At 34.1% G+C, this 72,089-nt stretch overlaps 2 protein-coding genes across 2 annotated transcripts; one reads left to right on the forward strand and one right to left on the reverse strand.

The window, feature by feature from the left end:
* Positions 1-14,223: 14,223 nt before the first annotated feature.
* On the forward strand, positions 14,224-18,326 carry LOC143582397 (peptide chain release factor PrfB2, chloroplastic-like). The gene is made up of 7 exons (XM_077064974.1): positions 14,224-14,556; positions 14,637-14,849; positions 14,947-15,048; positions 15,196-15,333; positions 15,996-16,300; positions 17,126-17,279; positions 17,926-18,326. Exons 1-7 carry the CDS (start codon positions 14,224-14,226, stop codon positions 18,058-18,060), a joined length of 1,380 nt encoding a protein of 459 aa, XP_076921089.1. The 3' UTR covers positions 18,061-18,326.
* A 2,847-nt stretch (positions 18,327-21,173) lies between these two features.
* On the reverse strand, positions 21,174-30,389 carry LOC143582396 (protein SEMI-ROLLED LEAF 2-like). Its single transcript, XM_077064973.1, has 18 exons — positions 30,249-30,389; positions 30,110-30,184; positions 29,919-30,034; positions 29,729-29,843; positions 29,515-29,643; positions 29,387-29,434; positions 27,971-28,164; positions 27,696-27,892; positions 26,396-26,676; positions 25,470-25,619; positions 25,010-25,381; positions 23,718-23,867; positions 23,426-23,629; positions 23,153-23,344; positions 22,195-22,332; positions 21,976-22,113; positions 21,540-21,731; positions 21,174-21,452 (listed from the first exon to the last, which is right to left on the reverse strand). Exons 1-18 carry the CDS (start codon positions 30,381-30,383, stop codon positions 21,351-21,353), a joined length of 2,928 nt encoding a protein of 975 aa, XP_076921088.1. The 5' UTR covers positions 30,384-30,389; the 3' UTR covers positions 21,174-21,350.
* Positions 30,390-72,089: the final 41,700 nt, after the last annotated feature.

Below are 72,089 nucleotides of genomic sequence, written 5' to 3' on the forward strand. Positions count from 1 at the left end.
TCTTGGACTATGAAGTCCATTAAGGCCTAAAACCAAAACCGTAAATTTGTTGCTACTTCTTTTATAAAAATATATCCTAATACATTTTTCTCTAGTAAAAGAGATGCAACTAATCTACTTATTATTAGAAACCAATAAAATGAATAAATATATTACAAACCCAAATAAAAGAATATTACAACCAAATTGAATATTGAATAAATCACAACACAAACACACATCCAAACACAAGGTCATGGCTAGGTTATGAACATCCAAATGCACATCCAAATATGCAAGTATTACATGTCTAAAATGGTTCCCCTTTTGAACCTCAAACTTTCAGCCAAGGATAAGAAAACTGAAAGTTTCGGGTTTTGTCCAGACAAAACAACCAATCATCCAAATGACTTAATTCTTCAAGAACCAAGGGGTAACCAAAAGCCCCAAAATTTCGGCCATATGGTGAACCACACCATAAAACCCAAAAAATTTGTAAATCTATTGATGCATGTATCCGTATAAGTGGCTCTTGATGCCATTGCTGGGTTTTAACAAGATTATCAAATCCATATAAACCCAATTATATGAAAAACGCAGCTGATTAATTTGTTTTAAATCTTGTTATTTTGATTAATATAAAACCTGTTTTATATGTAAAACCCAAGCCCCGGATCCATATACGAATTACATGCATACCAAAACATCAACCATAGGGTATTTATGTAATACAACCTTTCAAGAGGCAAGAAGATGAAGGAGATGACGGTTTGAATGGCTAGCCTTCAATGGAGAAGAGCCTCAAGCTTGTATACCCTCCAAGCCTTCAACAAACACCTTGCTTGCTAGGATTTCATGACTCTTGCACTTGAAAGAAAAACCCTCTTGTGTTCTTCCTCTTGGCTGAAATCAAAGAGAGAGAGAGAGAGAGAGGTTGGAGAGAGCAATTTGCATGTAATGTGGTTGGGTTGTGTAAAAATGTGTTGTCCCAAGATAGATATTAATAAGAGAAAATATTTCAAACAAATGGGTGGGAAGTTTCACCCAAAAGTGGGTTGGTCCTACTAGAAGTTATTTTGTCTTTCTTCCTGGAAACAGACTAATACCCCATGTACTAGTCTCATAACGAATACTCCATGTATCAGTCGCAGGACTAATACTCCATGTATAAGTTCACATGACTAATACTCCATGTATTAGTCATAGGTCTATTGAAACTTTGTGACATTTAACACTTTTAACATGCCATAAGTTTCATGCAAGATACCACAACCATTATCATATATATATCATTTAACTAACTTAAATAATATCATAAGATAATCTCTCTAAATAAATTATCCATATAATTTATTGATTCATCAAGTGCAAATATTTAGAAACCCATTTTCTAAATATCATAAGTGCTAGTATTTATTTGTTAGATCATATCTACAATAAATATTATGGTGTTTGTCTAGCTTGTTATTGTGTATGACCCGACTTGGATCATAACGTACTAGCCACATCAACTCTAATATGTGTCTTGGGCAGACCGATTCCTACATTCTCATTCTGATATGTTGAAACAGAGAAGCACAAATTTTAATACTCCCCACTTGATGAAAAATATTTTCAGGTAATGTCATGGTTAAAGTGGAATATGCCTTAGTCTGAATCTCTAAATCTTTCTTCTCCTCTTGAGAATATTGAGTAAACGCTTTCGGTGTAAACCCAGTAGTCTCATTACCAACCATAGGCACCGTGTACAAATCGTCAAGACAACGTGAACAATCAGGGTGTACAGACCCTAAATGTGCTCTAAACGTGGTTCCCATTTAGCAAAATCACTAAATTTCATTAAACGTGGACATTTCGAGTGAGATCCAATTTCAGCATCAAGATGTAGTATTTGCTGCATCAACACGTTCTGAGAAGCCAGTGCATAATAACCAGCCATCTTAAGTAAATAAAAGTTCAAATTTTAACAAAATTCAAACTTAAGGGTTAAAATGAAAATTCAGTAACGAATGAGGATATGAGTAATGATGATGACGAATGAGGAACAGTAACGGATAATAAACAGTAGCGAATGAAGAATGGGAACGAATAACAAGTAAACAGGGACGAATGAGAAAACGAATAGCTTAACGAATCACTGATAAATGAGTTAACGAATGAGGTAGCGAATGGATAATGAAAGGTTGACGAATGAGTGATTGGCGAATGAGTGATGAATGAGTAACGAATGAGTGACAAGTATTGACGAATGGTTAACGAATGGTTGAGAACGAATGACGAATTACAAATAACGAATTAGCTACAGTGACGAATGAGTTTGTTATTCTATTGTAACAAACTTAACACGTGGCACGAATCGGTTAAGTCTCACTAGCGAATGACCGTCAATAAAATAACGAATGAAATATTTAAGACAAAACGAATGTTTATGAATCTTCAAATCTTCAAAGCTATTTCCAGAATCTGGAAATTTTCCAGATCTAACTTCTCAATCCAGACCAATTACACTTATGGATAAATCGATCAATTTTGCATCAAATTACACAACCAAATACTCAAACTAATCGTCTCAATCTCGCGAACACACCCAAATCATTCCGAACATCTCTAATCGTTCCAATCTATATCCAAATTACAATAAACCAAAAAAAACAGAACCCTTTGTTCTGTACGGAAACCAAAATCACCACTAATCCATATCAAAATCAATCAACAATCCAAATCAATACCCATAGACCTTACACTACCAAAACCGATCTCAATCACACTCAAATTGTCACACCCCAACCTACGGCGGAAATGCCGGGGCGCGAACTGATTGTCACAGCTCTCAAGGTTACTATCATGCACAATATTTAAATGACAATATCTATTAATTTTATTCAATTTTCAAATAAATCAAATACAAAATACAACTCATTAAATAAACAATAAACACAAATTTAATTCTTGATTTTATCTTCTCTAACATAATTCTTCACTAAATCTTCACAAAGTCTTGCAACTAATTCAAGCGATAACCTGCATATGCGTATAAAATAGAATTTTGTCAACAACACATGTTGAGTGAGCAACACACCAGTTTAGTTGTACATATAGTATATATATAAAAATAAGTATTTGCAACAAGTCATATGAGAATAACAAATTAACCAAATGAGCAAGTATAACTGAGATGTCGAGAAGCACAAAGGCTATAACGACTTGCGTATGATCATACTAGACTGAGATTATGTTGGACCTCTCCGAATGCGAAAGTATACAAAGAAAATAAGCACATAAACAAGTAATGTATAAGTTGTTAACACATAAGAAAAAGTTGCAGTTTTGAGTATAAGTATGTATGAAAAGTATATTTACGCATATGTCTCCAAAACGTGAGAAAACAAGTAAAATAGGGGAATGTGGTACTCACCTCAATAGACGAACAAGATGAACGAGAATATTAAGAATGCGGGAAATCACGCGTTGACGATAAAGCCTATAAAGGAAAGGGGAAGTACGGATACGCTAAGTAAATGTACAAAATCGATTATGAAAACTCGATAACCATTATTAAATTAATATTATAATATTATATATAAAGATTTATTATTTAAAACAATTTGTTTGATTATAAAAACATATCTTGAAAATATTATATTTTTTTCTTTATTTTATAAACATATTTATTTATATAGTTTACTTGATATATATATATATACACACACACGAATGAAAACGTGAGTTAAACAAGTATCATAAATTCGGTTTTCAATAAAATAGTTTTATTTGATTATCAATATTAATTATATACTTAATAGAGATTTAAAAAAATTAACAAATAAACTGAAAAATCAGGGTGGCAGGGTCTCGAACCCGTGACCTGCCCCCCTATAAGTCATATGGTTAACCAGCTGAGCTATCTAGCTTAATGCAAATAGATTTAGAAATCTTTATTTAAAAACAGTAACAGATTCAATCAGATTTGATCATGAAACCCTAACAATCAAATTGATCAATCCGTTAATGCAAATCAAAATTAAACTTAGGGCTTTTGATCTCCATGAAAACGCGATTAAAACCATATATGCAACTACCTGTAACGATGATCGGACGAGGATTAATTGAACCAGAACAGGCCGGCGCTTAAGGGTTGATGAACGAGATAAAAACGAGCTAATTGAATCCAATTAAATAAAGGGGAAACGTCGACGGGGTTATAAGGATCGTATGTGTGTAATTAATTGCAAAAATCATCATTGTTTATATAGATTTAGGGATTAGGGTTGTCGGTTTGGTTAATAATGGAAGAACGGATCAAAATTGATATTTTTAACTTGATTAAGGGTGTCGGCTAGGCCGAATTTGGTTAGAACAATAGATATGCAAGATCAATTTCTACAATTAAACGAAAATTATTGTCCAAGTATTTGTTAATTGGATTCTGGTTCAAGAAAACCCACTTAGATAATGATATGGGTAAACGGATTATCCAGATAAGGGAAATGGGTTATAACATCACTTACTGTTTGGACCCTGATGTTTGAAATGGGATACATAAAGGATTGAAACTTACACTTTGGGTAGAAAATGTAAAAACATTAAAGACTTAATATGAATTATTAAAAATAAGTAAAATAATAAAATATAACTTGATAAACACAATATTTTAAATAAAATAACCCGAACATCGAAACAAGTCGGGTATTTTAATAACAGCAACAATTCGGAAAACCCGAGTTGTTACAGTCTCCCCTACTTTAGGAAATTTCGTCCCGAAATTATGAAATACTATAACAACACCATTAACTAAAAATACATAATACAGAACTTTAGATAGTTGAAGTAACGCTCCAAATGAAAATCCGACAAGGACACTTCTATATAGGATGTACCAGCGGCGTATCCACCATGTCCTTATCATCTTTGTATTCGTACCGTTATCTCAACTACTTCCGGTTCTTTATTGTGACACACAACTATACGGATCATGATTTTCATGCGAGGACTTTGGTAATTACGTATGTATCCATAATTACTTAGATCGTCGGATGTTCCACATGACTCGTCCCATTGTGTGGGTTACAAAACGTTTAAGTAAAACATGATATTTTTAGGGAACAAAATTTTTAAGGAGTTTTAAATCAATGTATAAAATAATTCCAAAAGTTGTAGTGGAATTTTATTAAGACATTGCAAAAATATAAGTATTTGAGGAAGACATCACTTATGAAGGTAAATAAATAAGATAAAAGTAAACTTTAATGAACAATCTATTGAACCAAAAAGGAACCTTATTCATAAGATAGATTATAAAAGATAAATAGTTCAAATGAGAAATAACCCAAGGCCGTAAAGAGGCGTTACAATAATTAAGAAAAAGACAAAATATTTAAGATAGATAAAGAGAACGGCAAAAGTCTTCACAGTCGCTGAGTATCTTAATTGACTTGACTTGAAGCACCATGGAGAGTTGCGTGAGTAGGAGCAGTTGAGGTAGATTGATTCGGCATTGTTTGGAAAACTGGAGCTTGAAAGGTTTGCAAGGGAGTTGTTTGGTGGAAATATGTCTGATAAACTTGAGCTTGTGGTTGCGACGTTTGGTAGTGTTGGGTTAAGTAAGGTTGACCTTGATTGATGGAAGGAATTTGAGGGGCATGAGATTGATGGGTTTGAGCATGGGTCAAGTATGGTGTAGTCGTAGATTGGGCTTGATGAGCTTGGGTAAGTTGAGGGTACACATTACGAGGTGATTTGGGTTTCCACAATGGTAGCAAGCACGGGTATTAGGAACATCAGGTTGAGCATGAGAGGTAAGCTGTTGCGGAATAGCTTGTGCAGTAAGCGGGATACGGCAGGTGTTAGCAAGATGGCCATAACGATTACATTGGGTATAGCGACGGCATAGGGATCCAACCGAGTGATGATAGTTACAAATGGAGCATGACGAAAAAGGACCGCGGTAAGGTTTCTTGTTTGAGGAGTCTTGCGGGTGATTAGGATTTGTTGCAGCAAGGTTCTTACATTTCTTGTTGTGAGGATGAGTGGAGGTAAATGATTTGTAGTCACCAGCAGAGGAATTAGTTGGAAAAGTTAAATCGGTTTCATTGATGTTTTGAATTTGCGTCACTAACCTAGGGATCGCAGTAGCTATCTCTTTGGCGATACAGGCGGCCATACGGTGGTCATGAGAATTAGACGATTGATGTCGAGGATGACGGTGGTTTCTTAGATGAGACATTTTATGAGAACCAAAAAATAAATGAGGATTTATAAGATGAAGGATAAACTGAGGAATCATAAGAATAGTAAAATGTTTAATTATGTGAAAATAATAATGTTGTCTTAAGAAGTGGGGAATTGCGTCATGAGGATTAAAAGTAAAAATTTATAAGATAAGGGGGTACTTAGCGTAAATAGTTATTAGATGATGTAGTCAATAAGATTTATGTGTGATGACTACATGAGGAGTTAAGTCCGTTTAAAATTTAAATTATTAAGTTTACAATAAACTAACGAAATATAAATTGTGGATGTTGGCCTCCCATGAGCTTTCCATGGCAATTTGAATGGCCCAACGAACTAACAAAAACAATTGAGTTGGACAGCCCATGAGCGTTACATGGCAATTTGATTGTCCCAACTAATTAACGAATTAACAATGCAATGAAGTTTGTCGGCCCAATGAGCATTACACGGCGTTTTAACCGACCAAACTAAATATCGAACTATCGAAATAAATATGGGTAGTCTGAGTATCTTGTGAACCACCACGTTTGATTACTCCAACAAAAATACGAAAACAAGTTAAGAAATGTATAGTAGGAGTGTCCATGGGTTCCATGGATTTTTCACCCAACTAACCATTTAAATAACGGAACACAATAATCGGGAAAACCGAGTTTAGCCACGAAATCACCGTGAATTCGGTTAAACTTAACCTAAGGTGTCAGTCATATGGCATTTATGGGTCTCGCTCGGGTCCATAGGGTTGAGTACTGTGATCAGGTTATCACCCAGGTAAGGAATAACGTCTTACCTTTGGTTCTTGGAATCGTTTTGCCAGTGCCCAACTCACAGTTTCAATTCCCCTTTCATTTATCGTAGGGACATGCCACATAACCTAGCCTTAAGGTGTACGAGTGAAAACAACAGGTGGGAATTCTTAAGGAATTTCCCGTAAATAAAAGCAATCAACTTTTCGAAAAGTTTTCTTTGAATGTTGAGGCATAGCCTCGGAGTTGGTGTGTGTGTGTGTGCATAACAATACAATAGATAATAAATAATAATTATCTAAGAAAGCTGTAAACAATTTAAAATTAAACACATAAAGGTAAATAGATAGGCACGTATAGGGTTCCTAAACATGTGTCTAAGGCAATTTCTAACGACCTATCTTAAACCTTCGGCTCTGATACCAATCTGTCACACCCCAACCTACGGCGGAAATGCCGGGCCGCGAACTGATTGTCACAGCTCTCAAGGTTACTATCATGCACAATATTTAAATGACAATATCTATTAATTTTATTCAATTTTCAAATAAATCAAATACAAAATACAACTCATTAAACAAACAATAAACACAAATTTAATTCTTGATTTTATCTTTTCTAGCATAATTCTTCACTAAATCTTCACAAAGTCTTGCAACTAATTCAAGCGATAACCTGCATATGCGTATAAAATAGAATTTTGTTAACAACACATGTTGAGTGAGCAACACACCAGTTTAGTTGTACATATAGTATATATATAAAATAAGTATTTGCAACAAGTCATATGAGAATAACAAATTAACCAAATGAGCAAGTATAACTGAGATGTCGAGAAGCACAAAGGCTATAACGACTTACGTATGATCATACTAGACTGAGATTATGTTGGACCTCTCCGAATGCGAAAGTATACAAAGAAAATAAGCACATAAACAAGTAAGGTATAAGTTGATAACACATAAGAAAAAGTTGCAGTTTTGAGTATAAGTATGTATGAAAAGTATATTTACGCATATGTCTCCAAAACGTGAGAAAACAAGTAAAATAGGGGAATGTGGTACTCACCTCAATAGACGAACAAAGATGAACGAGAATATTAAGAATGCGGGAAATCACGCGTTGACGATAAAGCCTATAAAGGAAAGGGGAAGTACGGATACGCTAAGTAAATGTACAAAATCGATTATGAAAACTCGATAACCATTATTAAATTAATATTATAATATTATATATAAAGATTTATTATTTAAAACAATTAGTTTGATTATAAAAACATATCTTGAAAATATTATATTTTTTCTTTAGTTTTATAAACATATTTATTTATATAGTTTACTTGATATATATATATATATACACACACGAATGAAAACGTGAGTTAAACAAGTATCATAGATTTGGTTTTCAATAAAATAGTTTTATTTGATTATCAATATTAATTATATACTTAATAGAGATTTAAAATAAATTACAAATAAACTGAAAAATCAGGGTGGCAGGGTCTCGAACCCGTGACCTGCCCCCCTATAAGTCATATGGTTAACCAGCTGAGCTATCCAGCTTAATGCAAATAGATTTAGAAATCTTTATTTAAAAACAGTAACAGATTCAATCATATTTGATCATGAAACCCTAACAATCAAATTGATCAATCCGTTAATGCAAATCAAAATTAAACTTAGGGCTTTTGATCTCCATGAAAACGTGATTAAAACCATATATGAAATTACCTGTAACGATGATCGAACGAGGATTAATTGAATTAGAACATGCCGGCGCTTAAGGGTTGATGAACGAAATAAAAACGAGCCAATTGAATCCAATTAAATAAAGGGGAAACGTCGACGAGGTTATAAGGATCGTATGTGTGTAATTAATTGCAAAAATCATCATTGTTTATATAGATTTAGGGATTAGGGTTGTCGGTTTGGTTAATAATGGAAGAACTGATCAAAATTGATATTGTTAACTTGATTAAGGGTGTCGGCTAGGCCGAAATTGGTAAGAACAATAGATATGCAAGATCAATTTCTACAATTAAACGAAAATTATTGTCCAAGTATTTGTTAATTGGATTCTGGTTCAAGAAAACCCACTTAGATAATGATATGGGTAAACGGATTATCCAGATAAGGGAAATGGGTTATAACATCACTTACTGTTTGGACCCTGATGTTTGAAATGGGATACATAAAGGATTGAAACTTACACTTTGGGTAGAAAATGTAAAAACATTAAAAACATAATATGAATTATTAAATATAAGTAAAATAATAAAATATAACTTGATAAACACAATATTTTAAATAAAATAACCCGGACATCGAAACAAGTCGGGTATTTTAATAAAAGCAATAATTCGGAAAACCCGAGTTGTTACACAAATCAACAGTATATGGAAAATTACGTTAAGAACACTTAAATTATGAAAGGCATGAACAACCTTATGTAGAAGATGAGTTACCATTCGTTACACATCCCATAACGAATGGCCTTCATTCGTCTTCCTTACATACTTTACCAAGATGGCATAGCGAATGACTCATTCGCTATGCCCCATTTGTCAACATTCCATGACGAATGAATACATTAAGTAATAACTAAGGTCCATTCGTTAAACATCCTTAACGAATGGACATATAACTATAACGATTAAAGTTCATTCGTTAAACATCCTTAACGAATGAACTATAAATAACAACGAAAGGACTCATTCGTTAAACAACCTTAATGAATGAGCCATAAATAACGAATGGGTCTTAATTACATAAATGCCCTTTTACATTATAATAATAATAAATTACAAAGACTATTACAAAAACTCGAGATGACAAAACCGTTCACTAACAGTTGTGCCGGCACTGGCGTGGGTTCGAGTCCCGGCCAGCTCCTTTATTTTTTTGGGATTAATTTTGATGTTAATTAACCATTATAAAATCATTAAATAATATTATAAATATTATAAAAATTTGTAAATAATTTAAGCTTTGTTAAAAACGACATATCAACTAGTTTCTTTTCCGAATATTGGTTAAAATCATATATATATATATATATATGTTTAAGTTCAAGAGAGAAATGTGTTTATTGTAAGAAATGAGAGAATGAAATCATCCAATCAAAAATTTTCTTTTGTTTTATGATTTATTTTATTTATAAGGGTGTTTTAGTAATAATAGGTTTTTCATAATTTTGGTAAGTAGTTATTATTTGAAGAAAGTTACAGAATACATGTTTCATTTATTTATTTTCATTATAATTTATTCTTTTTGTTCAATTAATGGTGAGTCTATTTAAATTAAACATACAAGAATTTCTTTTGTGTAATTTATCAAAATCATTTTGTTGATTATATGTCTAAAAAGCATCTTTCTTCATATTTTACCTACACAGTTCAAAAACATACCTACACCAGCAATTATGTTCAAGTATGTGTAAGTCCGTAACTAAATTGTGTAGTGCGCGACCCAAAGTATCCATTTACATATACTTACACAGCCTTACATTCTCATCTTAATGTATTTGGAAAACCATATAAATGCATTTGAATTGCCAAATGTTATTAAATCGCCTGCCTTCATACTTTACCTACACTGTTTGAACACTTAAAATATTACACATAGACGTGCACTTACAAAATCACATATTATATGTACACCTACACTAATCTCACACAGGCCTACACAAATTACCAACACTTATAGTTATATGTCTAATAATCATCTTCCTTCATATTTTTACCTACACAGTTCAAAAACATCCCTACACCAATAATTGTGTTCAAGTATATGCAAGGCCATAACTAAACTTTGTACCTACATAATCATAGATTATATGTACACCTACACTAATCACAAAAAGACCTACACTAACCACATAGACCTAAACAAATTACCAACACTTATAATTGATTGTCTAATAAGCATCTACATTTATATTTTACCTACACAGTCAAAAAAACATACCTACACAAGTAATTAAGTTCAACTACCCCTAGGGTTGTAACAAAATCATGTACGTAATAATATAGTGCTATACAAAATCAAAGTTTTAGTGTATGTAGTTTGATAATACAAATTAAAACAAAACAAATCTTATGTGTGAATTATATAAAGTAACGTAAAAAGAAAAAAAAACAAAAAAAATTAAACACAAAGTAAACCAACACCAATTATGTTACATACAAATCTAAATTAAAATGATCACGGAAATAAATTATTACATCAACTAGTTTATAAATTATAGAAACGAATGTTTTATGCTAATCAAGTTTTATTAATGGAAAATTATGTCAACTTTGTCAAGAGGATTTCTAGGAGAATTTTTATTTGGTTATTTAATGCGTGGAATTTATTAGAATTTATTAACTGCTACACATAAAGGACGAAATTATCCTTTTTAACTCAAAACCATATATATGATTTTCTAATTTATTACATGTTTGCCACTATCATTTTATACCATTGATTAACAAGATCAATGGCTCATATTGATTTCTCGCATTTCCCGCTCTAATTTCATTTCTCTCTTGAACCATCCCCTATATATATATATATATATATATTAATTAAAAAGAGTTTAATCTAAAATATATATCTAATATGATTTTGTTAATTAATGTAATAAGAATAAAGTTTAAGTATTTTATAAAAGATCATATTATTATTCATTATTTATCATTTATTAATTACAATATTATTATAAATAAAATCTTTATTAATAATAAAAATATATATAATTATATTAAATACATTTTTTTAATTTAAAAAAAACAAATCTCTTTTTTAAACTATAAAATCTTTATAAATATTTATTCAAGTATTTTAATGTATTTTATAATTAAATCATATTTATTATTTTGATAATAAAATTAATAATAAATCAAAGTGATATTTAACTTTCGTAAGCATATACATGATCATCAAATCCCGAGTATTCATCGAGTTATAGGATCCATTATTCAAATCGTATTTATTTTCTCAATTATTTGTAACTTAGGATTTCTCGTCGGTAACTCCCGAAGAGCGTGATTCTTCGTTTTCTTATTTAACCTTTCTGGCGTGCTTGATTGCTAAGGTGAGTATCCCACTCCCCTTCTTTTTTATTATTTTCAACCGTTTTGGGGACATATACGTTTGTAGATATTTTACTATTATTTAATACTCAAAACTTGCAACGGTTAGTCTCATGTGTTTAACAATTTATGTCTAACGTGTTATATGCTTATATGCTTTTACTTGAATAGATGTCGGAGAGGTCCAACATATTCTCAGTCTAGTATGATCATACCCCCGTCGTGTTATCCATCGTTCAGTTTATCTGACATCGAGCTTACCGATAACATTATTTACTTGCTCATTGGTTAAATTGATTTATCTCACTTGACGCAGTTTGCTCTTTTATCTATTATTATATAATCATGAAAATCTGGTGTTTACACTCAACCTAATGTTGACAAAACCTATTTGTATTTTTAACGCATATGCAGGTCATCGTGTGATGTGATTCTCAAGCTCGTTTTGAAGAAAACTTAGGTTTGCATGCTAGAGAAAAAGATACAAAATTTAAATTTAGATTTTATTTTATTTGTTTTATTTATGGAAATTTTGTAATTTGTCTATTTGAACTTTGTTAAATTATTGAAATTGATTAATAGATATCATCATTATAAATATTGCATGATAGTACCCTGAGGACTGTGAGCAATTAGCTCACACCCCGGCATTTCCGCCGTAGGTTGGGGTGTGACACTATACGTGAACCTGGGTAATGTGTATCCCATATGACGCCAGTAAGTTCCCGATGAACTTGGTAATTGGCAGTCGGAAGTTGCCAGATGAGAAAGATTCAAAATAAAGGGCAATCTGCCTTTTAGAGGTTTCGCTGCCGTCTTTCCTTCCACTGGGTTCTCTAGTTCCCACTCCGGCAATATTCCATAATTTGAGATGAGTTTGTATAATCAGATCTTTCCCACTTTATTGGAATCTGATGCATTTAAGAGAAAAGCCTTCTTCTCACAATCAGACGAAGACGCCATAGCTAGATCTGAGAAAAAAGCAGAAACACTGGGAAATTTGAAAGAAATTTTGAGATAACTAAGATAAATATTCCCAGTTCTTCAATGGGGATAAAGATGAGAATGTGAGGAAGAATCGTAAAACCGTCGGTTATTTATACCCATCATAGTTAATGTGATGGGTACACATGCAAGGGAAAGTGAGAGACTGACCTAATCATGTGGTGCCACATTAGGTGGGAAAATTCAAACGCCGTTTTTGCAAGGCACGTAGTCGCCACACACATGAAAAAAGCGAAAAAACAACCGATAAGATGTACTTCACCGCCTGCCATGTCGGACGTCCTTTCACGTTTTTACCAAATCTTATACTCATTACGTCTCCTCCCACCAAGAATGCTACTTCACAATGAAGATAAGAACTCTCGCAAGAAAACACACCCGTGAAGACACCACCCGCATAAAAACCTCACCAGTCCAAAAATCCACCCACCCGCTATCGACAAGCATGTGAGAAACAATGTACAAGGGGAACCTGAAGAGATAAGGTCCTAGACCCTCCCACAAGCTTAAGAAAACCACGAGATCGTGGAGTGCATTCGCGGGCCTAGCCTTATCATCACGTAAGATACTTGCAAGCACCCCTTGCGGACGGAGGACATGTCACCCTAAAGGAGACAGACAGTGCAAAACGGCTAGTCCTTAGACCAGTTACAACCGAGGATTCCTCAAAGGAGACATCAAGGACAAAAAGAATCTCGACTGCATGAAGATTCAGTCACACGACGCCAACACTGTACCCTCAGGTAACAACCGTCATTATCCACCAGCTGTCACGTCCAATCAGAAACCTCATGCTCTCCCACGAGAACAGAAGGTTCTACTGATAGTGACAGCTCGACCAATCCTTCTCTACATCTCCGGCTATAAATGCCACACATGGACAAACGCTATATGGATCCTCTCCTTCATACTCTCACTCTTTATTTTCTCATAGAAACGGTTTACAGATCCTCTCCTTCATACTCTCGCTCTTTATTTTCACGTAGGAAATACTGATTGACACACGAAGAGTGGTTATAAGAAGTCCCTTTATTCACCCACTAATAATGAGCTCAAGGTGTTAGTTGAATCAGGTATAAACTTGTTTGGGCCATAAGGCCTTATGGGTATTTGATAGGAAACCCGAAACCACATAAACTTACTTTTTGGGGTGGGGGGTTTTGCAAGATTGAGAAAGAAAGAATTATGTCGTCAGTGATCCTTCGAAGAGCATATAGAACATGTTCCATTTTATTATATCGTTACCATTACCAATCAATCTCCACACAGGATCATGTTTCCGCCTTTGATTTTACATATTCATTGAAGAATGCATCTGGGTTTTCGAATTCGAATACAAAACCAATCTTGATGATGCCGTTTAGTACTCATGCGGCATCGACATCTGATGGACTTACTGTGGATGATATTGTTAATAATCATCACTGGGTGATTCTGGATGAGACTGAAGAAGATGATTGGAAGAGCCATGCCTCTGCAATTGCTCAATCCATTTCTCTTATTAAGAGACGCTTGCAGGTATATATATGTTATAGCCAAATTACAATTTCTCTATTTATAGGTGATATTATGTAATAGTGATATTATGCGTGTGACAGTGGACCAAGTTAAAGGTAAGACTGGAGATGCTATCATTTCAAATGGAAAAGCCAGACCTTTGGGACGATCCTGTTCATGCAGCCAAAATAAGCCGTGAGCACGCTTCACTAACAGGCAAAATGAAACAAGTTAACGCTCTTGAACAAGAATTAATTGACCATATAGACATGATCAAGCTTGCTCAAGAAGAGAATGATCCAGAGTTGGAATCAGTTGGTTCTTAATTCATGTTTTATGACCCATTTTCTTTCCACTTCTTGAACATAGTTTTCTTCATTTACTTTTGTATAAACATTTAATATGTTACAGGAATCAATAAAGGCATTATTAAGGATGAGACAAAGTGTCAAAGAGACGGAACTTGAAGCTTTGCTAGCAGGGGAACATGATTCTTGCTCTTGTTACATAGAGGTTTGTTGCTAACAATGAGTTTTGGGGCCCACTTTGTGGTCAACAAGGTTCTCCAAATTTGTGGTTGTTGATGGTTATTTTACATAATTGATTATTAGTTAATTGTTTTCGACTATTGGTACTCACTAGGTACTTGTGCTGTTTTAGGTGCAAGCAGGGGCGGGTGGCACTGAGAGCATGGACTGGGCGGGCATGGTGATGCATATGTATGAAATGTGGGCCGAACGCCATGGATATGGAGTCACAGTTGTGGATGAAATGCGTGGTGAGATTGCAGGAATTAAGGTTTTTAACTTGCATGATCTCTCATTCATTTTTTGCTAAAGTACACATCGAATCAACATAAATGTATAAAAAATAGGGAAAACTTCACACAATAGTAACCAGAATTTTTAATTGTTCTACTAAAGTCAAAAGTTTTTTCGTTTCTCTAAAGTTACTCAACTTTCATTAGGTGTTCCAATCCTCTTGTAGTTTTTTGATAAATGTTATTTTTTTTTAATTTAAGTGAGACAAATGAAATATATATGAACCTTGATTGCTATTTGGTGATTATTTCTTTTTGCAATTTACTTGAAGTATGAGATAGTAGTGAAGAAAATGGATTCACTATATAATAACCAAGATTCATAATTGTTCAATTGGAGTCAAGATGGAAAAAAAAAATTTCTTAATAGTAATCAGGATTCATAAATGTTTCATTTGCGCGTTACTTAATTTATAAAATATTTACGCAAGATTGAAACACCTTATGAAAGTTGAGGAACTTTAGAGGAACAAAATAACTGAGTGATTTTAGTGAAACACTTGAGAAACTTGGTTACTATTTTGCAAAGTTACCCTTAAAATATTAAGAAAACTCATTCCTTTTATAGATGCCAACCAAACATGATAATGGAATGTGATGAAACATGTTTGTTAATGGTGTTGTTTGATTTTTGTATCAGAGGGCAACGCTTAGAGTAGATGGTGAATATGCATACGGATATGCAAAAGCGGAAGTTGGGGCCCACCGTTTGGTTCGTATCTCACCTTTTGATAGTGCTAAACGTCGACACACTTCGTTTGCTGCGGTTGCTGTAACACCCATTTTAGGGGATGGGTCTCACCATGTTCAAATCAATGAATCGGATCTAAGGATTGAAAGATACCGATCTGGTGGAGCCGGTGGTCAACACGCTAATGTGACTGATAGTGCCGTAAGGATAACCCACATACCTACTGGAATCACCGCTGCTTGCCAAAATGAGAGGTATTTGTCACAATTTCTCTTCCATTTGTGATGAATGGGTCTTTTTCTAGTATGAGTCGGATCGCCCTTCACTTATTTTTAAACTTTTTTAGTTTTATAGTAAATAAATAACTCATTAATTATGATAATAGATTATTTATCCAAGACTCGTCCAATAATAATCTAAATTTAGTAAATACTTCAATCATAAATTTTGATTATATTTATATATTCAAGACTCTAATAATCTAAATCTTTGAATAAAGCAGGCGAAGCTGGAAACAAGGTTTTTCTTTACGTTATAATGTTTTTCAGTAATAATTAAATCATTAATTATGATTATAGATACATGATTTTACGTTAACAGTCTAGATCACATTAAATAGAACAGGCTCGTGTTAAAATGGGTCCTTTTTAGTGTTGGTCAGGTTAGCCTGCAAACAAGTTTTTAAAAATTTTACTGTTTTTTTGGTAGTTATGATTATGATACATATTCTTACAATAATAATCTGAATCTTGAATGACACAGATGTGTATTTATGTGTCTTTTTTTACTTTAGGTCGCGTTAACGTGTAAGCAATACATTTTAAAGAACAATGTTTTTAGTAATAAATAACATGATAATAATAATTAGTTAATTACAGATACAAGATTCTTACATAATAATCGGGATCTTTGAATAAAACAATTTACGAGGTTGTAATTGTCTTTTGATAATTTCCCCCGGCCCGTTTGACCTGTTCCACTTATGTGTAAAATTATGTATTTGAGATGTAAAACAACCGACTCGCTATTAAGCAAGTCAAAATTACAGTTTCTGCATACCGTCTGTTATTTATTTTTAGGTCACAACACCAGAACAAGGCATCTGCTATGGCGGTACTACAATCGCGGTTGGATCAACGGGAGATGGCTCGCCAGGCTCAGATGAATGCACAATATACACAGTCTCTAACGGACAATAGTTGGGGCAATCAAATACGGTCATATATACTTCATGTATGTTTATTTTTTTGTTCTTCATCTCTTTAGGAAAGAGACAACATTTGGCTTCTTAGTACATGTGGCAAAATGGGCTGTGTAGTGTGCCAAAACAAGCTCGGGTCAAAATTTAGTGTTTAAGTACGGATTTTATCTGTTTTTTAGTTTACTGATAATTATTATTTGAAATAAGGTTATAAAATGTATATTATTTTAAATCCTATCATATTTTATCTGGTAAGTAGGAGTTTGGTGACTTTGAACCTATTTTTAAAACCTGTAATAAAATACAACCCAGGTAGGCCGGGTAATTGCAAAACGGTGTGGGTCAAGTGGGCTGGATTTGGATTGACGTTTCTATCCATAGCTTTGGAAGTGTAGTAATTTTTTAACATGGTTTTGTAAATAGTTAATGGCCTACTTGTGATTGCAATGGCTGTATTATCAGAGTAATAATCTAAATCATTCTTTTCATGAAGCAATTTAGTAGGTTTTATTTTATGTGCTTGAATAAACTTTGTTGACTTCTTCCAGTTCGACCTGCTTTTTTTTTAGCTAGATCTTTTAACATAACCCGTTGACCAATTTATAAGGTCAATGGGTCAAAAGTGCCACATCGAGTCAAATACTAATAATTTATGTTTTCTGTCATTAAACTTTGCAGCCTTATCGAATGGTGAAGGATTTACGGACCAATTATGAGGTTTCCGACCCAGATTCAGTACTTGAAGGTGAGATCGATGACTTCATTTTGAGCTTTCTAACCCACTCGATGGATAAGGAAAATAGCGAGGCATAAGAAACGGGTGTAAAATTTTTGGTTAGTTTTCTGGAGGTAAATCCTGACCAAGGTGGTTGACCAAGTGGTCTTTTAAAGGAGCAGTATCACATTCAGTTGCTACTCTTTGTCAAACTTAGAAATTGGGTTGACCTAGTCAAATTATATCTTTTGGCTATTTAAGTATTTTGGTTTTGTTATATAAACTTTTAGAATAATGTTATATCATTTAAAAAGGCATCTAACAGAGATGTGATAAGTGTGGATTGACCACTCAAAAAAACAAATTTAAGGTGTTTAAATACGTTTCAGGTGTTTTGGATTGACCAAGTCAAATATCATTTCAATGTATTTTGGGTTGACCAAGACAAATATTTTTTTAAGGTGTTTAAATGTTATTTTGGAGGGTTTTGTGAAGCTTTTAATAGTTCTATTTTTATATTTTTTTTTTAAGTTGCTAGCCATTGTCAAACTTAGAACTTGGGTTGACCAAAGTAGAAGGTTACTTTTGCAGATTATTGATATTTACGGGTGAACTTGGCGTAGTCCACTGTGCTTGATTGATTGTAACCACAAGCCTGGTTTCTAGGTGCGTAAACCACAAGCCTAGTTTCTACGTGCTACGCGTGGTCTGGTGCATGGATTTTATCTGATGGCGTATTGTCCACGTTTGTGGTCTGAAAAGAATAGCAGTGTTGTTATCTTTTGTGTAAACCAGAGAGAGAAATAAACCTTCATCCTTCTCTCCTCTCATCTAGATTGTGTTTTTGACTCTCGATATCACTTATCAGTTCTCGATTGTCATTGTGTGTTGCCGGGTTCCATTTTGGTAACCCTAGGCGACGACGTTGTGGAGGTATATGACGGTATGATGTTTCCTCTATAGAGAAACGTAATTGTTGCTCTGTTGTTGCCGCGGCTTTCCATCCGTCTATGGCAGCGGTGGAAGGTTTTCCTCACGATTCATATTTTCTCTACTTCATCTATTTGTGCATTATGATGTTGTCATCATTGTCGGGTTCCATTTAGGAACCCTAGGGGCGGCGGGTCGACCACCGGCCGGTTCCATGGCTGTGGCGGTTCCCAGACTCTTATGAAGACAAAGAAAAGAAAAGGAGAGAACGTTATAAACGAGAGTGTGAATTATCAAAATTATGATGTTGTTTCTCCTTTTTTTTTTTCTGTAGATTGTCTTTTTGAATTATCAAAATTATGAAGTGGGTCGTTTTTTAAAAAATCATTTCATTCTTTATTCTTTATTTGAATATATTCTTCGGTTTTAGTCCTAAATCCACACTAACAGTCATCCACTTGTTAAGTCGCCACATATGCACTACACATGAGAGCATTTTAGTCCTTTCAAGTTTCAACCTTTTAAAGGATATTTTATGTAACTAACTTGAAGACTTGGTTCCAACTCAAAAATTAGAGGGGCTATATATGTTAAAAATAAAAATAAAAAATAACAAAAAAAAAACCTTCATCTTCATTGATATATCCTTATTCAAGTAAAGCCCCTACCCTAAGAGCATTCTCGTCCGGATCTTCATCTCCATCTTTATAATTACACTATAAAACACTATATTTCTCTTTTTTGTTCAATTAAATAATATTACTTTATACCTTTATCATTACAGTTTTCTCTCTCCTCTACTCACAACCAATTCAACAAATATTAAAAAATAAATATGGACAAACAAAGTTTCCCCAAATTTACAAAAAAAAATCACTATCTTTTCTCTCTCCACCCTATAATTTACACTCACAACCACTTAAAACCTTACCCTATAATTTACAAACTCTCCTCACAATAATATAGGGAATGGGTTAGGAATGCTCTAAGGTTCTATAAAAATTAAGTAACACAACAAATCAATGTGTATTTATGTATGGGGATTACTCTATAGTGGTAACCAAGTTTTAAAATTGTTCCAATCAAGTCACTTATAAAATGTTTTATTCTAATCAGGTCACTAAAGTGTGTTAAAGTGTTCTAATCCTTACATGGATAGCAGGTTATGTAGGTTTTTTTAAATAGTTTAACATTGTAAAATATTTTTTAAAAATTGAGAAAAAATAATATTACAAAAAAAAATCAGATTTTCTATATTTTTTATTCGCAATTTAAAATTTATTTTTTCTCAAATTTTTAAAAAATATTTTTCAATGTCGACCTATTTAGGAAAAAAAACTGCATAACCTGCTCTGCAGGTAAAATATCTTGGACTATAACAGAAATGAAACTTTAATGACTTAATTGAAACAAAATATATTATGAGTTGCCTCATTTATTCAATTATAAAATGTGGTTACTATTCTATAGAGTAATCTTGTGTGAGTGTGTGTGTAGTTGTAATTCGCATAACCAGCATATGAGTGTGGTTGACGTCCTAAGTCTTCAATTTGTGACTTGAGGCTGTATAAACTTCTGTTTTCGCTAGTTAGGGTATCTATTATAAATTTTTGTCGACATGAGGCTTTGATGTGATTCAAATTTGGGTGGGAGGTTGGGTCTTGTTTCGACTAGATCGAGTAAGAATGGTGGATCTAAGAAGTAGAGGTGCAAAAAAAAACCCGGTTCTAGACCTGACCCAACGGTTTCTACCCAGAACCGGACCCTACCCTACCCTACCCTACCTGAAACCCGAAAGAAACCCGGTCAAATACCCGACCATACCCGGAACTGGTTCCTACCCAAACCCAGTTTTGACGTTTGTTGACCATACCCGAAACCGGTTCCTACCTAGTTTGTGCACCTCTAAGTGTTATGCGATTCTCAAACCCAGTTGCATGAATACGTTTAAACGGTGGTGGGCGGCACTCCTGTTGTTGGTATAGTGGTCAGCGCTTCTGTTGATGGTGGTGGCCTATGGTTATGTTGTTTTTTCTTTTATTTTAAATATTAGTTAAACCAAGTTAACCTACAACGTGCTAGTTAACTCAAAACTCCAGTGTCTACGTGACAATGACGTGACACGATAACTAGCTCTTGCTAGTCATCCCACGACACACAGCCTTAGCATGATTGTTGAAGGATGAGCGCAAGCTGCAAATTGCAACATCCTGTTTAGCTTGATAATGACCAATAACATGTTTTGGGGTTAAAGCAAACCAAACAAGAAAGCAAAAGGGATCCAAATGTTCCGAGTCAAACCTACTACGAGCCCAAGTTAACCATTCTTACAACCTTCATTAACATCATCAAACTGAAATACAAGTCCTAAAAGGTCAATCAAGTTGAATCTTACATTAATTATACCTAAACTTAAGATACCCATCACTACGCGCGGCTGTTTGAAAACCCATCTTTTCTAAGCATACCTAGCCGCTTTCAGAAAGTTATCAAACGGGCTAGCCGGAGGTAGCCTCATACTGTTCATTCCTGCCCGAACCACCTCATCCTCACCCAGAATCTATATCACAACAAGTCAAATGATGAGTTAACAAAACCGAGTAAATTCAAAGATCAAGAAACAATCATGTAAAGGCAACTAACCAACCTTCACGACATTTGAATTCTGACCACAACGCGTATCAGCTGGTTTTGCGTCCCCATTCACATGTGAAAGCCAAGTGGAAAGCTTTTTCCTTGAATCGGTGCCGAGGGCTTCACACTGGCCCGCCATTGCACTGAATGGAAGGGGTGAAGTGGAGACCGAGGCTCCAGCCACTTGACCAGCCGCTTCTAGTGCCTAAAAGCCAAAGTTGCATGTGTCATTAGAACTATTAGAGCGTTCATTATTCGAATGGACTCGAATAACATGAAACTCAAACGGAAACAATTTTAAATATCTTGAACCGCTTCGATTCAAATAACCCAGATCAAGTGTGCCCAGTAACCAATGCCGCGGGGGCAATACAGTAATTTCAACTTTCAAAGATTTTTAAAAATAGAAAGTTGTTCGACTTTAAGAGATAAGAGAGGAAGATGATTACTGATTCAAGAAGTTGCCGGATGCTAATAACATGAGACAGAGAGCTTTGTGTAGGAGATTTAGTAATGAATCGGGAGAGATCTGAAACAGATGATTCGCTGACTGCATCGTCCTCAACTAATGAGCTTGTAGGAAAATCCTGCAGAAAACAACAGATCCTTAAAAACTGTTATCAAATATATGGGAATAAAAAATTGCACGAAAAGTTTTAACATGTTACCGTATCGAAAGAAAGGGATTCTTTTGAATGAGCAACTCTGTGAGAGTTCTCCAAATGAAGCATGGATTCAGGACCAAACATTGCATCATCGGGCGTGAATGTTTCCAATAACTGAATACGCAGTTCAGCCGTCTCCATCTTATAAAGTAGACACAAAGAAACACAAATTTACTAAAAAGAACCATATATCCATCAGAAATAACTAGAGTTGGGAATGGGTGAAACCAGCTCTGGTTGAAACAAGTCTTTCTTTGGCTTGGGTCAAACAGGAAGTTTATAATAACAAGCTGAAATGATGAACTCGGGTTCAGCTCGTAAAAAGCTCGAGCAAGCTCATATATTTAAAATAAAAATTAATTTTATAAGTTTACACATATTGAGATTTGAGATTTATATATATAAGATCTTTTAACATGCAAATAATGCACAATTAACAAACTACAAAAGTTATAATTTATATATATTATAATTTAGGTTATACTTTTGAATTCTAATTTGCATATATATTATAATTTAGGTTAAAACTTGAGCTTTAATTTAAACGTGCCGTGAGCCAGCTAAACGAACCTTACAGGTGAGCCTAAAAGCCAAGCTAACCTTAGCTCGGCTCTGCTTGTTTACAAAAGTGCCGATATTGAGCGGTCGGCAAGCATTTTGAACAGCCCTAGTTTCAGTCTGAAACTTTCAGATTGGGTTGCCCCACAAACACTTGTCCATTTTCAGTTTTTAATAAAGAATGTATGTTAATTATGATTATAGACACAATAGCAATCTAAATCTTAAATAAAACTGATTTAAGAAATTGTATGTGTTACAAAGATTGAGCAACTTTCAACCCATTAGGCCCATTTGACTCATTCCCCTTTCAGCAAATCTTCTAGACCCGATAATAAATAATGGGTTAAAATTTCCACCCCAAAAAAGAAATGTAAGAATCATGATCCATCAGAGACATTACCTGTGTTATATGAGATAACTTTTTGACTAAAATATCAACAATGGCCCCATACGACCGGGACATCTTGCGTTGCAACTCAGCAAGCAATGCAGCAGCCGTTTTATTATCATGGTCCGAAGAATATTCTTTTAGATCTGCCTGAGGCTTCACATGCACTTGAAAGTCATCACTGATACCCAAGTAATTATCCACCTGAAACGAAACAATCATCAATCAAGTGTCAAAAGGCACTGATGTTATTATAAACCCTAATCAGTTAAGGAGAAAACTCACATCTGATTTAAGCATTGGCTTGAGTACATCAACAATATCAGAAATTTGATACATCTTGGCAGCAAACATCAGCATTGAGGTTGATAATGTAAGAAGTGATCTTTGATGAGCTGGACACAACATTCCATTGATATGATCCAATGATGTCTTTAAAAGTGATAGAGGAAGTTGAAAGATGCGGACAACAAGATTGTCATTTGGATTCTGCAATAATACATGGAAATAATGGTGATTTCGCACGTGAAATTGAAGTTACATGTCAGAAAAAGAATGAGATATGATGTCATCTTACCTTGAGACGCAAGGATACGAGTGTTAAGCAAAAGGAATAAGCTAGTGCTTCAATATTTGGAAGAGTGTTGTCGGGAAGATTGGCTTGTATCCAGAAAGCCGACAGTAATTGAGTAATTTGATCCTCACTAAACTTCATAACGGATGATTCCTGTCACAACAAAAAAAAGAACATTTTTTATCTTTTGCCAAGTTAGCGGTGCAGGGATTTCAAAATCCATACTCTTGTAAGATCATAGATAGTTTCCATTTGTAGGGTTGGTTCTTCCTTAAGGTATATCTTGTGATGTAGTTAAATGATTCCATCATTCTACCACAATAAAGATTAATATGCTTACTGATGAATGAGCAACATGCCATATAGGCCTGTAAACGAACCAAACGTTCGGTGAACTTTCGTGAACCGTTCGGTGGGAAGTTCGTTTATTTAATAAACGAATGAACATGAACAAAATATTTGTGTTCATTTAATTAAACGAACGAACATGAACACATGCTGCGTTCGTTCATTTATATTCATTAACATTCATTTAAGTCTGTTTATTTATGTTCGTTTATGTATTAATAGAAAATAATTAAATATTATCTGGATAAGTCATCTACTTAAAGGTTTTATATTTGTTAATTTGTGTTCATTTAAGTGTTTTCATTTATCTTCGTTTATGTTTATTTGTGTTCATTTACATTTGTTCATATATGTTCGTTATGTTCGTTTATCTTTGTTCCGTTTAGATTTTAAACAAATGAACACAAACGAACATAAACGAACACAAATGCTCATTTTTTAAATAAACGAACATGAACATAAATATTTGTTCGATTAAGTGTTTGTTTAAAGTTAAATGAACAAACCCGAACATGCCATTGTTTGTGTGCGTTCAATTCGTTTACAGGCTTTCATAATTCACATTGATGAATACACCGGTCTTAATCTCTAGGCTCTTCCAATTTTATTTGTGTTTGTGAACACATTCATTTACTTAATGAACGAACACGAACATAAAAATCGTGTTCGGTAAGTGTTTGTGAACACATTATTTCCTTAACAAACAAACATGCACAAGACCTTGTTCGTGTTCGTTCGGTTACAGCCCTACCATTATGTTACTTCTATTAATCATAATAAATGATTAAATGCATCATTTATTTTCTTAAAAATTAAAAAAGTACTATTTGTAGGTCGACCTAACTAACCGGTACCATAAATTCAGCCCAAACCCGAATGAACCCAATCCCCCCCCCCCCCTCTTCTTTTCCCTTTTCATTAATATGTAGAAGATGACATGTTCTTACTGCATCAGACAACGCCATTTCACCGACAGTAATGGAGCTTATTTTCTGAAAATTAGGGGATTTCTTGTGGGCCCGCACGCTTTTCCTTTCCGCCTCGGTGTTTTCCTTTTCAACCTGAATAGAATCTTCACTTTTTTCAACTCCTGGCCCGTCTTTTTCTCTTTGAAGCTTATTAAGTAAAGATGTAACCATTGCAAGCACAGATGCACTATCAGAACTCCATCTTCTCGTATGATTAGAAGCATCGCGTCTAAAGTGGTTAGAATTTGGGATCAGAAGAACAGAAAATATTTGATGTCCACTCAAACGAATTTCAACATCCGGATGCAACATTAATTTAATAAGTTGAAGAAGAAGACCCTCCGGAAACACCTAGTACATGTAAAAATTTAAAAGATTTATATAAAAAAAATATTTTTTTTAAATTAAACTATTGGATATATGAAACACCTAATATTACCTGTTGTGCACTAGAGGAAACCGAAGCAACGACAATCATGTGGGCGAGAATAATCATAGATCCCGTTGTTGCACGGGCAACGATGCTGCTTGGGGGTAGATTCTCGAGTGTTGTTGACATTACATCAAACAGTGGCCGTGAATCAGCAATCTAGCAAAGATATTATACAAACTGAAATTAGAATTTTAGAATTGTAAAGAAAGTAGGTAATAAGGTGACTAATTAATTAATAAAAACTAATAAAATTCTGTATAATAAAAGTGAGAAGAATAAAAGAAAAAAAAATAGAAAATAATAGAATTGTAAAAATTACACACAAAGTTGTAAGAGCAAATGGTCACTTTTAAAAAACTAACAAAACAACGGATAGAGGAAAGGATGAAAATTGTGACAACATATGAACTTCATGACTTTTTGTACTTAATGAATATAAGGAAACGATTTGCAAGCATGTGAAAACCGATCCGTAACCGAAAAACAAACCCAAACAAAAACCAACAACTTGGTTAAGGTTTTGCAAAAACCAAAATTTCGGTTTGATTTTGGTTTTGCATGGATATAAAACCGGAAAAACCAAACTGGTCTGTATTTATGGATATTCATTTTTTATTTTGAACTTTATGTAATTTATAAGAATTTAATAAATTGTATAACCCAAATAGTAGCCCAAATGTATAATAATCAAGTAATTCATAATTAACAAAAAAAACTTGGGCCCTAATTCATTGACTTTGGCCAACTTTTTGCGGGCCCAAAAATTTCAATCCCAAATACTAAAACCGAAACTGAAGTGCTGGACAGTTTCTGGATCGGTTTGAGCCAAAATCAAACCCAAACCAGCCCATGCACACCCCTTGATACAGGACAAAAACTGTAATATACTCAAGTAATATGACCCGAGGAAATTTATTGGAAAATAAGCATACCCCTTTGGCTATTTCAAGTAAGCAATCTTCAATTGAAGATTGGAGTAACGTATTCAACAATTCGTGTTCACGAACTGATTCATCGGTTGCTTGAAGGCTTTTCCTCAAATGCCTGCAGAGATCACTGACATAACCAATATCTTTAAGAGCAACTTCAGATCTAACTTGTCTGGCCAAAGCGGTAGTAGTTTGTATGACATATGACTTAAGTTCAGGATCGTGCAACACGTTTTTGTGGTCCAAATGGTGAACAACTGAAGCCAGTATCAACTGCTTGTTCTCTGTAACAGAAACAATCAAATCCACTACATAAATCATGTGAAAAACTTGTGTACGTATTTGGAACAACATAAAAGGTTAATTAAATCGAGGCAAATGCAAACTGGGGATGTAAATGAGCCAAGCCACTCGTTGCCTTGTTAGCTGCTGGAGATCAGCTCGCTTTAAGCTTAAACTTAGCCAATAAACCTCGTCTAATAAACGAGCCTAAGCTTCATATACCGAGCTCGCTAGCCTTAATGAAACAAGAATTTATATATATATATATATAACAATTTGTATTAATACAAATATATAATAAATATAGATTACATTATGAATTAATTATATGTATACTTATTAGGACAATAAATGAGTTGAGTGGGCTTGGCTCGTTTGTATTAACGAGCTGAAATGTTGAGCTGGAACTCATAAAAAGCCTCGGGCTTGGCTCGTTTGTCTTAATGAGTTGAAGCATTGATCTCGAGCTCAGCTCGTAAAAAGCTATGAGTAGGCTGGTCTAAGTTTTTAAAAATTTATATACATTATTGCATACACATAGTGCATAATTAATAAACTATAAAATCTATAACTTGCACATATTAAATTTGGTATACTTTTGGTTAGAATTCATATATATTTTAAAATTCGGGCTTTATTAGAACGAGCCAACGAGCGAGCTAAACTAGTCCAACGAGTCAAGCTTGCCTTGGCTCAGGCTCAACGCGTTTACAAACCAAGACAGCTCAGCTCGGCTAGTTTACAAAAACCCGATAACCCTAATAATTATTAAAAAAATAACTGAACTATATACGTGTGTGTGTGTGTGTTTGTATAAAAATATAATTACAAATACATATAATAATTATATGAGAAAAAATAATAATAACTAGTAAATAAGTAAGTGAGCCAAGCTCGAACTTGAAAAGTGCTTAACATAAGCAGAGCTCGAGTGTTGGATACAGCTCTCAAAACGAGCCGAGCTCAAGCTATACAAGCCAGTTCAGCTCATCTATACCCTAATGTAAACAAATCAAAGTACCTGGGCTCTCTACAAAGTAAGCCATATCAGACAAAACAAGCAATCCCAACCCATGAGGTGGAACCCATTGTCTGTTAGAATCAAAATAGACAAACATCGGGTCGAGTATTCTACGCATCGTTGTACTCTCTTTAGCAAGTTCCACCATTCGTTGAATGCAAATTTGAGCCCATATTTTAGGCGTCTCAGCCTCTTCTCTGTGACATAATACAATTGATTCAAACATGTTATTGAAGGAAAAAAATTGTAGTTGTAAGGACAGTAATGATCATAACCTAGTCAAAAGGGATGGATCTTTCTTTTCAGCTTGTGGTTTTACAGTCATGTAGCTAGAATCGGTTTCATTGACAGGACCCTTCCCTTCACATCTAACCACCTCATCGACCCAATTATGATGTGCTTCACCTCGATCATCATCTTGGCTCGAGTTGGTGTTTGGCTCATAGTTACCCAAAATCACATGCACAATCTGCATTGCGAAATTCAATATACAGTATTATAATAATCCCACATGTGGATAAGCGTGTAAATGAACTGAACGTTTAGTGAATTGTTCGGCTGGAAGTGTGTTCGTTTGACTAATAAACAAACGAAAATTGACAAATGTTTTTTGTGGACATGTGAAGAGAAGACAGACGACGAATCCTGTTAGATCCGTAGAAAACATTACTATAGAGGGGAGGAGGGGTAGAGGACGACTGAAATTGACTTGGGATGAGAGGATTAGGAATGATTTGATAGACCTAAACCTCTCCGAGGACATGGTTGAGGATAGGAATTCGTGGAGAAGTAGAATTAAAGTTAAGGATTTTTAGGGAGAATTGAATACCTTAGGGCTTAGACTTAACTTATTTAGGTCACATACCATAATGGTATTTCCCTTACATATATTATTATTATTATAATTATTATTAGTTTTTATATAGCTGTTAAACTGTGATCTTATTATTAATATTATTATTAGTAGTAGTAGTTTTTATATAACTGTTAAACTTTGATTTCCTTTATTTTGCTTCATACACATGTAGCCGAGGGTCTCTCTGAAAGCCACCTCTTTATTCCTTTGGATAGAGGTACGGTGTGCCTACATCCCACCCTCCCCAGACCCTACTTATAGCTTTGCTGTCGGTGGGACTTTACTGGGTATGATTGATTGATTGATTGATTTTTTGTTTATTTGGTTAACAAACAAGCATGAACACGTGCCTCGTTCGTTCACTTGCGTTTGTGAATGTTCGCTCGTTTGTGTTCATTTAAATTCGTTAGTTTACAGTTGGTTTAGTTCGTTCGTTTATATCTATTTAAAATAATTATGATCATTACAAAGTAGTCCATCTCTATGGAATTAAAGAATCACCTCTTACAATTTAGTATAATTTTTTTTATATTTTTGGCCCAGCATATTGATGTTCATGTTTACTTTCAGTTGGTTTCGCTCGGTCATGGTTGTTCATTGATGTGCATTCATTTGTGTTCGTAAATCGTTCATTTATACCATTAACAAACAAGCATGCACACACGTATTCTGAACGAACAAACACGAACCAGAAAATCCAATTCGTTTAATTGTGTGTGTTCGATCGTTTGTTCAGCTAAAGTTAAATGAAAGAACACGAACATGGCCCATTCCTTTTTGTTCGGTTCGTTAAGAAACTTATCAACCAACAAAAACGTGATTAAAATAAACGAACCTCGTCAAAATCAGAAAATATATGCGAGAATTCTGTCATAAACCAAATCTGCAATACACGTTAGACAAAGTGTTATCTTTGATTTAAGACGCTTATTCGCATTTGAGCGCAATTTGTTAAAAGCATACCATGGCTGAAAGGCATTGTAAGCTTGCTGCCCTTAATTTTGTCTTCTCGTCTTCTTCTCCGGGTTTACGGGCTAGCATGCAAAGCTTTTGAACTAGGTTTTCAAGATTATATGTGTAAGTTCCATCCACCTATAGAGCAGCAAGTCTTACGTAAGAAAACATATGAAAGTAGCAAAAGGTGCTACCACTAAAATGAAGTGATGTTATTATTCACCTGGCTATAGATGAATCTAACAAGAGTCTGGCATCCAATTATCTGGACCGTATCACGTTTAATATCATCCAGAAGTTCAATCGAAACATTCATCAAGTTGACCGCAAAATATGCCCTGAAAATTTAGTTTTAAAAATTCCCACTTAACTATACTAGTCGACGACACTAACAAACTACAATAAGAACTTACATTTGGTCTTTGCACATGCAAATCAACTTACTATACACCTCAGTAATAACAGTAACCAGATGAACATGATCTAAGCGCAGCTCTTTGTAGCATCTTTCTTCGAGATACTTTGCAATCTATAAGTAATAATAACAGTGGTTATTAATCATCAATAATAATAATAATAATAGTGCAGGCAGGCAGGCACTAACTTTGGGGATCCGAAAAGGGTTTTTGGCTGCATATTCACACAATTTGGCGATCTTGCGTTCGTTAGGAGCGTCAGCCTGCACCGAAAATAAAAAGAATCAGTTTGTTGAAAAGAAATAAAAAATAGAAATTGAAACTAACAGGGGATTTGGGGAAGATTTGAGCAAGCAGTTTCTTGTATCTTTTAACGGGCTGGCGAGAGCGTGATCGCAGGGCGGGGCAGCAAACACACATGTTGACACATGCTGGGAATAACTTTCTTGAAATTACACCCATAATATCTTCCAGCAACCCTAGGTTTCAAAATTTAAAAACAGAATAAACAACCCTAAATGTAAAGTAGAAATTCGCATCTAAAAAAGTTTATTCTTGTCGTAAACAAAAATTAGGAAAACGTAATTTAATTTAAACTACATGAATGCACCTAGAATTCAAAATAAAAAAGAAATATAACAACCCATAAGCAGAAAATCAAGATTTACTGAAGCAGAAATATGAGACACATTTGAGTAATTTTGCACAATTATCTAAATAAAAATGGAGAGACTAAATTTGCAGAGTTTTGTGGGTGAAATAAAGTAAGTACCTTTTGGAGGAAGAAGAGAAGAGAAGAGAAGAGAAGAGTTGTAGTTGTAATTGTAATTTTAGGGGTTTGAGTTGAATGGAGATTGGTGAGAGGAGGATGGATGCGTACGTTAGACAGTCACGTGGGTGACTAATGTAATGGAAGAGAGAAGAACAAGTAAGCTTTTGTCAGACTCAATAACACTTTAATTATGTTTTTTTTTTCTTTTTTTTTGGGCCTACGGTTTCAGACTTTGTAACGCACCTATTTGTTTTTTAAATCTTCTTTGGATTTTTCCCTCTATCATCTTTCTTTTTAAATGAGTTGTGATGTACGTCCTGTATTAAAGGGTGTCTGTCTTTTATGTGGCGTATTGTACAATACGCTCCATCATATTAAGGGATATAGTGATATACGCCGTGTATTGTGCAATATGCGGCATGTAGAGTACGACTGACAACCTAGGTTGTCATTTCGTACCATATATGTCGCGTATTGCACAATACGGGGCATATAGGTTTGAATAATTGAGCAATCCGGCTCCTTTTTTTAAAAAAAATTTTAGAGGTTTTTTTAGTGGTCAAAAATGGTTCTCAAATTTTTCAATTTTATAATGGTTCTCTTAAGATCTTTGTCATATATATATATAGGGGGTGGGATTTATATATATATATATATATATATATATATATATATAGGGGGGATTTATAGAGAACTAGAGAACTATTATATATATATATATATATAATGGTTCATATATATATATATATATAGGGGGTGGGATTTATAGAGAACTAGAGAACTATTAAGGAATTATTTTTAACTAATTTAAAAAAATTATTTTATGATTTTTTTTTCTTTCCTCCTTCTAATAAGATGATATTGTTCCTAAAAAAAACTTCGATGTAATGCGTATGTGCAGTAGTGTGTATTGTATATATAAAATAGTGTTTTATTGCATATAATACAACACAAATACATTATCTAAATACACACTATTGAATATATGCAAATACGACACTAATAATTGTATGCAAAACACATTATCACATATATGTAATACAACACTAATGCACATATGCACTATATCGATTTTTTTTATTTTTGTGTATAATATAACACTATTGCAAATATACAATACAAACAACTACATATATGCTATTCAACACTATTTCAAATATCAAAATGCACACTATTGCACATATGCATTATAAAAAAAGTCGGTGTATTGCATATATGCATTACTCGTTAATTTTTTTTATTTTTTTATTTTTTTTTTATGGTGAAGAATAACAACATATGAGAAGGATGAAAGAAAAAAAATTTTAAAAATATTTTTTTAATTAAATTAAAAATATTTCATTATTAGTTCTCTAGTTCTCTCTATAAATAGGAGTTCTCTCATGATCCTCTCCATATATATATATATATATATATATATATATATATATATATATGTTACCATACACAAAAACATGCACACACAATTCACTATCCCCTTTCGAGAATCAAAACCAAAAAATAAAATGTGGTGTTTCGACAATATGTTTCCTGACAATGAAGAGAGCCGGGATACGAGTCTAACGATCAACTTAGCGCATCGGGATTGCCTGATTTGAACCATGTTTCGTTGTATATTGATATAATATAAATTTGTTAGGTTGTTAATAACTAAAATATGTTACCATTGCGTTTGTCAGGAGTATCACCATTACGATAGTCGGGCTGGACAGTCTTATGAACAGCCTAGCACGCCCGGGTTACCAAATTTGAACAAGGTAATATATGTTTAATATAAAGTTGTTATTTGATTTTCAACTAATACATGTTACCATTACGTTTTTCAGGAGTATTTCGCTTACGAGAGTCAACCTGAACAATTTTATGGTGAGCCAATGTACCAGTTACCGGTTGGCGGGTCAGATTATTTAATTATTATATTTATTATTATTAGTATTATTGTTAGGATTATTAATTTAATTTTATTAGTATCATTATTTAATTATTATATTTATTATTATTATTATTATTATCTATAATAATAACTAGTTGGCTCGCCTGTCGCGTTGCGACATACCTGGGCAGCCAACCAGATGTTGGGGAGCGTATATTAATTAGGTTTAGTCCATATTATTGTTGCTTATATATGCTGCATGTTTGAGTCTTACATGATGAGAGGTGGTAGATAATATCCAAAACAATTGACTTCTACATGTTAATATCCAAGTTACTTTGACTTCTACATGCTAATACCCAAGTTACTGTTTATGCCCTACTCTTGCCAAAAAGTAATGCCTTCTTTGCTAGATGTCTTCAGTCAAGCCATTCCTAAAAATGCTTATCCATGTTCTTCGTTGCATCTTTTGCTTTTTTTCTCCCGGGCCTGTCATTTATTAGATAGGTTAAGTACATTGATAAGTTGACCAGGTATGGGTCAAATGTAACACCATGGGTATATCATTCAAATTGCAGGTAACACAACCATTTATTCTATTTTAAAGGTTTATAAACACACATTTTTTTTCATTTCTATATATTAATCAAGACTAAATACAACAAAGACATACGTCTTTAGGAAAATCTAGAAGTCGTCACTTACCGATTACCAAATGATAACCACCACGAAATAACTCTCATGCACGACATTACCAAATTTTTGTTTACCAATCATTAATCTGCACAAAGGCCACAACTAAATCAACGCGTAAGTAATCTCAAGAAGTAAACTCAAGAAAGTAGTAGTAGTAGTGGTAGGTGGTAGTAGTAGTAGTATTAATGCATCAGATTATAAACAGTTTATACGCCCTGCTTGCGGTGCGCACATATAATGTATATATGTGTGAACCCTTGGGTGGGCAAAAGTAAAATTGCACTAATTTTGACGTTATTTTACTAATCACGTGAAAATAACGTTAAAAATGGTGGAAGGTTAATCAGGCATCATGTGGTGGCGTTGATAGCCGAAAGACAAGGGTACATGCACCAATCAGCCGGTGTCCCGATGATTGAGTGTTATGTGTCTTATGTCCAAGGCTTGATTCAAAACTACTATCGAGCCGGGGGTCTCACCGGAAGCAGCCTCTCTATCCCTAGGTAAGGCTGTCTACATCTTACCCTCCTCAGACCCTACCATAGCATTGCTATTGGTGGGATATACTGAGTACGATGATGATGATGATGATATTATAAACAGTTTATGCTTATTTCAAACTGATTATTCTTATTTGATAAATTGATTGATGGATTCAAATTCAAGCTCTTAAGCATTGAAAAACCGGAAACAACTTTTGATGTTTAAAACATCAAAACTCAATTTATATAGTATACAATATCAAGGGTCGGTAGGCTTCAGTAGTTGTACAACATGCTTTTGTTTTTGTACATTCCTTTCCTTATTCTTTAACTGATCTCAGACCACACAGACTCTCTTTTTCCCTCCTGTGCATTCACCATTGTCATCACTCATCTCAATCCTCAGCTTTGTAACACCACCATCGTCGTTGCTTACAAACCTTAGGTGACGATTTCGATTGTTTAAGGCGGTGTCAGACCGCGCCTCCGATTAACACTATCTATGGTATCCGTATGCTCATTATCTATCTCTAATTATAGGTCATTGATTTGTTTTGGTTTCTCTCTTTCCGGTCGTCCACGACGGCAAGGACATCTATGGTCTGTTACAAGTTTAAAGGTTCTTAAACTGATGGGCCATTTGGGGCATGTAATCTAAAACATTAATTATTCTTTTTATTGATCGTTTATGTAGGATGTTGCCTTGATTTTAGATCAATAACAACTAACACTTATAGGATTGTACCTCTGATTGATTTTTGAATCACATGTAGGCACTTGAATTATAATTGAAGTTGGGAGATATCATTTGTTGAAATTTGCAATTGAGCTTGAAATTTTTTTTAGCTTCTGAAAATTAGTTTTCATTAAACAACCTAAACGATTTACACAGCCTGATTAACTTTAAAAAATGAAATAATTCTCATGCATAACTATTGAAATTGTTAATGGTTACACAACTAACTTTAGTTATAGCATCACATATCTAACTTTAGTTATAGCTTCATCTATCTTGCAGGTTAGAAATGGCTGACCGACTACAACTATCGAATGCATTGACTTACGCACATTTGGTTTGTCGTTAGGTTTTGTCATTAAGAGGCAGTGATGAGTTAAGTAAACACCATTCCTTAGCGTGGAAAACAAAAACAAAAAAAATACACCCAACCCCGCCGCAACGCGGCGGGTGAACCAACTAGTTGACACTTTAATAACCTTGCAACTAAATATCACTTATCACCTGAAATTTTTGTTAGTGAGGCTTAATGTGACAAATAAGCAAACATGAAAACAGATATAATCTAACTGACACACCCGCATTGCGGCTACAGTGGCGGTGTTACAAAAAATGATCTGTATATAGCCAAGAATCAACACAAAGAGGCTCAGATACGTAATCATCATAGCCTATCATCCAAAATTGATGTATAATGAAAACCAAAAACCCAACGATCGAACAAAGTTCGTCTTTGAGATTCACATGGCTGCACGAACAAATCACATACAAAAAAATAAAATCAAGCGACAACACACAAAAGTAGAGCGAAAGCAAATCATATATCACTAAATCAACGACAACAAAAAGACGAGTCAAACCAAATCAAATATATACTAAACTTTGCAACATCTTGACTCAAAGCAAACATCATAACCCAACCCAAACTAAAAAAGTTGAAGCAGGGTTGCTAACCAAGGCTCAGATCCGCTACAGGCTGCAAAATAGGTTGCCTCGCCAGAAACCGATAAACCATAGAGAAAAATGACAAATTTATCAACGAACATCGTCGTGGGGCACCCAACATAGACCCGCTACCTCTAGCAAAAGTCATCGTGAGATCGAGTCCCCTTAAAGTGGACAACAAGCAAAGCCCACTGTCGCCAAAGGTTTCTAAATGGAACCCGACAACAGTCAAACATGGCCGCTAGCGACCATGGAAGGCAAAGCAGCCGAAAACGACGAACATGAGGATTCGAACAGGAAGCAAAATCTTTAATCAGACCACTGCCATCATGAGATAACCATCACATCCACACCATCAGAAAAACCCCAACCCCAAATTTGGGATTTATATATTTACATTTTTGTCGGGGCTCAAATCAATCATATTGGGATTCATAATCATAATAATGAAGCTTCTTGTAAAAGAATCATACCTACGACAGGAAATCATCGAAACAGAGACGGTCAAGACGGTGTCGTAGCCACCTTCGGCCGCCACCAACAGTTATAACCATCGCCACCGTCCGCCAACACCACATCACCGCTACCCGGAAACAGTGACGATGTCAAGGAAAACACAGCGTGGAATGAAGATGGTGGAAAGGCAAATCACGGTGATGGCGATAAGCGGTGGAAAAGCCAGAAGATATCAAATACTGTGATTAGAGTACAGTCGTCAAAACACCATCGAACCAAAAGGCTTAAAAAAGACACGTAGCAACACTCAGGACACCTGGCAATAAAGTACACAACCAAGATGAAATAAGCACCGTGTGATATTAGAAGCGCAACGTACAACTACGCATGCATAGAGTTAGACGTAAATGTAGATATATAAATAATAAATATATAATAACAATAATAATAACATCAATACATGGCCTTTACAATAAAAGGGGGATTAATATGCCATGTATAGTTTTATACGTCGCATATTAAACCCCTTCTCACCATCTGTATCTTCTTCTGTATTCCTTCTCACACACAAAAAAACATCCAAACCCCACCACCATCTCCATTCAACTCGTCGTCCAAACCCCACCACCATCCTCATCTCCCCGTCGTCCATCCGTCGGCGGCGCCCAAACCCAACCACCATCCCCGTTCAACTCGCCGTCCAAACCTCACCACCATCCCCGTCAACACGCCGTCCATCCCGTCGCCGCCGTCCAAACACCACCACCATTCCTGTCGCCGCCGTCCAAACCCCACCACCACCAAACACCGTCATCACCACCGTCGCCGTTAATATTAAAAGGTACATTTTCATTATTAACTTAGATCGAATAATTTTTATTCGGGTATAATTTTTATTCGAGTTTAGTTTGTTATTGTCGGGTTGTTACTGTTGGTTTACAAAGTGTGAATGGTTAGATTGATGGGTTGTTATTGTCGGATTATTGTTATTGTTGGTTTACAAAGTGTGAATGGTTAGATTGATGGGTTGTTATTGTCAGGGTTGCTATTATCGGGTTGTTATTTTTGGTTTACAAAGTGTGAATGGTTAGATTGTCGGGGGTTGTTGTTATTGTCGGGTTGTTGTAACGTCTTTATTATTGTTGTTGTTGCTGTTGCTGCTGCTGCTGTTATTGTTATTGTTATAATAATAATATTATTATTATTTTTATTATTATAATTTAATTATTATTTAATTATTAAATATGCAGGGTCGATGACCACGTTGATGTTCACGATGCGCCGTTTTCGGCCCTCGGCTTCGACGACACGCCATTTTTATAGTTTGTATATATTTTGTTTTATTTTGTACAAACTCGATGTTTTGTATATAATAATGTTTTGGTTTGGTGTATATACGTGTTTATTGTTTTGGTAAAAAAATTTGTTATAAAAACACATCTTTTTAAACAAAATTATTATATAAAAACAATAAAGAAAAGAAAAAAACTAAAATATAAAAAGAAAAAGGAAAAAAACATTAAAAAATTAAATAAAAACATAATAAGATAAAATTGGTAGGGTTTTCTGAAAAAAAAAAAAACCTCTATATGCCCCCTATTGTGCAATACGAGGCATATAGAGTGGTTTTTTTAGAAACCCATTTGGTGCCCCTAAAAATCCGTTTTAAATAGGTCACTTGTCATGACACTAAATTCCTTTTGATTACATTTATTTATGTTTTTTAATATATATATATATGTTTTCCCTATCTTAAATATATATATATATATATATAAACGAAACCTCTTTGTTTTCTCTCAAGCAACCAGATTGTTTTATTTGTAAATGGTGGTTTCTTATGCATTTGACCTAAATTCACGGGTATGAGTCTAACCATACCCAGATAATTATTAAACAGGTTATAACATCTCATTATATTAAAAGTTAATATCACCAAATATTTGATATGAAAATCCTATAAAATAGGGATATACCAAGAATTAATATCCAATTTTTTTTAAAAAGATATTATTTATAATTATGAAACAATTTTATAGTATAAAAAAATAAACGGGTCATGGGTCTCATCAAACCCAGATAGCTTTTAAACGGGTTATAATATCTCATTTATTTATGAAACTTTTTCATCATCAAACCCTAAGTATATTATTAATATTTTTACAATAAATAAAATTAAAATACAAAATATAATAAATAATAGAAACGTAAAATGTAAAACAAACATCGTAATCACACCCTAACTTAATTTCTCAACTTGGATTTAGTTACATTAGCAATTCTTTTTTCTTTTAAGTTTAACTTAAATGAAAAGTTTCAGAAAATAGTATCCAAATTATAACAAATGATCATAAACGAATAAATATAAAAATTATTCGTTCAACGTTTCATTAAAAAATGAGCATAACCAAACATAAATTAATCAAAATAGGTTCAAGCATATTATTAACTTCTTAGAATAAATAAACTAAAATCTAAAAAAAAATACATTCACAATATTATAAAAGAAAATTTTAAGCAACCCCCGTAATACGGGGGATAAAAACTAGTAATATATATATAAACGAAACATTTAAAAGCTCTATGGTTGTTCCTTATATTCTCTCAAGCCACCAGATTGTATTATTTGTAAATGGAGGCTTCTCATACATTTGACCCGAATTCACGGATATGAGTCTCACCAAACCCATATATTCCTTAAACGGGTTATAACATCTCACTAAATTAAATATTAACCTCATCAAATATTTGATATGAAAATCCTATAAAATAAGGGTATACTAAAAATAATATTTTATTTCTTTTAAGAAAGATATATATTATTTATAATTAAAAAACAATTTTATAGTAAAAATAAAAAAAATAAGCGGGTCACGGTTTCACCAAACCCAAATAGCTTTTAGACCGGGTTTTAACATCTCATTTATTTGTGAAACACTTTCATCATTAAATACTAAGTATATTATTAACTTCAGTACAATAAATAAAATTAAAATACAAAAAATATATAAATATTATAAATGAATAATCTAAAATAACTATAAAATTGTTTATTAATTATAAATCTAAAAAAAAAGATAAAATTATAATAATATTAGAAACGAATAAATAAAATTAAAATCTCAAAAATATATATAAATATAAAAAAAATTATGTTTGTGTAAATGTGTGTTAATATTTAATTAAGATTAAATAAATAAAAGAGTATGGACTTGTCTAATGGAAGATGGAATAAGGGATGGTTATGGGCCTTAGGTCCATGAGCTTAAGGGAGTATAAATACTCCTTAAACCTCCCTAAAACCCTAAATCCCTCCTTTTTATCTCCTAGCCTCCCTACACACTCTAAAACACACACAAACCCTCCATAACAATCGGTTGTGACCCAAGACCATGATCCAAGGCTAAACCGAGCTTGGGTTATTGTGGATCTTGACTATACAAGCAAGATACGAGCTTATTGTTGCATACCGAAGCTAACCGTAACCTAACAAGCGCCAAAAAGGTATGTTTCACGTATAAAGGTTATGTTTTTATGAACGTTTGCCCAAAAACTTAACCCTAGAGCAAATCGGGTATAGATGTATCATAAAAATGTAAACTTGATGTTTAAAATGGACTTAATGAACTCGTTAGTAAATACGGTTCACTTAGAAACCCTAAATCTAGCTTAATTGCGTTTAAAACCAATAAAAGGTTCAAGCTTTATGGATAAACGAACTAGGTCTTAGCCGAAAATGGAAATGACGATGTGTAAACGGTGATATAACACCATGATAGGAGGTTGAATATTTATACACATATAATAATAATAAAAAGGATACTGATGACCTTTAGTGGATGTATTCGAGTGGAACGAGGATTCGAAAGGAACACATTCGAATGGTACATGAAGGAATGGAGGAATTCGAATAGAAATAAGGAAAAACAGAAAAGGAAAGAATACAAGGCAAATTCGAATACATGTTAAACCGGATACATATTGTATTCAAATAACATGTCTATTCGAATACATATTGTATTCGAATAACATGTCTATTCGAATACATGTTGTATTCAAATAACATGTCAATTCGCATACAAATGTACTCTACCACCGTCCAAACACTATTTGAATACAGAAAGAATGAAAGATTGAACAAGTGTTGTCTATTCAAATACAATACATGATTATTCTCGAATACATTGTATTCGAATACAAGGGAATACATGATTATATTCGAATACAAGGGAATACATGACTATATTCGAATACAAGTCCCTTAGAATTCAAATGTATCCTAACTCATGCCATTCGAATACATGGGAATTCGCATACATATGTATTCTAATAGCTTCCATTCGAATACAACAAGGAAAGAAAGAAAGAACAACGTTACAAGTATACTCTATTCGAATATATGTTGCACTCTAACATAAAATTTATATTCAAACATAAGAAGTATTCTAACATAAGTCCATTTGAATACAAAGTATACGAATACAAGAACATACATGTGAATACAGTGCCTTACCAGGCCATTATATAGACCAGACTTAACAATTTCTGCTGAAACTTAAGTAATGAGTTTAGGGTTAGTTAATTAACACATATAAATGATATATAGTTAGCTGAGCCCAGCTAAAGAAAGGAATCACTATTAACTCAGAAAGAAACAAGAGACAGATGAGTTTCTAGCCCCATTTTCTTGTTATGTTTTCGGAGTTGTATGTATACTAAATGTGATTTTTAATACACTTACCATAAGTGGTAAGTGTATGCCATAATGATAAATGTGATAGTTATATATATGTTTTAAATGCATGTTTAACGGTACGTGAACGATCTTCGGATATTGCACGTATTGTCAAGGAAGGTAATGTGTAGTAAATATGAAATGAGTATGTAAAAGAAAGTTTGTATGAATATTATATTATAAAGACAAGAAAGGTAAGGTATATAGAAGAAAAGGGAACCAGACCCCGATAATATTCGAGGCAAGAGGGAACCGAACCCTAATAATATTCTAGGCAAGAGAAAACCGAACCCTAATAATATTCGAGGCAAGAGGGAACTGGGCCCTATTAGTACTCGAGGAAAGTAGGGCGTAATGCTCTTTAAAACGTAAGGTATGAATATTAACGAAAGAAAGTATGAAGGTAAGTAAGTGTATAATGAGCGAATGTATGAAGGTATAAAGTATGAATGGAAGTATGCATGTATGTAGATTAAAGAAAGCAAAGCAGGTTAAGTATGTAATTATGAATGTATTATATGCAGGGGCGGACCCACATAGTGTGGATCGGGGTCCCGGGACACCAATGTTTTTTAAAAATTTATTAGAAGCGGTATATTAAATTTTTTGAGGACCCCATAAGATTTAATACTTGGAACCCATACTATTAATGTTGATGTGGTCTGGTGGAAAGTCCCTTGTTTTATCTTTGAAAGGTCATGGGTTCAAGTCTTACAAGGCTCAGTTTTTGGTTTTTTGTGTTAATTTTTGGTGTTAATCAATCATTTGATTGCTAATGTTGCAATGATAACTTTGGAAACATTCAAACACCTCTAAAATACATATCATTGTTTTCAACTTTATGCATGGTTTCTTTAGAAACATTCAAACACTTTAAAATATCAGTTTTATTTTTCACTAGTTTAAGTTAATGGTTTTCAACACATGCTTATGAAAGGGTGGATCTAGGTTCTATCTCAAAAATGTTTAAGAAAGGGAAAACAAAGTGTTTATGTGTCAACCCGACCCATTTTGACCCGTTCAGGTAGTGATGATTGAAAAGAAAGTTTTATTATGATATTGTTTTTTATTATGTTCTTCGCCTCGACCCGACCTGAACAACGACCGACCCGAAAAATTTAAACACAGAAAATATGGGACCCCATTGGCAAAAAATCCTGGGTCCGCCACTGATTATATGTTGCATGTTTAACTAGAACTCACTCAGCGTAGCTGACTTTTAGTATGCACGCAGGTGAGTAGGATGAGGCAGCTGGCTTGAGGAGGACACATGGCAGAAGAATAAGAAGTTGGAATCCGAAGACTTATGAAGTATTTATGAATGATGTTTTATTATGAAAGACAAAAGATGTTTGTTTAAGACATGTTTCTGAAATGATGTGTAATGTTTATTGAAAGCTTTATATTCCTCGAAAGTTTTAATTAACTTTGATATTTAGAACTGTGTTTATGAGTAAATTCAACGCCAAAGTAGGGCACCGGGAACGGGGCCTTACGTATGTATGTGTGTGTATATATATAGGATCAGGATCATGAGAGAACTTTTTTAAAATTGAGAACTATGAGAACCATCTTGGACCACAAAAAACCTAAAAAAACATAAAATAAAAAAAGCACAAATACGAAAAAAGTAAAAACCAAAATTCTTATTTTATCACCCCGGTTTCATAAAAAAAACTCACTTTAGCTAAGTTATATACACATATGTATAATATATATGTACATATACATGTTTTTTTACACATATGCATAATTTAAGATAAATGATACTGTACATATGTGTATATTACGTAACTAAAGATTAAATAAAATTATACATATGTGTATAATACGAAGGTTTTTTTAATGAAACCGGAATGAAATATAAAAATTTTGGTTGTTTTACTTTTTAAAATTTTCATTTTTTTTGTTTTATAATTTTTTTAAATATTTTTTTAGATTTATTGTAGTAGTCCAAAATGGTTCTCAAAGTTTTCAATTTACAAAGGGTTCTCTTAGGATCATTATCATATATATATATATATATGACAAGGTTATAACAAAAACCTTGTCCAGTGAAGAAAACCATTGAAACTCTGCATCCGCTATTGATCAAATCTAATTCATAATTAAGATTAATTGAAGATCTTTCTTATTTTCTTTTCATTATTTAAATGGTATAAAGTACAAAAGAGGTAAAAGGTTAATTTGTAATCGTTTACTTTATGTCACATCACTTTTTCTCTCTTACACATATCCCCACACACATAAAAATTATTTCTCTTTCCAACTTTTTTCTTTTTTCTTCTCTCTCCTTTTTTTTCTTTATAACTCTCTTCACAAGTTCCAGTCAACTTTTAAACAGGTCTGTGTTTTTCTAGCAATCTCTAGAAATTCGTCACACCACAAGTCAATCTCTTAGGGGGTTTCTGGTCTAGAAGTAATATAAACATATGTTAATTATATAAAAAAACATATGTTAGTTGTTTAAAACATATGTTCAAAAACATATGCTAATTGTGTATAAAAATAATGTAATAAAAACAACAAAAAAACATATGTATAATGCTTTTACATATGTTCAAAACATATATTAAATTATTTAGAGCATATGTTAGTTTTATGATTTATTTTGTAGCTTATCAGTTAGATAATGATCGGAATGGTTAACTAGTAACGATCGTATTTATTTATACTTCTAACTAGCTTATATGCCTGTGTGCTACACGGGTTGATAAAATGTCTGGTTCTTAAACATATTAATAACAATATATAATAAAATGTGTAAAATTTATTAAAATCAATTTCACATATAACCATAAATTCATTTAAAAATATAGTCTTAAGAGATATAGGTTCTAGTTTCCATTTACTAATTTCTAAACACCTTGTTATAGAGAGTGTGATGTTTGTATTTAAAGATTTGCCGCATCGAATAATCCATTTTGACCTTGAAATCGGGTGACAAAAAAGTTTCAAAGATATTCTCATTTACAAAATTACATCATAATTAGTATGGTTAACGATTTGAAAAATATTTAACTTTAAATATGAAGGGGATAAAGTGAACATAGTAAGTTAATTTATATTATTTATGTGTTTAATTTTAAAATTTCCTAGCTTATATGCCCGTGTGTCACACGGGTTGAAAAAATATTTTAGCTGCTAATAAATATAATCTATGAATTTTTAAAAATTAAGTTAACATAAATCAAGTAAGTTAAATTAAAAATGTTTGGACACTTGTCGGTTCTATTTTCCATTTTATATTTCGTGTACACCAGTTTCAATTTAGTACGTTGTTCAGCAAATAAAAGTTTACAGCTCTCTTTTTAAAAGTGTTTGCATGATATGTTTTGATATGTTTGTTTAGAAGGATTGTCATAAATTTTTAGTTAGAAGCTTTATTAGATAGGTATATCCTATTGAAGTTTTGAATTCATAGTAACATTAAAAGCACCAAATTTGTATGAAGTGGGTAGTCTTCAAATATGTTAATCAGTACCTTAAATATGATTACTATAAATATATCATTTCAATACTTTTAAAATTTATTTAGAAGGTTTAATTCCTTAAGCATACACTCTGCCCATTTTCGACCCATTTGGACATATCAAAGGACACTGCACAAAGATTGGTTCTATAGATATATTTCATGCCTCCATACAGTATGAAAACTAAATTAAAAAATATAATAAAAATGTACGAATTCTTCCATTCAACTCAAAAAGTATTAGATGTTATACATGTCTAGCAAGACCCATTACAAAAAAAATGTATAAATCATGCCACATGCCTTTGTATCTACATGTAAGCATGGGCTTTGCCCAAAGAATATTTTAAAATAAAAGAAAATACATTGTTATGAGGGAATTTCCTCTACTTTATCTAAATCTATTACCCAATTGGACCAAAGTCGATTGGTAAACCATACTGTAACACCCTAACACATTGCGAGTTCTTCTTTCTCATTGGCTTGTTCGGCCCATCAAAAACCCTTAAATTACATTGAAACAATAATCAAAAGTAGGTTTGTAAACAAACCAAACGGACCGTGCTTGTGTTCCTACATGTAACTTTAATTGAGTAGATGATAAAAGATGGGGATTTTATTGTTTGTTTTTGTTCATGTTCGTTCCTTAGGAAAATGAGTGCCTTCACTTATGTCCATTCCTTTGTTAACGCACGAATATAACTAACCATCTATGAACGGATACAACTGAGCTAAATATTTTAATACATAGACTAAGTTAAATGGCTCAAAAAGATTGTGGATGAATAACAAACATGAACATAAAACATTAAAAATAGTTAACAAACAAATATTAAAAACCCATATGTTTATATTCACTTTTATTAAAAGTACTCATTTTGACCCAAACCCTCCTTAGAACCTTCAGCATGCGCTTCCGGCAGATACCACATGACCCGGTTAGAAGAGATGTTAGACATTCAATAATTGTGTAACCAATGGACATAATGTTTCTAAACGAATAGCAATACCTAAACGTAACACAAAACTCTTAAGGAAAGTATGCCTAATACTTGAATCTGATAGAAACCTTCAAAAATGCGAAAATTATAAACTACATTATTCTACCATAACGAAAATTATAAACTACATTATGCAAATACACAATGCCGCAACATGCATATCAAACAAAGTTCATCAGCTACTCATATGAAGTAAAATAATAATAAAAACTTATTTGAAAATTAAAAATATACATAAACTCTAAATTACCAGTCTGTAAATTATCAACCTATAAACATACATGCAAGAAATAAAATGGAAAACACACGAAAGCGACAACGCATATGTAACCAAAATAACCAAGCAAACATACAGATAGTTATTTATTTGCATAACATACAAAAACCAATAAGTAAAAGCAACTCGTAACATTAGTTGTGAATCTTTTTCAACTTATATATGCAGAGCATATACAAAGGATATATATATATATACATAACTAAAAAGTAATTTGCATACCACAAAACTAACAACTAAAAGTAATTTGCATAATTAGTTTTTCATTTTTTCAACTAAATCATCAAAAAGCTAAACCTAAATAACTTAACCACCACACAGTAACACATATATGCAGAAAATAGAACCTAATAGACAAACCAAAACTATACAAAATACAGACATTCCTCAAATACTCAAAAAGTAAAAAGTTGGAAAGTTAAAAATGAGACTTTTACATATTTTCAACCCTTATATGTAAGGTCAAATCATATATCTTTATCATTTTATAATATCAAATCTCAATGACTGTCACAAAGTTTTTGATAGTTTGAAATTTGTGTTTAGAACTTATTTTAAGTAAGATTGAAAAGAAGAAGAAGTGTGATGTATCTTGGGTAGAGAGTTTGATACCTCTTTAACGCTAAGTCTTGAAATACAAAACATTTGACTTTGAATCTAAAAATGGTAACACTTTTTGGTACCTTTCATGTTACAAACTTTACAGGAGACATGATACCAAAGCAAATCTTGTGGTATTAAGCATATGGTACCAACAATTACCATATATTTAACCTACATACATAAAAATATGGGTTATAACCACTTGGAAAATACATATATTAAATAATTCAAAACAGTTGTGTAGTTTACCTTGCTCAGACTGACCTTGTCCTCAGCTATGTTGTTGAATTCAGATTTGACAACAGATTCATCATATATTGACAAAAACATATTTAACCTAAATATAAAGAAAAAATTATGGTTGTTAATAATTTGCACTAATAATAGCAAAAAATAGAACATCAAGACAGAAGCATGATAATAAAAGGTAAATTGTTTCATAATATATTAAACATAAATATCATTATATGCTCACATTGCTAATGATGATGTTATACAAATTAACCAACCTGAACTGACCTTAATCTACATCTCATAAATAATTAGATTCACATGTAAGTAAACTGATATGTTTATTCAAGTTCTATTTAAAGATTTTTCGTTCTTTATATGTAATGTCAAATCAGATATCTTCATCTTTTTATAAGATAAAATGTTAATGACTATTTTAAAATAATTAAAAAAAACTGAATTTGAAAGTTTGAAATATAAGTGTTTAGAAAGTTTGAAATATATGACTTTTTATCCATTTAATAAAATGACCCCCTTTGAGCTGACCCGAATTGATAATTTTTAGGAAAACTACAATCCAATTCGAATTCATACTTAAAAAAAATAAATTAAAGTGACCCATTTTAACCTTAATCCAAACCCGAACCAAATTAACACTTTCTTAAACAACCCATTTTGGCATAAACTCATTTTACTCATAACCCATTTTGACCCAAAATGATATGTAGGATTATATAAGTATATAAACTGCAAGTTATGATTAATCAAAAGTTTCAATAAAACATAAACTGCCAATAGGTATCATACCATCATTTATATTTATTACTAGGTTAAGTCCCGCGTCTTACACGGGCTGAACAACTTAAATCCTGTAAATAATGACTTTATAAATAAAAGATTGATAAATAAAGTTAAGCATTACATTAAGTAAGTACGAAGTTAAATTACAACTACAATTCACAAACTTAAAAATAAATCATAAATCTCTAAATATTTCTTTCGATACAACATTAGATGATACATTAAAAATATGGTAACAACTAAGGTGAATCAATAAGGTCGGGGGCTTGCAAATTAAGACTAAGGTTTATTTGGAAAGAAAAAAGGGTAAAACTGCCCCTCAGGTGAGGGGCACGATGATGGGTTTAACGACAAGACTTAATAGAGTTAATGATTTCGGGTTTAATTGCAAGTGAAATGAAACTATAAGGACGAAAATCACAAATTTGAAACTATTAGACTAAAACTGCAGATTTGGAAAAACCACATGGACAAAAACCGTGGTTTACTCTAAACATTATTATAAGAACATAAACGGTACAGTCAGAAAAATACGAACCAGTCATCAGTGAAAGAAGGCTTTCAATCAGTCGAAGAATGTGTAGTAACAGAGAATCAATGATGTGACAATCGTCAATTTCAGGTTAACTCCGTTAACTCAACTCTGTCAATTCAAACTTTAAGATCGTTAAATCTATAACGCACACTTCATTACATTTAAACTAGGGTTTAAATGACGCTTAACACTTACTACATGTGTAGTCTTTCGGGATTTGCACCGAAACGCAAACGAGTTGACGCAAACGATTGATAAATGAACGAAAAACGTCAAAACAATAATTATGTGATAATTATGTGTTAGATATATGTGTGTTACTTGATTATGTTATGTGGAATGTTAAACAAGAAACAAGAACCAATTAGTTAGGCTAGAGATGTAACACTTGGAAGTAGAGGGACTAGAGTGTAACTTGTATAATTATAAATATAACCTTAACTACAAACCCTAACTTATTTTCTTTTCTTTTCCCCCACACCACAAACCCCGATCGGCCCTCCCTTTGTTCTCCACGGCTGCCGTCCACAAGAACACACACATATACACATCAAATCAAGTGATTAATCCAAGAACTAGGTGCTAGGAAGGTATAATTGATCATCCTTTACCTTCTTGTTGTTTAATTTTGATGTTTATTGGGTTAAGTACAAACCCTAGGCAACCGATTTTGTTCATGTATATGGTTAATATGATTGTTGATTGGATAATGAATTGATAACTAGATTGATGTTGTTGCATGATTCATTGTTGTCTTTGATTTGAGTTAAAACACAAACCCTAATCTTGTATGTATGGTGTAATTGAGATGCATGGATAGTAGTATTAGTGTCTAGCATGTTATATGATTTATTTGTGATCCATGGCTAGTGAAATTGTTAAGTTTTGATGTGAACAGAATCTGGGCAGAATGTGTATACGATGTTTAAATGACTGTAACGAAGTGTAAACGTGAAAATTGGTTGAGATTGTGGGTACTGCAGTAAACTAGGTTGAGTCTAGTTTCCATGAAGTATAAGTTTGTAATTTTTGGACAAGTAGAAGTGTACTTTTATTATTTTACAAAAACGTGGTGCAAAGCTGAGCTGTTAGACCTGCTGTTAGGTTAAGTTGTAAATGTTATATCTCATGAACCACGAGGCCAATTGGGTTGGTTCCACTTCTGGAAGTTGACTCATTGAGTTAGGAACCAAACCCAAGTGGTCTTGCATTTATTGGATTTTTCGTTTAACGGGAATTGCAAATAACATTCTGTTGCGCATGAATCTGACTGATATGAGTTTGCTGTAATGTTTTGGTCATTATAAGAAAAATATGTGGAATAAAAATAAGATAAAATATGTTCTGGAAACCTAAGATATGTATGCTTCTGTGGTGATTTTTGGTGAATTAATTGAGACGTTATGATCGGTGAAATAGTACAATCTTTCAAGTAGAAATTCTGTCATAATGAAACTAACCGCTGAGTTGTGTAAAAATGCATGAAATATGATAGTTTTTATATATTTGTTATGTTTTGACCAAAATACCCTTGCGGGGAATAGTTGCTAATTGATTGCCATGAATTGACCAAATTGCCCTTATGGGGAATAATGGTTAGTTAATTTTGTTTGTTGACCAAAATGCCCTTACGGGGATAATTGCTAGTAAAGTATGTTATTAGTACGTGACACGAAAGTAATTGCTCACTCATGTATCGTATCATAATTGTACTTGTTTAAGTCACACACGATTCACAAACGAAACACGAAATCTGTTACGTGCATAGGTATTATGTGCCGAGTCTAGAGACTCGTTAAACGTACCGATACTTAGAAAATCTCTTTGTTATTTAGAACGCTAGAGAGTTTCTACGACGCGCATCACTTGGTGATCTATATCGGGATATTCTTCGCAAACAGTGAGTTTCACTTACCCCGCTCTTTGAACTGTTTTCAAACGTTTTTCACTTGGGGGAGATAACATACTCCGATAAACGCATTTTCTGAGATAAACGCATATTTAAGATTTTGTTATAAATTATATATCACTTGTAAAGGCTAAGCGGCAAACGTAACATTTGAAGTCCCACACACATCGAACCGGTTAATATTTGGAATAGCGAGTCACTGTTGAGTAGTACTACTGGGTTTGACAAACCCCACCCGACGCTAAGCTCAACTGGAGGTTGAGTGGGTGTAATTTTGGCTAACACTTACCATGGTCTGGGTTGACCTGGTGACGGGCACTTGATAAACAGTCAGCTTCGGTCTCGAACCACTTAGCGATACTTGTTGTATAGATTAGCTACCTATCGATATATAATTTGACGTAACACTATCTGGTAATGCAAAACACTTAAACGCCGTAACGTGGTTAAGCAACACTTAAACGCCGTAACGTGGTTACGCAACACTTAAACGCCGTAACGTGGTTACGCAACACTGAAACGCCGTAACGAGGTTACGCAAAACGCTAAACGATTTATCTTATATAACTTGTGAACTCACCAACCTTGTGTTGACACTTTTAGTATGTTATTCTCAGGTAGCCGAGGCGGGCGCGCGGTTTAGGAGCATGCATTAAATGAAAACACTTTTATTCTGCAAACTTATTTTTAACAGTTATCTTTGGTTTTAAGTCGTCCTGCGTGACGCAGCTTTTGAATTAAGGTTTTTACGCTTCCGCGCTTATTTGCATTTAAACGTTTTTATGGTTTGATTATAACTGATGATTCTGATCCTGCCAGTTCACACCCTCTGACGGTAAAACTCCGTTAGTGGATTTTGAGGGTGTGACAGATTGGTATCAGAGCCATTGGTTATAGCGAACTAGAAGCTGCATGCATACTAGACTATAACCGCGACGACCCATTAGTTATAATGATACGCACTGCATAGGTTTGTGTAGTCTGGTAATCTTATCTCTTTATCTCTTTCACTCATACGCGAGCATACACGGCTTACCTGTAGGAATGTCGACGCCACCCTCATCATCATCCGATTCGATGACGCATGCTCACGGGAAGGAACCTCAGTTACCTACCGCCTCGCCACCCCGCGTAGTCCCGGAACTCGAAGCTCCCGCACCGAAGAGGTACCGCCTATCCGGAGGCCTTTACGAAAACGACGTTAGCTGGGATTGGTACCCTAACATGATCAGACGTATGGTCTATCGCGAACAAGTTCCCCCGTTGCCTCACCCGAACCACCCTGCTTATCCCAACACTCTACCACCCGTAACCGAACCTGTGGAGCGAGTTCTCGCAGCTGTTGTTTCTTGTTTGGAGCGTGATGTGGGTTACATGCGCTACACGAGAGAAAATGTTGCCAGACTTTTTAAAGACGGAACCGAGACTCAGGAGAAGATTGCCCGCATGGCAGCGGCAATGAAAGATATGCAAGAGACTAGTGAGCAACAAACGAAGGTTATGATGAAGATGCAAGCTGAGATGATAGACTTGCAAGAGCAACTCCAAGAAGCAAGGACCCGAACTGAGATAGCGTTAGAGCGTTGCGATGTCTTACAAATGCAACTTGCTCAGAACGCAGCCGAACCTGAGGCAGAGCCTGAGGCCGAGCCCGAGGTAGAGCCTGAAGTAGAACCTGAAGAAGATCCCGAAGAGGAGCTTGAGGAAGATCCCGAGGAAGATCCCGAGGAGGAACCCGAAGAAGAACTGGAGGAAGAACCGGCTGAGGAGGAGGCACACTCGGAGGTGTCCTCAGATGACGACATCTAGTGGTGTGACACTTAGATGGAGGGGTTGTCTCCATCCGAACTATTATTTTCTATGATTTTAAGGATTGATTGGAAATACTTTGTAGCGAATACAATGGTTTTAATCATGAATTTTTATTTAGACTAATATGTGGTTGTGATGTGATGTTGTTTCTTATTTTCTTTCTTACCTATTTTTTTTTTCATGTATGGTGTGTTGTATATGAAGGAAAAATTCATGTTTAACATTTTATACTGTGATTCTAGGAAATGGCCGGAAGAAACGCTGGACGAGGACGTGGTAACATCAGCATGACTGCAGCTGAACTCCAAACTCTGCTGAATGACCATGTGGCGGCCGCTTTAGCCGCACACGTTCAGAATCAAACTGGAGGTCCGAGTGGAACGTGTACCTTCAAGAACTACCTAGACTGCAAGCCCAGTACGTTTAAGGGCACTGAGGGAGCTATAGGCTTCCTGCGTTGGGCTGAGAAGGCCGAGTCGGCTTTTGAGATGTGTAATTGTCCCCCTGCCAGTAGGGTCAAATTCGCTGCTGGGACACTTGAGGATTCCGCCCTCACTTGGTGGAATTCAAACGTCCAGATCCTTGGGTTGGAACTGGCTAACGCGATGAACTGGGAGGAGTTCAAGAGCATGATGCGAGAGGAGTACTGTCCGAGGGAAGAAATTTCGAAGTTAGAGTCGGAGTTTTGGTCGTTGAAGATGGTGGGTTCGGAAATCGAAGCCTACACCACTCGTTCGCACGAGTTGGCTGTGATGTGTCCGCGGATGGTGGATCCGCCGAGCAAGAGAATAGAAATGTACATTGATGGTTTAGCACCGCAAATTCAGGGCATGGTGACGTCTTCCCGACCAGCCACGATCCAACAAGCGATCCGTTTAGCTCACAAACTGACGGATCAGGCTGTGACCCAAGGTGCGTTACCACCTAGGGGTTCGACCACTAAAGCCCGTGACAACCCGAGTAGTGACCACGTCAGCAACAGTAACAGCAACAGCAACCCGAACAGCGGGAAGAGAAAGTTTGAAACACCAGATCTTCATCCTCGAACCTCCCACCGCAACACCACTACCGTAAGCCCGAATTTACTCGGAGCTTTAACACTCAGAATCACAACAACAACACCAACCACAACGGTAGCGGGCAGGTTTCGAGCGGATATGCTGGGAAATATCCAAAGTGCAATAGGTGCAACTTTCATCATGTTGGCCAGTGTGACCGTGTCAAGTGTCAAAGATGCGGAAAGATAGGTCACCAAGCGAAAGAATGTAGAGGAGACCTTGCGGCAAAGGGTGCTCCTAAGCCACCGATGACAACTAAGGGATGCTTTGAATGTGGGCAGGAAGGTCATTTCCGGAAGGATTGCCCCAAGCTGAAACAGAATGCAATAACGGGGGTAATGGAAGTGGCAGTAATGGTGGAGGCAATGGCAAAGGAAGAGCGTTTGTGATTGGATCGGGTCAAGCCCGCAATGACCCGCATGTGGTGTCTGGTAAGTTCCCTGTAAACGATTGTTTTGTTTCTGTTTTATTTGACACTGGAGCTGATAGGAGTTTTGTGTCGAAAGCCTTTAGCCAACTTTTAGACCTTACTCCAACCCCGTTAGACGCTAAGTTTCCTGTCGAATTAGCTAACGGTAAAATTGTAGTAACAACTCATATACTTGCGGGATGTAAGTTGAAACTGTCAGGTCATGTCTTTGATATCGACCTTATTCCTTTTACGCTTAGTAGTTTCGATGTCGTTGTCGGCATGGACTGGTTATCCGAGAACCGAGCGGAGATTATATGCCATGATAAGATAGTCCATATTACCACCCCTTCCGGCGAGATCATTTCGGTCCGAGGCGAGAGAAGCGGCATGACCACCAGCGTCATTACCCTTTTGAAGGCACAGAAGTATCTACGAAAGGGTCATCCGGCAATTTTGGCGCAGATTGTTGAGAAACCCGCGGAGGAGAAACGAATTGAAGACATACCGGTTGTGCGAGACTTTCCGGAAGTTTTCCCAGAGGATTTGCCCGGACTCCCTCCTATTTGTCAAGTCGAATTCCAAATCGAGTTGACACCCGGTGCAGCACCCATAGCACGAGCCCCGTATCGGCTCGCACCGGCGGAACTTCAGGAGTTGTCCACTCAGTTGCAAGATTTGTTGGATAAGGGTTTTATCCGACCTAGCTCATCGCCATGGGGAGCCCCTGTCTTGTTTGTCCGAAAGAAAGACGGGACTTTCCGAATGTGCATCGACTACCGGGAGTTGAACAAGGTGACGGTCAAGAACCGTTATCCTTTACCCCGAATTGATGATTTGTTTGACCAGCTTCAAGGATCGAGTTACTACTCGAAGATTGATCTACGATCCGGTTACCACCAGCTGAGAGTGCGCGAAGAAGATATCTCAAAGACGGCTTTCAGAACACGGTATGGTCACTACGAGTTTTCGGTTATGCCTTTTGGCCTAACCAACGCGCCAGCCGTATTTATGGATCTCATGAATCGAGTATGCAAGGCGTACCTCGACAAGTTCGTGATTGTTTTCATCGATGATATTCTCGTCTACTCCAAGAACGAGACTGACCACGAAGAGCACCTAAGGGTAATTCTGGAACTATTGAAGAAGGAACAACTGTATGCTAAACTCTCGAAATGTGAATTTTGGCTTCGCGAGGTTCACTTTTTAGGACATGTGATCAACGAGAATGGTATACATGTCGATCCCGGTAAGGTAGAGGCCATCAAAAACTGGGAAGCACCTAAGACTCCGACTGAGGTGCGACAATTCCTAGGACTGGCCGGCTACTACCGGCGTTTCATCGAGGGATTTTCAAAAATTGCTCAACCCCTCACCGCTTTGACCCACAAGGGCACTAAGTACAACTGGGGTGACGCGCAAGAATCCGCTTTTCAACTGTTGAAAACCAAGCTTTGTAGCGCCCCTATTTTAGCCCTCCCCGAGGGAACGGAAAATTTTGAGGTACACTGTGACGCATCTATACAAGGTCTCGGTTGTGTGCTGATGCAACTCGAGAAGGTTATAGCCTACGCCTCTAGACAACTACGGGTTCACGAGAAGAACTACACGACCCATGATTTGGAACTCGGAGCTGTGGTGTTTGCTCTTAAGATATGGAGGCATTACTTGTACGGTACCAAGTTTACCATTTACACCGACCACAAGAGTCTCCAACATATCTACGATCAGAAGGAGTTAAACATGCGACAGCGTCATTGGGTCGAGCTGCTTAAAGATTACGATTGTGCCATCAAGTACCACCCTGGCAAGGCCAATGTGGTGGCCGACGCCCTCAGCAGAAAGGAAACAGATAAACCCAGACGGGTGAGAGCATTGCAACTCACGATTCATGCCAGCTTACCCGATCAGATTCGCGATGCGCAACAGGAAGCTTTGAAAGATGATAATCTTCCGTCGGAACTCATGCGGGGCATGAACAAGCAACTTGAAACCAGATCGGACGGGGCCCGATATTTTGAGAACCGGATTTGGGTTCCACGATACGGAGAGTTGAGAACTCTAGTGATGGACGAAGCTCATAAGTCCCGATATTCTATCCACCCTGGCTCAGATAAAATGTATCATGATTTAAAGGCACTTTACTGGTGGCCGAACATGAAAGCCGACATTGCCACCTACGTGAGCAAATGCTTGACTTGTGCCAGAGTCAAGATAGAATACCAGAAACCATCTGGTCTACTGCAACAACCGGAACTCCCAATGTGGAAATGGGAGCACATCTCAATGGACTTTATTACGGGTTTGCCTAAGACACCGACGGGATGCGATACCATCTGGGTGATCGTTGACCGGTTGACTAAATCGGCACACTTCCTAGCAATTAAGGAAACGGACAAAATGGAAAGACTGACTCGCGTATACATGAAAGAAGTGGTGTCTAGACACGGAGTGCCTGTCTCGATCATTTCCGATCGAGATTCTCGTTTCACCTCGCACTTTTGGAAGTCGCTGCAAAGCGCACTGGGCACCCGTCTCGATATGAGTACAGCATACCATCCTCAGACGGATGGGCAAAGTGAACGGACTATTCAGACCCTGGAGGATATGTTGCGTGCATGCGTTTTAGATTTAGGAAAAAGTTGGGAACCCCACTTACCCTTGGTAGAGTTTTCGTATAATAACAGCTACCACGCAAGTATTAAGGCAGCGCCGTTTGAAGCGCTGTACGGACGGAAGTGTCGATCACCACTCTGCTGGGCAGAGGTGGGTGACAGCCAAATCACTGGTCCGGAACTGGTACTCGAAACCTCGGAAAAGATTGTTCAAATCCGAAATCGCATGGCAGCAGCACGAGATCGCCAAAAGAGTTACGCCGACAAGCGCCGAAAACCTCTCGAATTTCAAGTGAACGATCGGGTGTTACTCAAAGTCTCACCTTGGAAAGGTGTGGTTCGCTTTGGAAAGCGAAACAAACTCAACCCACGGTATGTTGGTCCGTACCGGATAACTGAGCGCATTGGTCCGGTGGCGTACCGACTGGACCTACCAACAGAACTCAGTGGCGTACACGATGTATTCCACGTATCAAATTTGAAGAAATGCCTAACTGATGAATCCCAAGTAGTCCCTTTGGAGGAACTACAAATTGATGAACAGTTACGTTTCATTGAAGAACCAGTCGAGGTTTTGGATTGGGAAACCAAAACGCTCAAACACAGCAAAATTCCAATCGTTAAGGTTCGTTGGAACTCGAGACGTGGACCGGAGTTCACGTGGGAACGCGAGGATCAAATGATGAAAAAGTATCCTCACCTTTATGAAGGGCTAACCAAACACAGAAAACCGCGAAACTCGGCAAACCGTCAAACATCACCGGAGGTATGAATTAAATTTCGGGACGAAATTTCTTTCTACTAGGGGATGATATGACAAACTGAAAATTTTTTTTTACTCTTTCAGACTCTCATCACGACTTGACTCAAATTTTCGGGACGAAAATTCTTTAACATGGGAATGATGTGACAATCGTCAATTTCAGGTTAACTCCGTTAACTCAACTCCGTCAATTCAAACTTTAAGATCGTTTAATCTATAACGCACACTTCATTACATTTAAACTAGGGTTTAAATGACGCTTAACACTTACTACATGTGTAGTCTTTCGGGATTTGCACCGAAACGCAAACGAGTTGACGCAAACGATTGATAAATGAACGAAAAACGTCAAAACAATAATAATGTGATAATTATGTGTTAGATATATGTGTGTTACTTGATTATGTTATGTGGAATGTTAAACAAGAAACAAGAACCAATTAGTTAGGCTAGAGATGTAACACTTGGAAGTAGAGGGACTAGAGTGTAACTTGTATAATTATAAATATAACCTTAACTACAAACCCTAACTTATTTTCTTTTCTTTTCCCCCACACCACAAACCCCGATCGGCCCTCCCTTTGTTCTCCACGGCTGCCGTCCACAAGAACACACACATATACACATCAAATCAAGTGATTAATCCAAGAACTAGGTGCTAGGAAGGTATAATTGATCATCCTTTACCTTCTTGTTGTTTAATTTTGATGTTTATTGGGTTAAGTACAAACCCTAGGCAACCGATTTTGTTCATGTATATGGTTAATATGATTGTTGATTGGATAATGAATTGATAACTAGATTGATGTTGTTGCATGATTCATTGTTGTCTTTGATTTGAGTTAAAACACAAACCCTAATCTTGTATGTATGGTGTAATTGAGATGCATGGATAGTAGTATTAGTGTCTAGCATGTTATATGATTTATTTGTGATCCATGGCTAGTGAAATTGTTAAGTTTTGATGTGAACAGAATCTGGGCAGAATGTGTATACGATGTTTAAATGACTGTAACGAAGTGTAAACGTGAAAATTGGTTGAGATTGTGGGTACTGCAGTAAACTAGGTTGAGTCTAGTTTCCATGAAGTATAAGTTTGTAATTTTTGGACAAGTAGAAGTGTACTTTTATTATTTTACAAAAACGTGGTGCAAAGCTGAGCTGTTAGACCTGCTGTTAGGTTAAGTTGTAAATGTTATATCTCATGAACCACGAGGCCAATTGGGTTGGTTCCACTTCTGGAAGTTGACTCATTGAGTTAGGAACCAAACCCAAGTGGTCTTGCATTTATTGGATTTTTCGTTTAACGGGAATTGCAAATAACATTCTGTTGCGCATGAATCTGACTGATATGAGTTTGCTGTAATGTTTTGGTCATTATAAGAAAAATATGTGGAATAAAAATAAGATAAAATATGTTCTGGAAACCTAAGATATGTATCCTTCTGTGGTGATTTTTGGTGAATTAATTGAGACGTTATGATCGGTGAAATAGTACAATCTTTCAAGTAGAAATTCTGTCATAATGAAACTAACTGCTGAGTTGTGTAAAAATGCATGAAATATGATAGTTTTTATATATTTGTTATGTTTTGACCAAAATACCCTTGCGGGGAATAGTTGCTAATTGATTGCCATGAATTGACCAAATTGCCCTTATGGGGAATAATGGTTAGTTAATTTTGTTTGTTGACCAAAATGCCCTTACGGGGATAATTGCTAGTAAAGTATGTTATTAGTACGTGACACGAAAGTAATTGCTCACTCATGTATCGTATCACAATTGTACTTGTTTAAGTCACACACGATTCACAAACGAAACACGAAATCTGTTACGTGCATAGGTATTATGTGCCGAGTCTAGAGACTCGTTAAACGTACCGATACTTAGAAAATCTCTTTGTTATTTAGAACGCTAGAGAGTTTCTACGACGCGCATCACTTGGTGATCTATATCGGGATATTCTTCGCAAACAGTGAGTTTCACTTACCCCGCTCTTTGAACTGTTTTCAAACGTTTTTCACTTGGGGGAGATAACATACTCCGATAAACGCATTTTCTGAGATAAACGCATATTTAAGATTTTGTTATAAATTATATATCACTTGTAAAGGCTAAGCGGCAAACGTAACATTTGAAGTCCCACACACATCGAACCGGTTAATATTTGGAATAGCGAGTCACTGTTGAGTAGTACTACTGGGTTTGACAAACCCCACCCGACGCTAAGCTCAACTGGAGGTTGAGTGGGTGTAATTTTGGCTAACACTTACCATGGTCTGGGTTGACCTGGTGACGGGCACTTGATAAACAGTCAGCTTCGGTCTCGAACCACTTAGCGATACTTGTTGTATAGATTAGCTACCTATCGATATATAATTTGACGTAACACTATCTGGTAATGCAAAACACTTAAACGCCGTAACGTGGTTACGCAACACTTAAACGCCGTAACGTGGTTACGCAACACTTAAACGCCGTAACGTGGTTACGCAACACTGAAACGCCGTAACGAGGTTACGCAAAACGCTAAACGATTTATCTTATATAACTTGTGAACTCACCAACCTTGTGTTGACACTTTTAGTATGTTATTCTCAGGTAGCCGAGGCGGGCGCGCGGTTTAGGAGCATGCATTAAATGAAAACACTTTTATTCTGCAAACTTATTTTTAACAGTTATCTTTGGTTTTAAGTCGTCCTGCGTGACGCAGCTTTTGAATTAAGGTTTTTACGCTTCCGCACTTATTTGCATTTAAACGTTTTTATGGTTTGATTATAACTGATGATTCCGATCCTGCCAGTTGACACCCTCTGACGGTAAAACTCCGTTAGTGGATTTTGAGGGTGTGACAAATGAGGTTTTAATCGTCAATATATGAATATAAAGAAAGAGATTATGGTTACAGGGAAAAAGAAGATGGGTCGGGTTCGGTTAAAGATCCACGTGTTTTTAACAATGAACCCACTAAATACGTTTTAAACTAAAATGTTTCAAATATCTATAATGTTTTCTTATATATATATAAACGATATAATTTATATTAGACAAGCTAAATAATAAAAATGTTCAGTTTATAAAAATGTTTCATAAACAACTGTAACACCCCGGCTAAAGCGGAAACGCCTGAGTGTGACGTACAGATTGTCCAAAACACATGTGACACTATTAAGTGACAATATTATCATAATTCATTCCAAAGCATCAAGTACACAAGTTATTTCAAATGAACAAACACAAGGGAAAAGGAACAAAACAAACATCTTCTTGTTTATTATCTAGATAACCTAACTTCTAGTATCCTCTTCATTTCATTCTCTAATGAAAGTACCTGTAGCATATATATAAGATAAAGTCAACTAATTGAATAGTTGGTGAGTTCACACAGTTTAAATACTACATAAAAACCATACAATTCCATGAAAACTTGTGAAAAACACATAAGGGTTCTTTACACTAAAAACAATGGTCCATGAGTGTAAAGAATAAATGAAGGTCTTTTCCAGTTGGGATTGTGCACCAACGTACTCAGATCGGAGTCTCTTTTCAACTAGAAACAATGATCCTGAGTGCAAAGGGGGGCGTATGATCATACTTATCGAAGAAATCCATGCACGTAATATTTGATCAAGTAACAAGTAAACACACAAGTCCATGATGCGAATTGTAGTTTGTAAATAATAAATAAACGAAATTGAATTTTGATAGGATATATATGCTACCCCCAAAATAGTAAAAAGGTAAAATGGGGGTGTGAGAAACTCACGTTTGATATTGGAGACAACTTGAAATAATAACCGAAAGCGAGTTAACAAACGAAGCAATTGAATCTCACGAAACTATAAATAATAACGAAGATACAAAAATCAAGGACTAGCTACCGGAATTATAAAGTTAATTAACTTATGGTAAATGGGGACTTGGGGATTTTTTAATAAGTTTAACAAAAATGAATAAAGTTTATATAAATCATTTGATGTTTATTAGTTAAAGAATGATTTGTAGACAAATAATTATAACTTATTAATATATGATTAAATAATAATATTAATAACAATTTATGATTAAACATTTGTTTCCAAGTAACATAATTAATTAATTAACTTAAATGTTTTGCATGAATTCTCTTAAAGAAAATTATAAATAGTAGCTATGTTGAAATAAAATAAACAGCAATTAATTTACTCAATTATTAATTCAATGATATGAAGTATGTTATATCTATTGTAAAATATTTTAAATAAAAGAATTTTTATAAATAATCTTATTTAAAAGAAAGTTTGTAAGTTATGATGATCAACGAATCATAAGATTTAGATAAATATATATTCATGTTTGTTCTTGTAAAATAACTAGGCTTGATCCAAGACTTAGAAATATCAAAGTGTTCATCTTGGATATCCATGATCATAATGATTCTTAAAACCAAGATATAATATTTTTATGATAAAAGTAACATGATCATGAAGAACAACTTATGAACAAGTATGAACATTCAAGATAAAATCAAAAAGAAAGCTATAAAATGCGTGAAATGGTAACAACTTACTTGTTAGTGCTCTTAAACTTAAGAAAAGATTGAATTGAGGTGTGAAAATAATGGAGGATTTGTCCTCCTTTTATATTGAAAATATAGAGTTGTTATGTCTTACGAAAATTATAAAAATTAATCATATTTAATATAATTAAAACACAAATTAAAAATTGTTTAATAGGGTATTCAAAAGTTTAACTATTTTAATAAATTTTATTGAATTAAAACATTCATTAGTTTTTACTAGTTACGTAACATATGAAAATATGATGATAATAATAAAATTAATAATAATTATAAATAATAAAAGTAGTAGTTGTAGTTAAATAATAATTCTAGTAAATTGCATGAGACATGTACATAAATATTTGATCTTTATTATGAATGTTTTAAATGAGCATGTAATACTACAAGGGTGGTGAAATGTATAATTGCATAGAAATGATCACATAAAATACATTAACGAAAATTGAGATTAATTAATAATATTATAAAAATATATAAATTTAAATAGAAACAAAACCGAAAATTTAAAATGGGTCGGGTTTTTCGGGTTTGAAATGTAACGAATGTTACAACAACCATAATTTTTTAAAAGTAAAATACGTTTTGTAAAAGCAATTATGGAAATTACTAAGCAAATTATATAAAAAAAACTTTAAAAAAATATGTATAGTTAATGTGTAATTAATAGGAGATAGAGGCGAGAAGATGATATGAAACTCTAGAAGAAGATGAATTAAATATGGTAACCTGAGCGTACAGGGTCAACGATGGAGAGAGAGAAAGAGAGAAGCAGGAGGTCAAGCCCGGCTTGCAGTGACGCTATGATGTTGTCGGCGTCTTAAATATGATATATAACCCTACCTGATTAAGGGGTATATGAAGAAGAAGATGGAGTAGAAGATATGTTTGAATCTTGAGAGAGACACAGTATAGATCTGTATTTCAAATTTGAATTTTGAATTGTAAATGAATGTCAGCTTTTTTTGGGGTTTTGAGGAAAAAATGGACGTTTACAAATGAGAGACGTGGCCTTCTATATTTTGAACACAATAGCAAATTAAAGGTGCTGCTGACACGTGTCCCAAATGAATGTAGGGAAGAACCTGTTTTCCTTTATTATACATAGAGATATAGAGATGTGTGTCCACTTTGTATGGTACTTTCTTCATCCCATTAATAGTGTATATATTTCATTTTTTATTTGTCTTATTACAAATGTTGACTTTTAAAATTCATTAGCCTAAAATACACACAAATAGCATTAATAAACAATATTGATGGACCTAGTCTTAAAGGACATTATTATCATTTGGTAAACAAAAAAAATAAATATTCAATATACTTTAAACTTTATGTTTTTCAAACCATGACACTTAAAAAAAGACAGAGGGATTATATCTTAACTTATACTCCCTCCGTCCAAGTGTCTTAATTTAACAAGCAAAAAATTTAAGATTGATTAAATTATTGTTTTTTGTGCTTACCAAATGACAATAATGCCCTTGAAAATTGGGTTCATAAATATTGTTTATTAATGTTAGTTGTGTGTGTTTAAGGTTAAACTTGGAAATTTACTAATAAATTTTAAAAATTGATATTTGTAATGAGACAAATAAAAAAGAAAATACTGACACTTCTAATGAGACGGAGGAGTTCCTATGTGGAACATATCACCAATTATTATTTTGGATCAATTTAAGGTCACGTCTTCATTTTGACAAAAACCATAGGTGCTATCAATGCTTGGACTTCATCCAAATCGTTATATATCAATAATTAATGTTTTTAACACAGATAAGAGTGAATTGTTTAGTTTGACTGTATTTTATGTTATTCATATTTATGTTATATTTTATGTTATGCTTATAAGAACCATAAAGTTTTATTTTTTTGAAGCGAGCGGTTAAGAAACTCTCTCCTTTTGATGTAAGTTGTTTGTTTTGTTTTTAGCTTCTTTTCAAGTTCGACATTTTTTAATATAATTCTATCGTTAAAAAAAATTATTCATTCATTAGACACTAGAGTTGTTTTATTTCGATTATAATCAACTTGTTTTACTTGAGTTTTATTAAAAAAACTTGATCTAATTCACATCTATATAATATATATAAACGAAGACATGAAAATCATATGTGTCGCGATGTGGTCGCTCATCCTTTTTTTGGAGTCATCAGATTTGCTTGATTTTCAAATGGAGGCTTCTCATGCATTTGACCCGAATTCATGTGTATGAGTTAAATTAAAAATTATTCTCACCAAATTATTGATGTAAAAATCCTATAAAATAGGATATAATAAAAATTAATATCTTATTTATTTTAAAAAAGATATATATATTATTTAAATTAAAAAACCAATTTGATAGTAAAAAAAAACGGGTCTCGGATCTCATCAAACCATAAGTATATTATTAACTTTCATAAATATTATTTATAATTAAAAAAACAATTTTATAGTAAAAAAAATAAACGGGTCTTAGGTCTCATCAAAACCATATAGCTTTTAAACCGGGTTTTAACATCTCAATTATTTGTGAAACAATTTATCATCAAACCATAAGTATATTATTAACTTTCATACAATAAAAAAATATAAATTCAAAAAATAAATTAAATATTAGAACAAACAATATAAAATAACCCCCGTAATACGGGGTTAAAAACTAGTAAATACATAAAATAACTTTTGTACTACAAAATAATTAAAGTATTCTAAATAAACATATCAAAACATAAGGACATTAGACCATCCGTAGTCAGCTAACTTTGTGGCGTTTTGGGCTTTTGGATCAAGCGTTTCCACAAAACGTAATAGAGGCACAAATTTTGATAAAATTTTGTGAGGGGAGGGGAGAGAGGGAAATATATGTAATTATTGTAGGAGAGTTGTAGCGTTTTACTCATTACACCACTTTTTACAAAACTCTCCATTGCTGACGGGGATGCCACATGGCGCAAAATGCCCAAGAGTGTGACATTTTACTACACATAGTCTTAATAAAGTAAAAGTTGTGTATTTCTCATCAACTATAGTAATGGATAAGTGGTTATTAGTAATAGTAACGCATGAATAATGATGAGTTAAGATATAACAAGGGAAAATTCTTAAAATAGGTTTTTTAAAGTAAGAGAGTTTGAAAATAGGCTACCAAGTTTAAAAGTTTCATTAATAATCCTTAAAAACAAACGGCGCTGTGAGATTGGGGTTCCCGCAAATGGATTTCGACCTCCAATATTAGATTGACACGTGTAAAGCATTTGACCTACCCCGATGGTTTTGTAATCAAATCTATCTCCACCAATAACTTCGGCTTAAAATCATCTCCATTAAAACCATCTCCACCGTGATGTTTGGTCATGTTTTCATCTCCTACGTGAGTTTTCAAAAAAAGTCGAAATTTGTGTGTTTTTAAATTCATATGACCAGATGAATTTCAAGTGAATTTCGTCTTTTGACATAAATCCCACAACAATTTACATCTTCATTGCCTCATCATCATCTTCTTCTTCATCTGCACATAATCTACCACACATCCTCCGTATGCCGTCTCCGCCACCCATCTCCTTCCCCCAACTGTCACACCCCAACCTACGGCAGAAATGTCGGGGCGTGAACTGATTGTCACAGCTTACAAGGTTACTATCTTTCAACATTATAAGTTTCAATATCTATTTAATAATTTCAAATAAAACAATTACAGTTAAGTATATCAAGTATAACGATATTACAACAATGATTAATTAAGTATGTATCCTAAAAAGCATCTCTACATGATCTTCATCTTGCTAAACAAAAAAACTAATAACCTTCAAATGCGTAGAAAATATATTTTTGTCAACAACACATGTTGAGTGAGTAAAACACCAGTTTAAGATACAACAGTAATAGTATATAATATATAAAGAAAGATGCAAAATGTTTCTGTGAGATAAACAGTTAAACCATAGCACATACACAAACAATCAACCATAAAGAAAGGGCTAAACCGTTGCCATGCGAATGGGCATTGGTTACCAAAAATGAGGTGTCGGTGAAACCATTGTGAGAGAGATAAACCCTTCAGGATATACCGTCAATGATTCCTAGTTAAATAATATAATATCAAATTAATTATAAGAGATACGACATGATTGGATAAATATCTCGATGTGATTTGAATTATGATTGAGATTAAGATATTTATTGACTAATCTCTAGGTCATTGTTTTAATACTCTCGTTAATTATAAATTCCCCAACAATTACCCATGATATATAATTAAATACTTAAATAATTAAGATATAAGTATTTTGTTTAAATCTTTTAAAGAAAATCTATTTATTTCGTTTACTAGATAGATAATATGTATATATAATGAAAATAAGTAAGTTTTTAACGACGTTCAATGATGACGAAACGTGAACCAAAGTGTCGGGTTTAAATGAAGAAAAATTAGGTTTATTATTATTATTAAAATATACTTATAGACATACATGTTTATATATATATATACACACACACACACGAAAACTCAACGAGAGTAATTTATAAAAATATAACTTAGTAACGTGTAACAAAATAATATTCGTTTTGTATTTACTAATAATTATAATAATTATAAATCATTTAAAAATTAACAATAAACAATAAATAAATGATAACAAAAATAAAATAAAAATTGGCTAAATCCGGCCACTGCCGGATTCAAACCCGGGCAGGTGGCCGGCACATCCAAACAACACTCAACCACAACCAACTGATCCACCTTGAATGTTGTTTATAGTTCCCGAAAATTTCTTTAAGTATAACAGTCCAAAGCGCCCCCACACCCCAAGAACCCTAGATCCTGCAATTGATCCATTTGCTAAACACTTATTCAATTGCTGTTAGGGTTACTGATTATAGGTTAAAAACGAACATGTTGTATTACTTAATTACCTGTTTAGAGATCCAATTGTTGACGAACGACCTTAATCAACCCGACGGCAAGGATGAGATCAGAAATGATATAACAGGCTAAGATAACACAATTGATTAAGGGGGTTTGAATCGCGATGTCATTGGGAGGTTGCAGACTCCGTTAATTGCATTATTATGTGCGAAGTATTGTATATTGATAGCGAAGGGATTGACGACGACGTATAAACAAGAAATACGAATCTTTTTCTAATCAATTAACCAAATTAACTATGTCGGTAGGTCGTATTAGGCAATAATATCATATACATTGATTCGATTACCATTTTTGTTACGAGGATTTAGGTCCAAGCAATCGAATTCGGTATACGGATCTGATAAACGGGTCTTGGGTAAAGGTTTGGGCTTAGATTATAATGGAAACATAAAGGGGTAAAATTATAGTTTGGGAACAAAGTTGCCATAATAGGGAAGTTATATATACATATATAAAGATATTAGTAACACAGTATTATCTCGAATAACGTGATGCTTTGTTGATTAAATTCCCGAATATGAAAACAGGTCGGGTAATGATTAATAAATAATAATTTGAAAACCCGAGTTGTTACAGTCTCCACTAGTTTTTGGAATTTCGTCCCGAAATTAAATGGTACTATAACAAAACCATTAGATTCGAGGAAAAGAAAATTTTTAAATATAACTTTTAAAATTATCATAACACAGAACTTTAAATAGTTAAAACAACGCTTCAAATGAAAATCCAATAAGGACACTTTTATATAGGATGTACTAGCGGCGTATCCACCATGTCCTTATCATATCTACATTTGTACCGTTATCCAAACTGCTTTCGGTTATATATCATGACACACAATTGCACGCATTATCATTTCCATGCGATGACTTTGATAATTATGTAGGCCTCCATAATTACTTAGGTCGTCGAATGGTCCACATAACTCGTCCCATCGTGTGGTTTACAAAATATTTGAAAGGCATGATTTTGTGTGAAAAGTTATTAATTTATTATAAATATGAGGAAAGTGTTAACATATTATAAGGCCATTGGGAGTTGATTTATTATAAGTGCAAAATCTCAAGATTTTATAAAATATATCTAATAACGCAATTTAGGTGAATTTTCAAATTTGATTAATGAAATTAGTGAAAACTTTAAAGTAACTTAAAAGTTAAGAGAAACGGAAACATTGAAGTTGGGTTATATGATGCGTCGACAAGAAAAATTGTGAAGAAAGAGAGTGGGGATACGAGTCAACTAACAAATTTACGTGAACTTACCAAAAATTCTATGATTGCAAGGATGACATCAACAAAAGTTTATGAAGGAATTAATTGATAATTGTAGATGAATAATAACCTGTGAAATTTTTAAATATTGTAATATTCGAGGTAGAATTCATAAGACTGTGAGTACAAATTTGAACAAGATAAAACAAAGACTTTGAGGGATTTAATTTAGTTAAATGAAAAACTCATGAAATATAAAGCGAACTTTATACAACATTGAAATATCGCAATTGTGTATTTAAGGTGAGGTAAATTATAATATTAAAGTACTGGTAGTAGTAATTGAGAATGCAAAAATATTAATGCAAATATTTATGTATACAAACAAACTGTAAATAGATGAAATTGGGAAACGGATATTCACGAATCACCAAGATAGTCCTATTCCAATTAAATCTTTAAAATTAGATATAGTATAAAGTGGGTCATTGGAATATCCCCAAATTACAAGGGATTTTCCTATCTTCATAACATCATTAAAATTAAAATAAAGAAGTTACAATATTCATAGTTTATCAAGAAAGATTAAATAAATAATGAATATTAAAGTAATAATGAAAAACAGAGACGAGTTGAGAAATAATATATTTAATAGAAGAAAACGCGGAGCTGGAAATGCATGAACCACCATGACTATTCCAACAACAACTAAAGAAATCGTCGAAACATTTTAAATTCCCAAGATGTATTAAAAATTGAAGTAAGGAGCTGAAATATCTACGAACCAACGTGTGATTCCAACTAAATAACGAATCTAACAAGAATGAAAATGGACTGCTGAGATACCCACGAACCACCGCAGGTTTTCGACAACAATCACGCAAATGTCATTAGATAATAGTGAAAATTAATAATAAAATTCCAATTAAATCACCATGGGAATTCAATGAAATTCATTTTTTATAGTGAAACTTAACTTAAAAAATGGAAAATAAAATTCTATAGCAGAAATAATTTTGTTTAAATAATGACAAGTTCAATTAATAATAGAACTATAACAATTCAATTTCAACAATAAAAAAATTTATAAGATGAAAGGTAAATTCTATTGCATGAGATCAATAAATACACGACGTACAAAAATGTTAAAAGTCAAAGTTGAGAGTAGAATTGACACGTTGTCAATAATTTAATAAGCAAACAACGTAAATATAAAAATACAAATTGAATAATATGGTCAACTAATAACTGACTGTCGAAATTGTGTCTTCTATAATTGAAAATAATAATAATAATAATAAATTGTTTCAATTTATGAGGATCTAAATATTTTGATCAGTTGACGAAATGTTAATGAACCAAATCCTATAATATTTGATTAAGTAAAACCAAACATATAGATAAGTACGGCAACCAACGATATTGATCTTTGGAAAGATAAGAAAAATTTTATTGTATGCGAAAAAGATACTTAAAATGATGGATTTTCCAAGTTGGGTTTCTTCCAAAATAACTAATTTAGACAAATAATAATTTAAGGTATAATTGAATACAAAATACATTTAGACGAAAATGATGAAGACGATAAAAATCTTCTTTGTGAAAACATAACTACGATTGGTTTAATTCAAAACACCTTTGTTAATTGAGTTTATGAAAACTTAAATAATTGAGATCGAATGGTTTGGGGCACCTCGAATAGGTTTGTGAAAATGAGGTTTGACTAAGGTAAGCTTGATGAAATTAAGTCTTGCGGGTCTAGAATCGAATAAGCGAGAACGACCTTGTTACATGAAGAAATCCTGAAAGGAATAGAGTTGATAGGTTTAAGCTAAATGAGGATGGGTAGAACGGTACGGTGCCGGTATAATTTGAAGTCGGCGTGAATTAGTAAAGAACAACGTGTTGTTATGAGGGTGAGTAAGGGTAAATGAATAGAAATTAGTGAACAAGATTAAATTGATTGCATTAGCGTTTTGAGTTAGAATTTATACCCTAGAGATTGTTGGAGTTATCTCTTTGACGGTGCTTGTGGTCATAAAGCGGGCGTAGAGAATATATGATCTATATTGTTTGATGTAGAAATCCTTCTATAATTATGTAAATTGATATTAAATGAGTATAAATAATAAGTTGTGTAAATTTCTTATTAGTAATTAAGGAAATAGTGATATATGACATAAGTTGTGCTAGCGTTAATCATGACTTAAGGATAAGTCAGAATTTAAATGAGATAATCTATACGAAAATTTGTTAAGTAGATGATATAATCAATGAGGTGATTTGATATGAGATTTTTGTCGAAGCATAACATATTAAAATGTTAATACTTAAAATTTGAGGGTGATAACTGATATGTAATTGATAGTTATTGGGGGTATTGAGTTACTTGTGATAAGTTCGTTAATTGATAACGTGATAATCGCGAACATGAGGGATATTTTTCAAATATTAAGGTATTTAATAATACTTTTATTATATGTGATAGTTTGATGATGTTGTAATATGCGTATGAGAACATAGCTATTAGTTGCTCTTGGTAACTTGTGAATGTGATAATATGAGTGCGAGATAACCGATTAGATAATTAAATAGTAAGTTGTTTAGATGGACTTGTGATAACAGAGTCCCAGTGAGTGAATGATTTTGTAACGATTCCGACGAAACTAGGTATACCCTAACCGGTAGACGTTAGTTACGTCATATGTAATGTCGGGTACATGAGTTACCATGGTAATTATACGAGAAAACATGGTTCATTGTATTGATTTTACGTGAATATATAATTCACCGTATTCAATATGCGATCAAACGATCGATAGTTATTGAAACCCGAATGAATCGAGGGTTCAATTATAGACGAGATATATGATATTTAGTGATGTTACGAAGTATTAAAGCTTCGGGATAAGTGGATTAAGGCACAGAAAAAGGATTTCGATTTAATAGTACGTCGGTACGTTAAACGAAACCTTTAATACCAAACCGAGCAAGAGACGATCGATCAAGCCGAAAAAGATGCACAATTATTAATACTATGACGTTTTAAGTTAATAAATGTCATGGTTTAAGTTTTAAATTGGTTTTATATATATTTCATTTTTTAAGCCGAAAAACGACCGTTTTAGCTTCGTTTTAAGCCGAATTAAACGTTTAACCGAAAAACGAACTGAACCAGATTATCCAAAACATTATCCAGATTACGAAAATCCAAATGAGTGGCCAAGAATGAATATGTGGGTCCCACCCCACCCTTTATGAAGTTCCGATCGGCCCTTGGCCTTCATTTTCTTTCTTTTTTTCTTTTTTCAATCAACAATCCACAAGCTTCATCAATTCCTCTCAATTTCATGAACTAAAAACCGAGATTTGGAGCAAGAAAAACAAGGTAAAGATCGAATTATATACGTTTCCATCTTCGTTTCTTGAGTTTGTTTGCAAGAAAATGAGGTTTCAAAGATGAAAACCGATTCTTGCATGATCAAGTGATGTATACGGGTTATACAAGGGATCTTGGTCCAAGAAAGGAGTTAAACGAATCAAAAACGAATTTTTACGGTTAAATCTTTGTTTTAGTATCATAACCGTAACCATGAAAGAAATGGCTTGATCGTGAGTGTAACTTGCTTGGTATTGTGGTATGTTGTTTGTAGGCTCTGTATTTAGTGGTAGATAAGGCGGAAAGATGAGTTTGTAGCTTGTAGTGGCGGAAAACGAAAGGTATATTCGGTTATGTTCGGTTTTGGGAAATTTGGACAGATTGTTGATGCTTTAGAGTTAGGTTATGAAATTTTACAGAGGTGTTAAACACATGAAAATATGAGTTCTGTGAAATTTTGGTAATTTTTGGATGAAGTATGAATATTTGGTGAATTTAATGCTTGGTTTTGGCCAAAAATGGTGGAAAATAGTTAAATATCATGAAAAATTCTGGAAAATTGCAGATAAGCTTTTCATATCATGTATAATTCACACACAAAATTTGAGGTCCATTGGAGAAGTCTAAGTAGGCTTTTCGGTTAAACGAGTTCTAGGGATTTCTAGCTCGGTTTTAGTAAAAAGGGCATGTAAAAGAAGATTTTGGTTCTGGAAAAATTACAGGGGACTATTTGGATGGTAGGGGACATCCAGGAAAAATTTGGGATTTTTCTAAGATCGTTTGGTATTTACGACATATTTAGTGTTTAAATGGTGTTTAAAAATAGATAAATAAATTTTAAATATAGAAATTAATTCTGGAAATATTTTTATAAAATTCCTCACTGTTAAAAGGTGATTTGTGAAAAATTTCAAGATCCGAGAGTAAACGGATAATTATTTGTGCTAATTATCAAACTTTTAAAGTTAAAACGCGTAAATCGGTGAAGTTCGCTTAAGCGAGCTGACTGGTGTATAAAAACCCTAAAAATGAACTATTTTCATATAAATGAGTTAAACAAGTAAAAATAAATCATCCGAAAATAATTCGGATGATTTGAGTAATTTTAACCTATTTTAACAGTTTCCGGTACGCTAAAAACGGAAACGGGTCCCGCGGCCAAACGGGGCGTCTAAACCGAGCTCAAATTTCACAACTTTACTTAAACTATCAGTCAACGACTATTTTCGGGTCGTGTGTGACCAAACTCATTTTTGAAATATAAAATTGGATAACCGTGCTAGGCACGCAAAACGGGGAAAACAAGCTATTAGAAGATTTGACTGTTGAACTCTAAACGACATCACAATCTGAGTCCGGAAAAGTGTTTCTGGGTTAACCTTGCCCCCAGAACGGGTACAGTGCTGGGTTAACAGTGTCCCCAGATGTACCGGTTAACCTGGTTAAAGTTATATTAATAATGAGTGTATAGTAACGATAGTAGGGATCGTATTACAGATTGGACGTGTTAACTGATAATGATTGTTGTTACCTGCTTGCATGTGCTAAGGTGAGTTTCACGAGCCCCTTTTTACTGAACTGCTTTAAATATTTTCCCGGGGCGGAAAGCATGTTTCCATCAAAATGTTTAAGTACATGCTGATCGCATGGAAATGAATGAATTTATATAATGTTTACTGTACGGGAATCGTACGGTAATGTATTAAGATGGTAATTGTCCGAGTTGCTAACATTGTAAGGCCCGAAACAGTGTTCTGGGTTAACAGTGTCCCCAGAGGTTATTAAATGTGTTTCTGGGTTAACAGTGTCCCCAGAGGTTATTTGATGTGTCTCTGGGTTAACAGTGTCCCCAGAGGTTATTAAATGTGTTTCTGGGTTAACAGTGTCCCCAGAGGTTATTTGATGTGTCTCTGGGTTAAC

This window comes from Bidens hawaiensis, unplaced genomic scaffold, assembly GCF_021521415.1.
Source record: "Bidens hawaiensis isolate Kalapana, Puna unplaced genomic scaffold, B.hawaiensis_p1.1 tig00031580_1, whole genome shotgun sequence".
NCBI lineage: Eukaryota > Viridiplantae > Streptophyta > Magnoliopsida > Asterales > Asteraceae > Bidens > Bidens hawaiensis.

Bases quoted from the DNA above. Each gene is read 5' to 3' on its own strand.
- LOC143582397 (XM_077064974.1), top strand. From the start codon at position 14,224: ATGTCGTCAGTGATCCTTCGAAGAGCATATAGAACATGTTCCATTTTA. The intron at 16,301-17,125 runs GTATTTGTCACA...ATTTATTTTTAG, and splicing joins GCTGCTTGCCAAAATGAGAG to GTCACAACACCAGAACAAGG. The intron at 17,280-17,925 runs GTATGTTTATTT...TAAACTTTGCAG, and splicing joins TACGGTCATATATACTTCAT to CCTTATCGAATGGTGAAGGA.
- LOC143582396 (XM_077064973.1), bottom strand. From the start codon at position 30,383: ATGGGTGTAATTTCAAGAAAGTTATTCCCAGCATGTGTCAACATGTGT. The intron at 29,844-29,918 runs GTAAGTTCTTAT...CTAAATTTTCAG, and splicing joins TGCATGTGCAAAGACCAAAT to GGCATATTTTGCGGTCAACT. The intron at 22,333-23,152 runs GTAATGTCTCTG...CTACTTTATAAG, and splicing joins AGTTATCTCATATAACACAG to ATGGAGACGGCTGAACTGCG.